At 42.5% G+C, this 72,089-nt stretch overlaps 1 pseudogene across 1 annotated transcript; it reads left to right on the plus strand.

The window, feature by feature from the left end:
* The first annotated feature begins 25,424 nt into the window (after positions 1 to 25,424).
* Positions 25,425 to 29,331, plus strand: LOC147878105 (linoleate 9S-lipoxygenase 6-like; annotated as a pseudogene). The gene is made up of 9 exons (XR_015540760.1): positions 25,425 to 25,761; positions 25,846 to 26,114; positions 26,278 to 26,518; positions 26,606 to 26,848; positions 27,322 to 27,407; positions 27,513 to 27,620; positions 27,714 to 28,060; positions 28,162 to 28,425; positions 28,576 to 29,331. The product of XR_015540760.1 is annotated as a linoleate 9S-lipoxygenase 6-like (transcript).
* Positions 29,332 to 72,089: the final 42,758 nt, after the last annotated feature.

Here is a 72,089-nt window from a genome sequence, read left to right on the forward strand (position 1 = left end):
ACAAGGAGATCCTAGAACTCCCACAAACTAATTTCATAGACACAAAAACAAGCCCATTTATCACAAGAGATCTAAGGAACTCACCAAAGAGATCCTAGAACTCCCACGTATAAAAATATATTCACATGAGATCTAAGAAACTCAACAAGGAGATCTTAGAACTCCCACAAACAAATTTCATAGACACAAAAACAAGCCCATTCATCACACGAGATCTAAGGAACTCACCAAAGAGATCCTACAACTCCCACGTACAAAAATCTATTCACATGAGATCTAAGAAACTCAACAAAGAGATCTTAGAACTCCCACAAACAAATTTCATAGACACAAAAACAAGCCCATTCATCACACGAGATCTAAGGAACTCACCAAAGAGATCCTACAACTCCCACGTACAAAAATCTATTCACATGAGATCTAAGAAACTCAACAAAGAGATCTTAGAACTCCCACAAACAAATTTCATAGACACAAAAACAAGCCCATTTATCATAAGAGATCTAAGGAACTCACCAAAGAGATCCTAGAACTCCCACGTACAAAAATCTATTCACATGAGATCAAAGAAACTCAACAACAAGATCTTAGAACTCCCACAAACACATTTCATAGACACAAAAACAAGCCCATTTATCACAAGAGATCTAAGGAACTCACCAAAGAGATCCTAGAACTCCCACATGCAAAAATCTATTCACATGAGATCTAAGAAACTCAACAAAGAGATCTTAGAACTCCCACAAACAAATTTCATAAACACAAAAACAAACATAATTCTCACAAGACACAAGAGATCTAAGGAACTCAACAAGAAGATCCTAGAACTCCCACAAACAAAAATCGATTCACATGAGATCTAAGAAACTCAACAAGGAGATCTTAGAACTCCTACAAACAAATTTCATAAACACAAAAACAAACATATTTCTCACAAGACACAAGAGATCTAAGGAACTCAACAAGGAGATCCTAGAACTCCCACAAACAAATTTCAAACACATAAATATCTAAATTATTTTTATCACAAGAGAACAAAGGAACTCGATAAAGAGAACCTAGAACTCCCACAAACAAATTTCATAGACACAAAAACAAACATATTTCTCACAAGGAGATCTAAGGAACTCAACAAGGATATTCTCAAACTCTCACAAAAAAATTTATCTCACAAGAGATCTAAGGAACTCAACAAGGAGATCCCAGAACTCCCACAAACAAATTTCAAACACATATATATCTAAATTATTTTTATCACAAGAGATCAAAGGAACTCAATAAAGAGAAGCTTGAACTCCCACAAACAAATTTCATAGCCACAAAAACAAACATATTTCTTACAAGAGATCTAAGGAACTCAACAAGTAGATCCTCAAACTCTCACCAAAAAATTATATCACAAGAGATCTAAGGAACTCAAGAAGGAGATCCCAGAACTCCCACAAACAAATTTCAAACACATAAATATCTAAATTATTTTTATCACAAGAGATCGAAGGAACTCAATAAAGAGAACCTAGAACTCCCACAAACAACTAAAGTATTTTTATCACAAGAGATCAAAGAAACTCAATAAAGAGAACCTAGAACTCCCACAAACAAAACCAAAATCCAAACACGAGATCTCAGGAACTCAGAATGAGATCGTAAAGCTCCTTAACAAAAAGCTATCTTATTTCGGACCTTCTAGATTGCTTTCACAACCTTGAGGACCGTTCTCCTTCTTTTTCTTTTTAGATCTCTTATGCTCGGCTGAGGAACCAAGCGTGAGATGAGATCTAGAAAAATAGACAAACAATGAGCTTATATGCAAAATTGTAGGAATGTATGTGTCCTAATACAATATTATTTGTACGAATAATTTATTCATACAAATAAAAGTTATTCGTACAAATATGTGGGGATGACATGGTGATTTATATAAAAAACGTGATGTGTCATCGTTTTTTAAACCGATTTTTTCTTCCATTCGAATCATTCGAGCGATTTTGTCAAATTTTTTGAATTACAAATTTGAATTTTTCTACTTAGACACCGATCCTCAAGACCCCTCAATGGGATGTGATCTTTCATGTTCACATAGATGCCTCGACATTTACTATAGGATGTGTGCTAGCACAACCGGGAGCACATAACCTCGACTATCCAATCAAAATTGCGAATCATCAACTGAACAAAGCAGAGGTAAATTATATGACCACAGAACGAGAAGGATTGGCCATGGTGTATACAGTGTGCAGGCTCTGTCACTACATTTTGGCCAACAAATTCATGTTCTTTGTGGATCATCAGGCCCTGCTTTATTTAGTTAACATGCCTCCTGCGACAGGATGCATTACGAGGTGGATGCTCATCCTGCTAGAGTTTGACTTCACTGCCGCCATGCAAAAAGGGTCACAACACATCCTTGCTCACCATTTATCACGGGTACCTAACGAAGAACCGCCCACGGGAGTTGATGATGATCTTCCCGATGGCCCCCTATCTCAACTGGATTCAGTGCCAGAATGGGCAGAAGAGATTTGTCATTACCTCGCCAATAGACTACCCGAGAACCGACCCCTTGATAAGGAGAGGGCTTGCAAACTTTTAAAGGATGCGCCCCCTTATCTGCTCATAGGCAGTCATCTCTACAAACAAGGAAAAGATGGCATATTATGGAGATGTATTCGAGAGAACGAATTCGTGGATGTGCTTGAACAATCCCATTCAGGGATTGCAGGAGGACACTTCGTGGCCGAAACCACAACGTGCAAGCTGGACTTTGGTAGCCATCACTTTTTATGGATGCCGCCAAGTTCGTAAAAGGATGCGACAAATGCCAGAGAACCCTCATTCCACAATAGAAGGACCGCATGCCTTTAACCATTGTTATGGCAAATCAACCCTTCGAGAAGGGAGGGATTGATTTTGTCTGACCAATTAGCCCCATCGCCAAGTATACATAGGCCCACTGTATTATTGTAGCGATAGACTATTGCACCAAATGGGTGGAGGTGAGGGCGACAAAGAAAGTAGATGCTCGTTCCACAGCTAAATTCTTGTACGAGAAAGTGATTTCAAGATTTGGGTGTCCCTTAGTCGTTAGTGACCGTGGCTCGCACTTCATCAATCTAGTGATAGCCGCCTTACTAACAAAATTTCTTATCATACACCGCAAATCGACACCTTACTACCCCCAAGCTAACAGCCAAGCTAAGAGAGCCAATAAAACCCTCTATATGATCCTAACAAGGATGGTAGAGGCAAGCAGGAATGATTGGGAACATAAGCTTATAGCAGCCTTGTGGGCATATCAAATGACCTACAAAGTAGCAACCAATAGCACCCCTTCTAGCCTCACTTATGGCCTAGAGGTAGTCATGCCTATGGAATTTCTAGTGCCAAGTCTCAAGATTGTAGTCAGGGAGCAACTACCAGGTAATGCTCTCGCTGAATGCCTAATAAACCTGGAGAAGTTAAATGAGGCATGACTAAAGTTAGTGCATGGTATGATGGCTGAAAAATTACAGCACAAGCAGTGGTTTGACAACAACCTAAAATCCAAAGACCTGAATGAAGGGGATTTAACCATTCTCTTTAGCATACGCAACACCAAGCAGAAGCTAAAATCTCGTGGCTTGGGACCTTACCGAGTGTCCAAAATTACCCCCCAAGGGATAGCTCGCATTGAGACACTTGATGGTGTTGAGATGGTGGGCTTCATAAATGATAGCAAGCTATTCAAAAAGGTACTATGGACCATTAACTGTGGAGAGCCTTACTCTCCTTCACCGTAAAAAAGGTGAAGAAAAAGAGCTGAAGCTCCAAAAGTAGCAAGCATGATGCGAGGTCGATGCCAGAAACAAGAAGGCACAAGAAAGGGCCTCCATTAGCATTAACATGGCCACTCTTGTGACCTTGGATGACGAGGAACCTATAGTCATCCCCCCTATGCGAATAACCGTAGGATTCCAAATATAAGGTTGGAAAACCGAAGTTATAGCCATGATCGATACGGGGGCAAGTCATAACTTGCTCTCGTTCGAGGCATTCATTAAAAATTTCCACCAAGTACCCCTCACTCCTACATCCTCTAGGATGATTGCTATGAACGACAAAGTACAAGTGTGGTAGGATCAATCGACATACCTACACTGGTTGCTAACCATCTCTTTCCATGAAAGTACTTTGTGACCCCTGCAAGAATGCTACAAGGACAGGTGAGACCGTGGATGGTGGCCACCTCTTGTCACATAAATTGGTTGGGTGACACTTCCACCCTGTACCTTCCCCATGGCACCACTACCATCCCTCTGTGCACTAAAGATACCAAGGTTCAACCTAGTACAACCACAATGGAGGCGGTTGCCGGCTTATCGCCAACACCAACCTCTCCTTCCAAGGTGGTGAACCTTCTCCCAGGTAAGACATTTTCTCCCCCGATACAAACCATGCAGTGGTGGGTCCATAAGGAGTTATTTCCCCCAAAGGAGGAAAGGATCCAGGAAGTAAAGGTTTGGCTCCCCAAGCAACCTCAACACCAACAGGCCAAGCCCCAACTTCCCAACCCCCACTGTAGCATACAAAGAACCCAACGAGCATGGAAACCACGAAGGTCACCCCACCGTGACAGGTGGATTCCATGCCACATACTTAGGGCCCAGGCTTATTATGAAGGCAATCCTTACATCTAGGTCCCTAAGGAGAAGATGGCAGGTCCAACCAACCGCAAGCCGCCAACACCACAATAGAAGACACCATGGGTGTGGCAGCCCAAAGCCCCATGGTCTAACACTACAATGGTGATAGCCACACAAGAACCTATCATGCAGTTAAAGCGTGAGTGGAGGCCCAAGACCATTCAAATGCAACACAATAAAGAGGCCCAAGGGATAGTCACACAAGAACCTATCCCCTTGGACAAAAAGACCATCCGAAGGCACACAACTCAAGAGGTCCATGGGATAGTACCACAAGAACCTATCTCCCTGGACGAAAAGACTGCACATGAAGGTCACACGGAATGAACCTATCCTCTTGGCCCAAGAGGCCCAAGGGATAGCTCCACAAGAACCTTCCCCCTCAAGTGAAAATACGACATGCACCAGTACCATTGAAGAGGTTCCAGGGATAGCCACACAAGGACCTATGCCTTGGAACAAAGAGAATGTCAGCCACACTCGTCATGAAGAGGCCCAAGGGATAGTGACACAAGAACCTATTTCCTTGGACAAAAAGATGAAGCGAGCAGCTCGGTCCATCTCCGAATACTCATTCCATGTGGAAGAACCACAAGAACCTTCCTTATTCTTTCTCAAGTTGCTTGCTACCAGGCAAAGATCCCTATAAGTGGTCACACAAGAACCCACTTGGGGACCAGTCCTGACAGGCCCACAAAGACAACATGGAGTGTCCAGGGAGTTACACAAGAACCCATCTCACAAGGGATGGCATCACAAGAACCTTCCTTGGACCAAAGCTAGACTTCCATCAATGTGAAGCTGCCATGGACAGTGGCACACTTGCTCGAAGAACCACAAGAACCCACCTCGCAAGGGGTGGAACCACAAAAACCTTCATAGCACGCTGCGTCCGGAAGACTACCTCTTGATGGTGTCTAGGCACTCATGACCAAACACAAGGACAAGGTCATGGCGAAGGTGCAATAGTGCTTCACATGGTTCACCAAGGCGTTACAAGGCCGCCACTCACACAAGTAAGTGACACATCATTGTAGCATAGTGGTGAGTATTCCTTGCACATAGAGCCTCATACCATGACACGATGACATGCACCAATGAAGAGACCAAGGGGGCAGCCACACAAGAACCTCATTCCCTTGGTAAAAAGACAACAAAATGGACCGACGGCCCTAGGCACTCAAACTGAAGATACCAAGGGGGCAGTCCACACAAGAACCTCATCCCCTTAGTAAAAAGATGTACCGTTGACACAAGTCGACCCTCGGGACACCCCCCAGTCCTTGTCCTTTTTCAAAAAATTCAAAAAAAGGGGAAAAAATAGACCAACTGCCAATCTATCAAAGTCAATAGGGAACAACCAAAGTCAACAGGGAACATCTGATATCCACACACCGATCCCAGAAAGATCCCCGTGCAAATCTCCTGTAGTCAACAAAGATCTCGCTTCAATCAACGAGAAACTTCATGCTCGGTCAATGGGGAAGGCACAGGTCAACGAGGATCTTCACGCCAAAAGTCCACATAGAAGATGTGGGTCAATAAGGAAGACCAGAGCACTTGAAATCAGGGAGGAACTCGACCAGTCAAAGGGAAACATGGAGTCTACCTGGTAGATCCATGCGCAGATCCATGCATGGAACTCACGAGATGCATGCGTAGATCTCAAGCAAACCCCAATAAATAACACTTGGGGCACCAACTCCCTTTACTAAGGATAACTGTCAAAATATTGAGTATGAGAAGAATTTTAAAATATGACATGAATAAAATTTAGTGAAACTAGCATGGTTGTGTTCTGCACTAGAAGAGCTTCAAATATGTCTTTATATCTTGAAATTCGGATAACACATGAGAAAGTTACATGGGTTTGAATGCAGTAGGGTTTTCATATTTGAAGTGCATTTTTTATTTTAACCCCCCTATCCAAAAGACCCTCCCCCTTGAGTCTCACATATTATGAAAAATATGTACAAATCCTAAAATCTTCCATATTTTTTCAACTACATACCTTATTATTTGTGGGAGGGGGGATCGGAGATTTATATATTTTCCCCTTGCATATTTCAAAATTTTGTAGGAGATCCAGGCATATTTTATATGGACCTTGTCCCCCCATACCCTAGATTTTGGATGAGGGTAGTAACATAATACATATTGAGTTGGCGCCCCAGGAAATAACATCGGCCTGTTTTTGAAAAAAGCATCAGTGCTAACAGAACTCTACCAAATTTTTTCAAAACCTAAAACAACTCCACAATCACCCACAAAACCACCTACTAGTGTCATGGACCCACTCACCAATGCTGACCAGGAATCGGAATTTACCATAGCCGACATAGAATAGATCTTCTTAGAAGAATAGGAGCAACTGGAAGTCCCACCCCCCATCACCCAAATAGCGAATTGCTACTCACCCCCCAACCTAGGACACGTCCCACCATCAGCATTCCGACCCAATTACAGAGGCTCCAAGTTCGCATGTGTCACATGCGACATGACTTTTCCGAGACATCCCCGAACTACATACGGAGCACTTTGCCAATAAAACTCTCATCTTTCCCTTGGGAATTGAATGGATGTAGGCCCTGCGGGGACATGTCATTCATAGCTCGTATCGCTTCCGCCTATCCTTGACTTCCGATTCACCTACCACATGGCGGAAGTTTATGAAGCTTTGATAGACCCAGATATCGTGCCTAAGCTCGTATCAGTCGAACTAGGAGACTTCACGATGCTCCTACCTAGATGTCATGACCTCCCTCGGGTCATCAAGTTTGTCGACAACTACTAGCCTGCAACAAAGCAAACAGCCGTTTCCAATGGCCTACAAACTGGCATGTAGGATATAACCTTCTCCATGTAGGCTGTACAACAAGCCTTGCACTTGCCCGCCTCCTCAAAAAAACATGTATAGATTTGCAATGTACACAAAATCCTCGAACCATGGGTCCCTAGCAACCCTGCCAAGCATAAAAATGGTATACCTTTCGAGGCCATCCAGGATCCACAACACTGCGGAAAGAAGCTCGTGTGATGACCGTCCTACTGCAGGTAAAGTACATCAACCATCACTTTATCATACTCCTAGGGCATTTGGCAAGGCTGTGCCAGCCCGATGTCTTCTCCACCAATTGGGGCAACTACCTATTCTAGAAGATTGACCACAAATGCCAACACCATAATAAGGGGAATGGAAACCCCATGACCTTGATTGTGGTCATTTACCATCTCTTGGGAATGTGAAGATAGTGGGAGAGAAGGCAGGAGTCTCACTTGCGGCTTTCTCACATACACAATGGGGGAATACACACAAAGGTGGAGGCTGAAAACAGTTTTCCTCTTCTTAGTTGTGAAAGCCAAAAGAACTCTAGTACAAAGAAATAGAAGAACCCTATATGTGGGTCTCAAACCAAACTCAACTAGCTAAGGTGGCATACTAACAAAGCCACAAACTAGAGTACATAAGGATAGTTGTCATCCAACTATTATTCATGGGCGGTGTACCAACCGCATCTGCAGCTAACAAGTCGGTGACATAAATGCACAACGGTCACCCTGGCATATCACGAGTGGAGCTTGATATCTCAACACTCCCCCTCGAGCTCAATCCCAATTCCTGCACACCAAGCAGTTCTTTGAACTTGCGCAGCTTCTCTGCGCCCAATGCCTTCGTGAATATATCAGCTACCTGATCCTCTGTGCTGACATAAACTAGATCAATAAGACCTAGTAAAACCTTCTCCCGCACATAGTGATAATGCACCTCAATGTGCTTTGTTCTAGCATGATAGACTGGGTTATTTGCCAAGTGTATTGCCAAGTGTATACTGCTCATGTTGTCACAATAAATGACAACTGGCCCATCTGTAGACTGATGCATATCATAAAGTAGCTTATGCAACCAAGCTACCTTACATGCAGCCATTGCTGCACCCCTGTACTCAGCCTCTCTGCTTGACAAGGCAAATGTAGGCTGTTTCTTGCTACTCCAAGTGACTGCAGCACTCCCAAAAGAGAACACATATCCACTGGTAGATCGTCTATCAGAAATACTACCCAATTAGCATTAGTGTATCCATGCAACTGTATCTGAACCCCAGTCTCATAAAATAGTCCATACTGCAATGTGGACTTCACATACCTGAGTATGCATCTAGCCACATCCAAATGCGGTTTCCTTGGAGCTTGCATAAACTGACTTACCAATCCAACATCATAGCTCAAATCTGGCCTGGTAATAGTCATATAAATCAAACTTCCTACTATGCATCTGTACATAGTAGGGTCTTCTAGAAGCTCACTTGCATTTGCGCTCAGCTTCACATTCTGCTCCAAAGGAACTGAAATAGGCTTACAGCCTGTCATCCCATTTTTGGACAGCATGTCCAATCCATACTGCCTCTGTAAGAGCCATATCCCACTTGGTGATCTAATCACCTCAATGCCCAAGAAATTGCAGCTCTCCCAAATCCTTCATCTCAAACTTCTACTTCAATAGCATTTTCACATGAAGGATATCTTCATCACTCACCTGTGATGATCAAATCATCAACATAAATGACAAGCAACATAATACCTTTCTCTGTTTTTCTCACATAAAGTGAGAAATCTGCCTTGGAAATCTGAAAGCCAATAGTGACAAGATACTGTCCTATCTTGTCAGACCATGCTCTAGGTGCTTGCTTCAAGCCATATAAGGCTTTCTTCAACCTGCAAACAAACTTAGGATGAACAACATGAACATAACCTGGTGGCTGCTCCATAAAGACCTCTTCTTGCAAATCACCATGCAAGAAGGCATTCTTTACATCCATCTGATGTAAAGACCATCCCTTTGATGTAGCCATAGCAATGACTGCTCTTACGGTTGCCATCCTTGCAACCGGACTGAATGTTTCTTCATAATCAATGCCATATGTCTGTGCATACCCCTTGACAACTAATCTTTCCTTGTATCTATTCACAGAACCATCTGCATTGTGCTTCACCTTATAAACCAACTTACAGCCAATTGCATTCTTGTCTTTAGGCAAAGTCACCAATTCGCATGTAGCATTTGATACCAAGGCATCCATTTCTTCATCCATGGCTTTCTCAAATTTTTCTTTTCCCATGGCTTGCTCAAAATAGTGGGTTCTGGTTCCTGTATCACTTTGACCATATAGGCATAGTGAATGGCTATAAATCCATCATATTTCAGCCTATCCACAGGATACCTAGCTCTGGTAGACCTATGCAAAATAGGCTCACTTCCAGGTGCTCTCAAAACATCCCTGGTCTTCCTTACTCCAGGTGTAACAATAGAAGGAATACCCAACTCATCATCAATGCTCTGTTCTAAGCCACTAGATTCACCATCCACATAAGAGTGACCTGCATTCACATCAAACATGGGCTGATCTACCTTCTCTTTTCCTTTTTGTGATACTTGCATACCACTATTTGCATTGCTTTGAGGAGATTCTCCTGATCTCAATCTGCCTATTCATGGCGAAGTATGTGAACCACTACTAGAGGACACTATAGGTCCACTAATATTTTGTGATTGCTACTGTGAATTCTGTGCAGCATTACCATTTTGTGCATCTACATCATCAATCACATTTACTGGTTTATACCAACTGCTCATCTCATAAAAAACATCTCTGCTCACTGTAAACTTATGAGTAGAAGGGTTATAGCATCTATACCCTTTCTGCTGCAGAGAATAACCAATAAAGATGCACTTCTCAACTTTTGGATCCAACTTTTACCTCAACTCATCTGGCACATGAACATAGGCAATGCAACAAAAAATTGTCAAATGAGAAATATCTGGTTTCCTACCAATATACATCTCCTCTGGCGTCATGCCATGTATTGCTGCAGTAGTGGGAGTCTTGTTCATTATGTAAACTGCTGTAGCAACTGCTTCAGCCCAATAATAATCTGGTAGGTCTTTTTCATTTAATATGGCCCGAGATACCTCTCCAATATGCCTGTTTTTCCTTTCTGCAAGTCCATTTTGTTGTGGGGTATGACTGCATGAATATTTCTGCTTTACGCCATGCTCTTGCAGGAACCTTGCAAACTCATTTGAGAGATACTCTCCCCCTCCATCTGACCTTAGGCATTTTATTTGCAGGCCTGTTTCTTTTTCAACCATAGCTTTAAAAGCTTTGAAATGCCCAAATGTTTCACTTTTCTTTTTCATAAAATACACCCAAACTTTTCTGCTATAGTCATCAATAAAAGTGACAAAATAATGACAGCCTCCAATAGATCCAGCGTTAGTAGTCCACACATCAGAAAGGATTAATTCCAATGGCTTCTTACTCTCTTGAACAAGTCTAGGAAATGGTTTCCTTGCCTGTTTTCCAAATTGACAGGCTTCACGTACCTTATGCATTTCTGCAACCTTGAATTTAGGCAATCCTGCAACAATATTTTGGGCCTGAATTGATTTAAGTCGCTGTACATTAACATGACCAATGCGTTTATGCCAGATATCAATATCTGCAACTACACCGGTCCCATGTGCAAACATTGCTGCACTCAATTCAGGCATGTCCGCATCCAACGTAAACATCCTGCCCTTCTTCTTTCCTTTGGCTATCAAGCGACCGTTATTTTTCATATCCTCAACAAAGCATCCATGAGGATTAAATCTGACCTGCAAGCCCTGCTCAACCATTTAACCAATAGAAACCAGGTTCTTGGTGATATTCGGGACATGAAATACATGAGACAGGTATTTCTTTGTCCCATCCTGCATAGACAAAGGAATTTTACCAATCTGCACAATAGGATGTGCAATATCATCACCAGTCTCCACAAATCCTGGTCTTTCCATTTTCCTTGCATCCTGCATCCATTCTGCATGACCTCTCATCATGTGGTTTGACGCACCTGAGTCAACATACCACACATCATTGCTTTCTTCTACACTTGTCACAGAATTGGTCATGTGCTGCATCATAAACAGATGCTCATTTCTGTCATCACCCTGTCTACTAGAAGATGCATAATTCCCTTGCTGCAATTTTCCATTCATGATGTCATTCTGCTTTTTATAGCAGTCTTTAGCCATATGACCCATTTTACCACAGTAGTAGCATTCAACATTGTTGTTTGCATTTTGGCCTCTCTGCCATCCACCACGACCTCTTTGGCTCCCCCTACCTCTAGAGTTACCACGTCCTCCTCCATAGGACTGGTTTTCTTGAGTTTGCTACATATTCTGATTTCTGCTAGATCAGCCTACTCTACCTCTGCCTCTACCTCTTCCAGCATTTGAGTAGAAGACAGTTTCTTTTGAAGTTCCTCCTGAAGTAGATGCACCACCATTTCTCTGCTCTTCAGAAATTAGAAGAGCAAACAACTCCTCAAAATCAGGAAATTTTTCACGGACGGCAATGGATCTCCGAAACGTGCATAATCCTTTCCTAGACCATTCAAGGTCACAGAAACTAAATCATCATCTTCCACTGGCGACCCAATGGAAGCAAGTGCATTTGCAATTTTCTTCACCTTCATGTGTTAGTCATTGATGCTCATATTTTCTCTCTGCACATTGTGCAACTCCTGCTTGAGCTGCATTTTCCTGGCTTGTGTATTTGTGCTGTACATTTTTGCCAAAGTATCCCATGCCTCCTTTGGCGTACTTGCATCCTGAATATGCACAATCATAGAATCTGAAATACTGATAGATAGACAGTACATAACTTTTCTAGCTCTCTCATGCCATCCTTTAAATGTCTGCATTTCCTGTTGATTGGGAACATTAGGAAGAATTGGTTCTTCTTCATTTCGTGTAATGAAGTCCCAATAGCCTTTTCCCATAAGGAAATTCGTCATTCTAAACTTCCATTCTTGGAAGTTGTTCTTGTCAAGCTTTTCATTGACAATCTCTGAAAGAGAATCAGACGCCATTACAAAACACTTCAAAATATTATGTCACTGCAAAAAACACAGCTTCTGCCTCACAAGGGCAAATTTGCAAAACTGACGAAAGTGCTATTTGACCACACAGTCACTTCCTAGTGACGATTTTGCATGAACAAGCAATAAAGATGATTCTATAACTCCCAATATCTCTGCGCACAGGCATACGATGCAATTTCTGCGGCAACTTTTTAACGACCTGTAGAGCAGTGGTCACACAGCAAAAACAGGGCCTTTTTCTCAATGCTTGCAGAGAACTTCCGCCTCCAAAATGGGCCTCGAAATGGCCTCTAATCAGAAAAATAAAGTCACCACACTGCGAAGGGCATCTCAATGTGAGACAATGCACTCTTGCACTTCCCGGCTGTGCTACCTGCAGAGATTTGCTCCCAAACTTGAAAAAGGAAAGCAACACTGGTCCTCTTACCAGGACACCGTGAACTTGGTTTGCTTTCTTAAGCTCCTTACCACAAACCAGGCTTTGATACCATGTGAAGATAGTGGGAGAGAAGGAAGGAGTCTCACTTGCGGCTTTCTCACATACACAATGGGGGAATACACACAAAGGTGGAGGTTGAAAACAGTTTTCCTCTTCTTAGTTGTGAAAGCCAAAAGAGCTCTAGTACAAAGAAATAGAAGAACCCTATATGTGGGTCTCAAACCCAACTCAGCTAACTAAGGTGGCATACTAACTGAGCCACGAACTAGAGTACATAAGGATAGCTGTCATCCAGCTATTATTCATGGGCAGTGTACCAACCGTATCTGTAGCTAACAAGTCGGTGACGTAAATGCACAACGGTCACCCTGGCATATCACAAGTGGGGCTCAATATCTCAACAGGGAATGGTCCCCAAACCAGTCCCCCTTAGGATGGTTACAACAGTATTACAAGCCTCTCCCTGAAGCAGTGTGATCCAAAGAGATGAAAATTGGAGCAAGAGGCCCAGTAGTCAGAGTAGCAACCTAATCCTACTGGGATGGGCCAAGCCTCAATCGAAAAGATTCTTGAACCGACACCTGGTGCAGCAGCCACAACCTAGGTACCCCCATCCTCGGACAGTCCTTCCGATGACCAACAAAGAGCTACTACATCCCTCCGATACCTAGACAAGGGCAAGGGCCCAACCCCCACCTCTCCCTTTTGCACCAACCCCCTTTTGGCACATCTCACTCAAATCTTAGCTACATTTGCCAAGGTCTAAGCCAACCCCTCCAAGTTAAATGGTGTATAGGTCCTCTTACTGCAAGTGAATGAACAAACAACCATCGTAGCATGAGCGGGATACACCAGCCAAACGTACATGGTGCAAGAATCCCAGCTTGTAGCCGATGCAGCTCGCAATGACCGTGACGAGGTCACAGCTTTGCTGATTTAGACCCAACAAGAAAAGGAAAGGGTCATTGCAGACAACAAAGCACTAAGAAAACATGTGGAAGAACTATAGGCTGCCAAAGACCACTCCAAGGAATGGCAAAAGAGGCAACTTAAGCAATACAACCAACATCTCCAGGCCCTTGAGGAAGATCTGCAGAGGCAACACTAGTGACACACAAAGGCAGTAGAGAAGGTTATATTGGACACGAAGTAGCAACAGGCCATGGAACTCGAGATATCTTGGCAACAGGCCACCATCGCCCTGACCTTACTAAAGCAACACAATACATAGAGGATACACAGCTTTCATAGTTAACCAAGGAGCTACAAGAATCCCACCAAACCCCCGCCCCACTCCAGTCCATTAACCCATCACTCGAGCAACAGCTGGATCACATTGTCACCACCTCCACCCAACTCTCCCACTTAACCTTTGCCACTCGTACACCCCACGACACCCTCCTCATGCACACATAGGCACTGCAGTTAGCCCTCCTCCCACATCACATTGACACTAATCTGCCCCTACCACCTCAAGTACTCCATAGGCATTATTACCTTTAAGCCATAGGCTAGTTTAAAGGGAGTGCTACTATCAAACCTTATACGTCGTGTGATAAGCCCAAAGGACAACCCATTACTAATATGTTCCCGATTTGATCAACTAGATTCTACATTTTGTGTAAGAATGTTGCACAATATGTTATTGGTTCTCTCAAGCTATCCATTGTTTGAGGGTAGTATCAGATTAACAAAATACTAGGTGTTATTGGTTATCTCAAGCTAGTACCATGGGATTGCACAATATGTCATTGGTTCTCTCAAGCTATCCATTGTTTGCCCACCTATAAGTCTGTGGGATGAATCACTGTTTAAGGGTACATTCCATGGGAATACGTTGGCCAAGTAGTGACTTATATCCTCTACCCATTATGGTACCAAGTACAATTGAAATAATGGCGCACCTAGGAGGTCATCGTCCACCCCAATAGGAGGTTTCCCATTTAGTACTCTAGAGAGGTGGTCGGCCAATACATGCTTGGCCATTTGGGCTCGCATGTAGGGGAGTTCCTGGGCTGCCACTTCTAGGAGGAAAATCTTTCTTAGGTAATGGAGGGGACCCCCCTTCTTCTCTGAGTCTACCACAGGGTTGACTTGGCACTTCTAGCCACAGTCTTGGTTATTTTCTCCTACCTTTTGAGGATCTTTTACACCATTCTGGGTCTATTCTTGTATCTCCAATTGGAGCCTTTTCCTCTCAGGTTTCCTTTCATACTTAATAGAAGACTTTTTCATGAAAAAAAAATACATGCTTGGACACTTTGAAAATTGCCACAGTAAAATCAAACTCCAAGAGGATAACACCCATCCCAATTTTGCATGCCTTGTTGACAAGGTAAAGCAGAGTTTGATGACCCAAAGAAAAGGTGAATTTGTTAGCAAGGAGGTACTAGCAGAACTTACAGCCCATGTAAACCATTGCTAACCCTTCTTGCTATGTGGTAATGTAGTTGTTCAACTAACGACTTGCAAATGTAATGGGATAGTCAAGTCTATGGTCCCTTGCCTACACCAGCATGTAGTCGTTCGCAAATTTTGAAGCATCAATATGTACATGGAATTTAATTTTCCAATTTGGTATTTTCAAAATTAGGACTATTTTAACTTGTCGTAAGATTCTTGACACTCATGGTCCATTTGAACTCTAGCAATAGTTTATAGAGTGGTGGTACCACCTCAACATAGTTCATTATGAACCTCCTATATTATCCTACATGTCCCATGAGGTGTTGCACTCCTTTGTAATTTGTGGGAGGAGGAAGCTCAAGGATGATCTTGAATTTATCCTCATCAGTGGAGATTTCATTCTTGGACACAATGTACCCTAGAATCATTCCATTTTTTACCCAAAACTGAAATTTTAGTGGGTTTAGGGAAATTTGATACAATTGACATTTCTAAAATACTAGCCTTACAAAGATGAGATGTTATTTCCAATCAAAATTCATGCACAATTCATCTAGGAAGGATTCCATGAAGTCCCTGAGATATTCCTTAAGCACAGTGCTCATCAACCTTTGAAAGGTGGCTAGGGCATTAGCTAAGCCAAGCATAACCTTGTATGCATATACTCTACACTCTCTTTGGCACAAGAAGTTTTATGTTGATCTTGAATGCCAATGAACACTTGACTCTAACCTTAGAATCCATAAAGAAATTCATAAGATTCCTTGTTGGCAACCCATTCCAATACATGGTTTGTATACGAAAGAGGGTAGTGATCACATCGAGTAGTTGCATTGCCTTTTTTAAGGTCAGCATGCATTTTGATTCTGTGCTCTTCTTCATCACGATCACTATGGGTGAAACCCACCTATATGCTATATATCATAGATCAATATTCCATTAATGAGCTTTTCAAGCTCTTCCTTGCAATCAAGGCATATTTGGGTTTCATCAAATAGTGCCATTGTTACATAAGGTTTGCACTTTGAACTAAAGGAGTTGTGTGTTTTACCACTTTAGGTGGTACAACCTTCATGTCTATGTATTTCCATGCAAAGAAATCCTTGTACCGTGTAGGAGAGAGATAAGCTCCCTTTCCTATTATAGTGTTATATCTTTGGCAATATAAATAGGTTTTGTGTTTTCTCCTGATTCAGCCACATTCACTTCTTTTACCTGAGCTAGTCTATCAAAAGATGATCCTTTTTTATTACCAGTAAATTTTTTGCCTTGTAATGAGGAGTTACTTGTCATAAATATTCTTTCTCCACTTCTTCATTTTTTCTCTCTAGTCCACCTTTATTGCTAATAGTTGGTTTTTCTTGCTTAGAGTCATGGGTTTTTCCTTTCTCCATATCTTCGTTTTTGCCCTCTAGTCCACCTTCATTGCTCATAGCTGGTTGCTCTTTCTTAGAGTCATGGGTTTTCCTTTTTATTGAGGTTCTTCCTTCACCAAACCCCTATTGACCCAATTGGAGTGACCAATTTTTCAAGATTCATGCCCCAATCAAGCGTGTACCCTAATGGGCAGTTGCTGCTTCCATATACTCCAACCACCATAAGCTAGAAATCTACCAAGATTTCTCCATGTTTGATCTCAAGTGGTAGTGTTGATCATGTTGATTGGGGCAATATTAATATCATTTTGAGCAACAATTTGGGTTCCTATTGACATTGGTACATCCATTGTTGCTAACATATGCATCCAATTCTCCAAGAACTTGGGCCAAGAGAGGTGCATAGGCAAGATCTCCAAAACCTCCTCCCTGTCTTGGGTTTGTTGGAATACATTCACTAATGTGGTCCTTTTGGTCACTTTTTGATTATTCCACAAAAGGGTCTTTATTGAGAGGATATGATTTCTAAGTTTTCAAATTGATCTTCCTTCCTCAAGTAATGGCCATAATACTAATCATGGACCAACTACAAGATTCTCATAAGAGGTTGTGCTAGGATGGTCTCATAAGAATTTGGATGCCCTTGAAAATCCATTACTACAAAAGAAAGGTGATATGATAGATTAAAAGTTCAAATCTTCATATTCTAGTTTCACTAACAAGAAAGTAGCTTCCACCACGTCGGCTTCTCCACAATTTTCCCAAGACCTTTCCTTGATTATACTTACTCTTGCTCTACCATCCAAGGTGTTTGTTACCCTTTGTCCTTGGTATGTGATGGGAAACATGGCAATGGTGTCATGACTTTTGAAAGAGTGCCCTAACTTATTGATGGATACTTTAGGAATGGGCTCCCTCAATTCAGATTCTTTTGATCATTTTGTGATTTTGAAGGGTCCTGCCATTTTTGCAACATTTCCTATGGTAGGGAGTCATCTATTCATCCAATTGGATAGATCACACCAAAGGGTTAAACATCCCTATAGTAAGGTTCAATGGGCATTTTGATTTCGGTGTATAGGATGGCTATCAAACTTTCAATGTGCCTCTGCATAAGCCATTGTTGGTAGGTATGGTACTTGAACCCTGTAGGGGGATGGAGTGTCTCCATCTCAAAGATATGAAATTGCAAAATCCTCTTCAAACATCCTGGTTATTAGATCGGGGAATTTGTATCATCCATTGACACTTCTTCCTTCACAATTTTTGAAAGGTTCATTGGGTCTTCATATGGTTTAATTGGAATAAAATTAGGATGAACAATATTAGGGCCCTTAATCTCCCTAAGCCTTTGATCAAATTTAGCCTAGCACTCTCTCACAAGAGCTTGAGCCTCTTCAATTTGTTGTTTTTTTATGAGCGGATTGGGGTAATATCCTTAGCCCTTTTGGAGTTGAAGGGCCATTTTCACCCTTGACCTTTATTGTACCAGATTGAGGCAATGGGAGAAGACCTGGTAGATCTCCAACCAGGGAATGAGTACTAGATTATCCTTGGGAAGAGACTGTAGTAGTGTCATCCTCAAAACCACTTTGTATTGTCACTTTACCCTCGCACTTGCCTATTTGAAGGATATTTTTGTTTTTTCCATCCTTAGTGATATCAATTTTGGAAGCCTAGAGGTCTTCTTCTTCCTTAATCCTACATGCATGTTTTCTTAATTTCTCACCCATAGCCTTTGCTTGCATCTGGGTGATAAGGCACTATCCAGCTTCTCCATCTCTCAATCCAAAGGCTGAAACTTTAATTAGATCTTCCAGATCCCCAAAAGTCTCACATACTTGCTCAACCCTTTCCATATGGTAAAATGCATCGCTATCTACTACGAGTTTCATCATGATTTTCAACATATAGAGAGATTTGTTTTGTGAGAATGAATCTTTGCTCGAGGTGACATTAGATCCTTCTCCCCTACCTTGAGTATTCACTTGCATTCTGAGAGCTTGCTTTGCCATGACCACTGGAGCTACTAGTTGTTGGTAGTACCCTAGATCAGAACCATAGGTATAACTGGGATTCTCATAACCTGTTAGTTGAAATTGGGTAAGGGCATACTAGCATTTTCATGCCAAGATTAGGCATAGGCACACTTGAAGTGGGACCCTTGGAGGCACAAATGGACTATTATTTCCTATTGAAAATGCCACATATGGTTGCAAAGTTGGACCCACATAAGGAAGGGTCAAGGAAAACAATTTTGACATCCAAATGATCCCTGACAAGTGTTACCTCAAAACCTAAACTAGCATGTACATCAAGTACCTTTAAAACTAGTGACGCCCACTATAGTTTAGTCACCCAAATCAATATGCCAAGAGAGACAATAGATCCCAAGTATTCCCTATTGCATCATCAAGGGGCTAGGACAATATTTTGATGTTCACACCCATAGGTTTAATGGAATATCACATGCCATGTAGTACCAAGATAGAAATCCAGACAAATTGAGAATTTTCAGAGCTATTTTAAATAGTCAAGATATACTCTTGTATGCCTGTTATATAGTAGGCCATTCCACCAAGTGGGAAGATTTAGAAAGAGAATTTCTTGATTAATTTCATCCTATTGTTTATGATGTCAAAGTGAGATAGGAACTAGCTAACGTAAAATTGGAAGACAATGAGACTCTCAAATAATACATTCATAGAGTTAGATTGCTTGTTCACACAGATGCCAAATTGAGTGGTGTATAAAAGAGTTTTTGTCTATAGGCAACAGGTTGTCATGTGCATATGAAAAGATTGAGAGATTAGAATTTGATATAATATTAGCCCAGAATTGGGAGATAGCTAGATTTGGTAGCCAAATGAGCTTTGAGGTTCCTCAAGTTCATAAAAACAAATTAACTTAGAACTACTATACCATTAGCCAAGAAGTGGGAGATAGCTAGATTTGGTAGCAAATGAGTTATGTAGTCATTGAAGTTCACACTATGTCTCATATGGTTACTTTCAAGTCCAAATGCAATATCACATGCCTTTAAGTACCCCTATGTCGACATGAGGGATTATAGAGCCTTCACATATGGGGGAGATGATGGTAGAATGAAGCATACAAGAGACACAAAAAATGATAGAAGATCCTCTCCCATGGGTACTTCATCGTGTCAACCGACTATTTCACCACCACCTAAAACCCATTACCCATTGCCTATGAGATTGGACATCTTAGGGGACTTTGTCCTAAAAGAAGAACTTCCATAATGTATGTGCCATTGTGTAGTGTTTGTAAATCTTGTGGATATATTGGTCAAGAGTGCTATTAAGAAGAGACAGATAAGACTCTCATTATGTAGTGTTTGTAAAGATTGTGGACATATTGGTCAAGAGTGCTATTAAGAAGAGAGAGATAAGAATCTCATAACTTAGGATAATTCCCCCCCAAAAGTAATATATGAGGTCAATGAATGTTTTTGAAAACTACCTCAAAGGGATTTGATCTCGTAGCAACAATAGGATCAAACATGAATCTACTTTCCAGGTTAGAGATATGAGAATAGAATTGGCCTTGAAGAAATAAAGAAAGTTGAACACCATATTAGAGAATTTGGGAAAATCTCAATTCCCACTAAATAAAATATAGCCAATCTTAAAGTAAAATATTTTGTCTTTGATTGAGACAAATGCTCCATTGAGGACCATGACGCTACATTTTTTGGATTTAGACCAATGGCTACAACCTTCATAGTGACCTTCCTTATGTTGGCCATTGGGAGCTTACATAATAGCATTCAACAAAGAATTAGTGACCACTCTTTGCTTATTAGTTTTGCTAATGATGGTTGAATATGAGTCAAAGATGTTTGTTGTTTCCATATTGAACTATGGGGAGATTATGTTATAGCAATTTAGCAAAGACTTATTGACCACTTAGACTAGTCTATGTGAATGATGCACGTTTTGGTCCAATGTTTCCTAAACATTTAACCTTTAAAATTGTATTTATATAACATTCAAAAAGATGTCAGTTAATCTCAATACTATGTGAGGTGCCTTTCCATAACTCACATGGCCACATGATATAATGAGGGATATATAACTGATTCAATATCATAGTGTCTACTTGTTAAAACCTTGGGGACACGTCGCTTGGGACACCTAGACTCTACACTAGGAAATGAGTTATATCCTAGTCTTCAACCAAACCATATATTTATGTGCACAAGAAGATGTATGATGTTGTATTAGAAGACCACATTGTGAAAATCCTTAGGGAACTAGGTGAGATTACCGATTTAGTGTGAAAAAATGTTCCCCTTAAAAAAGTTGTAGGGAATCAAAAGTTGCAACCATTCTCCAACTCGTCCCCACCTTTCTCTTTTCTTCTATCCCTTCCCTCTTCTTCAATGCTATTGTGATTGCTAAGACATCAAGGGATTGCTAGATTGCAACCATAAGTTTGTTTTCTTGAAAAGATACATAGTGGTTTAGGATCACGAAGGTGTCCTACAACTCCTCTATTGGTAGTGGCATGGAGAATCTGCGGAGGCACTTCTAGCACTTAAATCATCAACAATGAGAGGAGTTGTATGGGAACTACAAGGGGCTGGGCAAGATACCTCCATCTCCATCTCCCAAGGCAATCGAACATGGAAGAGGAGCAATGGTCGCTCTTAAGGATCTCCTAAACACCACAATGTTCAAGTAGATGCCGATAGTGTCAAATTGTTGTAGTGGGGGAGGGAGAAGGGCAATGGAGACTCAAAAAACTTCTAAATTCCAACAAAAATCTCACAAATCCACAACAATTTTTTAGAAAGTTTTAAAAAGAAGAAAGACATATCAAGTAAGGAGCAAGAAAGCAACAAAAGGTACTCACCTTCTTGTTAAAAATATGATAGCATCACTCGTAGATAGCCCCATTTTTGCCCTTTTGCATGTTCATTCTCATGCCTACAAATGGCAACCATAACAAAAATAAATAAATAAAAGTCTTTTCCCATGGCTTGCTCAAAAGAAGTGGGTTCTAGTTCCTGTATCACTTTGACCATATAGGCATAGTGAATGGCTCTCCTGTGCTTGTAAAAAAAGTTCAACATCTCCCTTAGATAGATCCATCCCTTGTTCATGTTTAAAATCACACCCATGAATGACAATCATGATGTATCTAGCCAAAAAATCTTTAGCAACAACAGAGGGGCGAAGTTTGCCAAACTGGGCCTGGAACATGAAAAAGGTGGTTGGATGCTTGCAAAAGCAAAAAAAAAGAATCCTCCTTGCATCACCACAACTTCAAACTCTCAATCTCAAAAGCATGCTTTCAAAGGCTGAAAATGAAAAGGGTAGTGTTGTGGAGACAAGGGTAGTGAAGGATGGAGGTAGTGGGAGGGCTAATTAGGGAGAAGGGGAAGATATGTTTCAAACACATGTTCAAATAATGAGACATGATGTTATATGATTCATGGTTTTAAATAGGCAATCAACTGCATGTTTGACGGTGTATTGACTAAAAGTGACAATTAAACATGATGGCATGTTCATCGAAAGCAATGCTAGTATGAGGGATGGCATGTCTACATTACCACCCTCAAAATACCGCCACATATACTAGTGGCACGCATACCCGTGAATCGCTAACCCTCTCCAATGTTTTGCCTTGTAGCCCCCAAAAGAAATATCTCCTTCAAAAGCGTTGTTGAAAAATGTCAGTTTTCAGGTCATCCTTTAGTAGTGTTGAACAAATGCAAGGAAGAAATGAGTCTCGGCCTAAAATCCAATCAAAAAAAGGACAATAGATCCTTTGATAAATAGGCTTATGGATTTACTACCTCCTGAGAATATTGTTCGTAAATGTAAAGGGGAATATGGACTTATTATAACAATATGGTAGAGCCCATTTTGTTCTTTCTACTTTTAGTATCAATGGTTAGGAAATGGTTTGAACATAATGTTATATCTAAATCTTGGTAAATTCTAAATGCATATTGAGTTCTCTCTCTGAGTTGCTAGTTTTGGCCTCTTTCTAGCTTGGAAATATGTTGAACCCACACCATTTAGATTTTTGGACTTCTAACTTCACCATATGGTTACACGTTGTTAGCTGCACACCTCGCGTATGTGCAAAAGTGTGTATTATACTGCAAAAATATAAATTTGTTTTCTTTTAACGTAATGAGAGAACACAATGGGCCTGTAATATGCCTTTATTCATTGAAACAATGTGTATCTCTCCTTATTATAGTAGGCCCTATTCATGATTTGGAATAGATAGCACAACTTGTTGCTAGGTGCACACCTTGAGTATGTGTAGAGGTGTGTATTATAGTGCAAAAACGTAATGTTTCTTTTAACATAATGAGAGAACACAATGGGCTTGTTGTATTCCTTTATTCATTGAAACAATGTCACAGTGTATCTCTCCTTATTGTAGTAGGCCCTATTCATGATTTGGAACAGATAGCAGAACATGTACAATGCAAGCATATCTAGATTTTTATTAAGTGTTTTATATAAAAATATGCTTTAAATTAGTTTAAATTACTTAAATCCTTACATTTTTCTACTTTTATGCCCAACATATGGTAATTAATTGACCAACAATATACATCTCAATATCTTATTTCATTGCATTGTATACATATGTAAGTAATATTTATTACATGGTAGTAGAAATACCACGTTATCATAGGCGTTGCCTAATCCACAAATCACCAAGGAAGAAAATTCTTCATTGTTTTAATGACTTATATTTCAAAATATTTAAATCACTTTTTTGAATCATGTGATTCAGATCCCTTGAAAGATCGGTCAAATGCATGAAATTCCAAAGCATTGTTACTTTCTTGAAAATTACTATTTTAAAGCACTTACAAGATATGCATAGGACCTTTGATTCCCACCCCAAACTAGGTTGTCACATCTTCTCCACCCTAATTGGTAAAAAGTACCCCATGACAATGCAACCATTGTCAATTTTTTGTGATTAGTCATGAGTGTCAGTACATCATGAAGTCCCACCATGTGTTGTTAATGCATACTATCCTTTCTACATTGGCAATAATTCACCTTCCATGTGTGATGAATGAATATTGTCCTTTCTACATGTGTCAATTATTCATCATGGAGTTAAATACCATGTGTTCTCAATGCATATTGTCCTTTTTGCAGGTGTCAAGTATTCATTGAGGAGGTAGAAAATGCAAGGAAGCACTACTTTAATGTAGGTGTTCTTGACTAGTACCTATTTACTAATACACGCATCTCAGTCACTACTTCAATGTACATATTCCTAAGTAGTCACTACTTCAATGTACATATTCCTAAGTAGTACCTATCTGCTAATAAATGTAGGTCTCACTACTAAGATAGTTAGATAGGTAATATTTGAATGTGGTCACGTCTCTCCCACCCTATCCCATCCCATCTCCTCTCCCCTCTCCCATCCCATCGCCTTCCATGAGTATAAGTGGAGATCCATCTAAAAGCTTAATAGAAGAGGAGCAACTTAATTTACACAAGCTGCTTATATCTAAGAGCTAGTACTTGTAGAGTTCTTAAAGTAGTATATTTCCCTACATAGGATATGGTAGCAACGTTTTCACTTGCAAGGTGCTAGCCAAATTTTCTTTTGCCTTAGAATGGAAGGTTTTAGGAATTTAAACTTGAAGGTATGTGATTGAAGGGGGAGGATGATAGGTTAGTCAAACATGTACTTGCTTAAATGCATATGTCAATTATGTTTGCTACATTTGCCATGTGAGCAGGCCTCAAGATTCTCTCATTTAAAGGTACTATTTAATAGATTTAGGCGAATTTATAGGAGATGCTATTTGGATCCACTATTGTCGTTGTTTCATGAATTAGGATGATCTATAAGAGATGCTATTTGAATCCACTATTGTAGGAAAGGTAGTGAATGGATGCTTGTAAAGGGGCAATTTTCTTTTTCATAAGATAAAGTCCAAAATTTTATATTGTTCCACTCTAGTTCTCTTTAAGGTTGTCGTGTTTTCTCAGTTGAGAAACCCACTTGTAAATATGTCTTGGCCCAATCTTTATGCTAGTAGATGGTCTTGTTCGCCCTTTGATCTGAATGTTGGTAAATAGTCGAGTGGAGACTTATCAACAAACTCAACTAGGAGCACAAGAGACCAAAAGCCTACATAGAACTCGGGGTAGTCACTTCTTAAAGATTCGCAAAAACCATCCTAGTTGTCAATTTTGCATGACTCACTACTAATCCATACATGGTGACATTATCCATGTGTTCGAATTGCACATTGTACTATCTCACATGGGAAAGCTATGTATACTTTTACTCGATTGGTGGTTAGGACAGAGTTCACGTGACTCACAATTTTGGAACCTAAATTTTATTATTATTATTATTATTAAAGTCGTCATGTCGAAAGGGGTCGGTGGTGATTGAAGTTTGGATGTGGTACGAAGCCGGGAAAAAAAAAAACAATGAGGTCTGTAGTACTTACTACGGCATGTCGATGGCGAGCGTAGGCTGCCTATAAAAGCTGATGCAAGGGTGGTGCACACTTGCAAAGTCTAATCCAGTGATCTTGATCTTGATCAGAGAGTAGAGACAATGCTGTCCGTGAGCGCAGGTGCTGTTGGTGTACTGTGTTCGAGCTTTGCTGGAACGCAGTTGCCTGGTCGTCTCGCAAGGCCTCATGCCGCCATATCTCCAACAAGCCGCTCTACCATCGCCTGCCCATTAACGCCTGCAACAGTAATCCCCCATGCCCGCCCTTCAGTCATCCGCTGCTCCTCCACGTCCAAGGCCGCTGATCATAAGATCGTTCCTGATCGTGTAGCCGATCAGCAGTTCAATCTTCACCTTTCCATTCTTAAGGCTCCCTCCTTCACTTGGCCTCCCCATCGACTCGACCTCACGCTTGTCAGCTCCACCAACATCCATCCAGGCATGATCGTCGTGCTTCATTCCTCCCTCCTGCAGCTGAAATTAAACTGTGCATAGTAGCATACTCATCAACGCATGCATGCAGGTGCTCGCCAAGGCGTCCACAGCTCCCCATCTACCGTTTACATTCCTCCTGGCGAAGAGGCCGTGACGCTCACCGTTGTCATGGTTGTCCCTCGCAACTTCGGCACGCCCGGAGCTGTTCTGCTTAACAGCCCCCACCGAGACGAGTTCTTCCTCGAATCCATTTCTTTGCGTACCCATGACAGTGCGCATGAGCTGCACAATTTCTGGTGCAATTCCTGGGTCACCGAAACGGAGGCTCACGAACCTCGCGTTTTCTTTGCCAACCAGGTTCTCCTTGCTTGCAGCTTGCTCGCTCCGATTTATAAAAGATACATAGATAAAACGAAGATGGCCGTTGTGCATGAGAGGATCAGTTACTATGGACGTTTTCCGTCCGCGTGCTTATATATTCCTGCTCCTAATTAAGCTCACTTCACACACTCCTCGACAGGTCTATCTCCCCAAAGGCACGCCTCCAGGACTCGCTCAGCTGCGGCAAATCGAGCTCCAACACTTAAGAGGCGATGGCAGTGGCCGCAGGATGGCTGGCGAACGCATATACGACTACGATGTCTACAACGATCTCGGAGATCCAGACCACGACGAAGCGAGCGCGAGACCAGTGTTGGGCGGTTCTGAAGCTCTTCCCTATCCACGGAGGTGTCGAACCGGTCGTGAACGCACGGCTACTGGTAATTACAAGAATCGATTGGCTACGCTTTCATATATATGTGAGCTAAGGAGCTGAGAGGATTCGTGCATGTATATTTGAATGTAAGATCCCGAGTCGGAGGCACCAGAACCGGGTTATACGCCATACTATGTGCCACGAGACGAGCAGTTCAGTGCTACCAAGCAACAAGCGTTCGATGAAAAACTCCACTAGAGCGAGCGTACCATCGCATCCCAAGCAAGAGCTTACTTGTATTCTTCCCCTGATCAAATCCCCACCTTCACGTCCTTTGAAGAGATTTACAGCTTGTACAAAGGCGACAGCTTCCCTCTACCTCCTATCATCCAAGGTCCACTCTACTATTAACACTTCTTAGTGTTGTTGCTCTCGCTCTTTCTGTCTGTGCTTTTACTACCATAGCTTCCAAATGGCTCTTTACACACAAGAAGTTTTTTGACATTTTCCATGTGGGAAGCCATTTCCCTTGTGAGTCTAGTGTCAATATCATGAGCTTCCTGTGTAGAAGTTTTTGAAAATTTCCCCATTTCCCTTGGTTTTTGGGTCATCATGAGCTTCCGGCACGGAAGCACCGTGCACCTAGTTAGTGCGGCTGGGGCATGGGACGCCCGGCCTAGACCCCAAGACCGTCCCATGCCCCCAATCGAACCTAGCTAAGTGCAGGGTGCTTTCCTGTAGAAACTCATGATGTGTGGTAATGTGAGAATATATCTTTGTGCTGGTGCTTTGTAAATTAAGCAATTTAAGGTAACTAAGCTTAAGGAACGAATGCCCATATTGCTTGCTATTTCACAATGTTGGCAGCGGATAAAGCTGCATGGATGAGCGACGAAGAATTTGGGCGTCAGAGGCTTGCAGGATTGAATCCCTTAGTGATCGAGAGAGTGAAGGTACCTCTATGGCTTAATTGGCAGCTTTTGGATGAATCCGTTCTTGCTTTCTTATAGGATGATTGACCGACAATACTGTGTGTTGTGATGATCAATATTATATAGGCATTTCCCATTGTGAGCACGCTAGATCCTCAAATCTATGGGCCTGCTACATCAGCTATCACAGCCCAGCATATTGAGCGCCAGCTTGAGAACCTAACCGTGAGCCAGGTCTCTAATTTCTTGTCCAGTATAATGCTACACCCTTCCGCGAGTGACACTTCCAGCTCCTCAGTCGTAACTCTGTTGTTGCGTTGCGCGCAGGCAGTCAGTCAGAAAAGAGTCTTCGTTCTCGACTACCATGATGCGCTTCTACCTTACCTTAACAAAGTAAACCAGTCCCAAGTCAAAGTGTACGCATCTCGATCGTTGCTTTTTCTGACAAACGAGGGTGTTATGAAACCCATCGCCATTGAGCTTAGTCTGCCTCCCAGCCAAGAAGGAAACCAAAAGGTGAACCGAGTCTTCACCCCGCCTCCAACTCCAGGCATCGACAACCTTCCAGGTGCAGGTAAACAAGAGGGAGATGAGACTTTCCAGTGGCTCTGGCAATTGGCGAAAGCACAAGTGGCCATCAACGACACGGGATATCACCAACTTATCAGCCACTGGTAAGGTCACTGTTTCTACAAATTTTCTCCTTTTAGAGCTCATGAAAGCGCCTCCGCTTGATCTGCCAGGATTGCTGACCAAGGTTCTTGTTCATTCCTAGGTTGAGGACTCATGCATGCGCCGAGCCCTTCGTCATAGCTGCGCATAGACACTTGAGCGCTTTACATCCGTTACACCGGCTTCTCTACCCCCACTTCAAGGACACCATGGGCACCAACAGCCTCGCCAGGAAGAATCTTATCAATAGCGGAGGGGTTATAGAGTCCACCTTCTTTCCAGGAGAATTTTGTATGGAGTTGTCATCCGTCGTGTATAAAACATGGCGCTTCAATGAGCAAGCACTACCCAAAGACTTGATCAAAAGGTGGAATGAGGAACAAAATTAAAGCAACTCTTCTTTGCCTTTCTGTAGTAAATTTGAACTTCCTTCCCTCGTAAGTACTACGGAATAATGTTGATCACATTTACTAAACTGAAGGCAATTGGCTAACTGCAAGCATGCTGGTATTGGCAGGGGAATGGCAGAGATAGACGCAGAGAACCGTATGGTCTTGACCGTCGAAGACTATCCCTATGCTGTGGATGGCTTAGACTTGTGGACAGCACTGCAATCATGGGTGCGGGACTATATAGCCATCTATTATGAGAATGACCAAGCTGTGCGAGACGACGCAGAGTTACAAAGTTGGTGGACGGAAATCAAAGAGAAAGGGCATGGAGACCATAGCCAAGAGGACTGGTGGGGTAGTATGGGGACAGTAAGGGAACTGGAAGAGACCCTAGTGACCCTCATATGGATAACTTCTGGGCATCACGCTGCCGTGAACTTTGGGCAATATGCATACGCAGGCTTCATGCCAAACAGCCCAACACTGGGGAAAACATCCATTCCCGAGGATACCAATTCTCAAGAATACGAAGACCTACGTGAGAACCCCCAAAGGTTTTTCCTGGGCTCGCTTTCTACGTATCTGGAAGCAGTCACAGTAATGGGAACTCTACTTCTTCTCTCACAGCACATCGAAGAGGAGTTCCTGGGACAAACAACTGATCCCAAGTGGACGAGCGATCCCAGGGTGCTTGCTGCCTTTGAGAAGTTTAACCAACATCTGCATCGAGTGGAGGCGAACATACGAGCTCGAAACGAAGATCCTAACACATATGGAAACAGATATGGACCTGCCCAAATCCCTTACATGTTGCTTTTTCCCTCGTCTGAACAAGGAATGACATACCAAGGCGTACCCAATAGCATCTCCATTTGACCAAAGGCTTCGTTTCCTCAATGGCCACCTCGTCATACATAAGTACTCGCCGTTCTCACGTTTACCCCAATGTAAGTCACAGTGCCTTCAAATACTTCTTGCAATCTTGTACGATCTCTAATTAGGTTTTGAACAAACTCTTTGAATCGTACACCCTTCTCATAAACTATGATATCTTTCACAAGATGTTCCATTAGTTGACTTATGCTACAGTATCCGTTTTACATATGTTTCCTTTCATACATTCATATGTACATATATGTATGCCAATACTAGTTTGGAGGCACACCCAAGGGTTTCCATAGTAATCATGAGAAGAAACATTTAATGCAATGCAAGCTTGGACTATGAAATTATTAATGATGTTTTAGGATCGTCCTTGTAGGTTACATGGCTTCTTTTCACTTGATTGAATCCTTACTTTGTATTGATCCTCTCTTTCAAAATTGATTGCGTGACGAAGCAACTAGCTTAGACAAGTAAATTTAGGAAGCTACTTGTCTAGCATCTTATTAGAATTTGGATTTCATAATGAAAGAGTGACTTGACTAGCCTTTTAAAACAAATTCCCCCCATGCAAACCAAATGCATGAATTGGTCATGAGAGTCTATTTCATCCCAATCCTAGACATCTTGTTTAGCTAAGAAACAATAAATTTGATTCTTTATGCAACAAGTTTCACTTGTGAAAAGCAATTGAACATGAATTTTATTGTTCCTTGTTCCAAATGCTTTGTTTAGCTAAGAAATAATACATTTGATTCTTTAGGCAACTCTACACACAACAAGAGGCCTCTAGACAAATAACTACATAGAAATCTTGATATGTCCATGCTTTCCACAAAGATGCATACTTTGTCTTCTTATTGTAAACAATTTTCTATAAAGTTGTTTACTTTTTTTGTTCATGTCCATGTTTGGTAAAGTTGATGGAGCTTACAATGAGCATGCACAAAATCCATGCCAATGTGGCATAAGATTTTCCAAGATCTAATGCAATTTGTAAAACCCACATACATGGGCAATACTCTAACAACTACCACCTTACTCGGAACTCATGTCGACCATACCCTCGTCATCATGTCGACCATACCCTCATCATCATTCGGGAGACTATAGTCTTGCTGAAAGTGAGAAGGTATATGCGTACCCTCGTCACCCTCCTCATCCTGTTTTCAGATTTCGTGTAAATATCAGATCTTGTATTTCCTGGTATACAATAAGACTGCGAACTTAAATAGCTTTGACTTACCGATGGTCCATCAACACGTGCAACACCAACGGTGGATACTGGTTCTGGCTCCTCCACATACATCCTCAAGTGGCGCATGATAATACGACGTTGATGTCGTACTTCTCGCTTGCAATGAGTGCAATGATAATATAACCTCTCCGTAAGCCACTTCGTGCTCATGGGCGTTGGCACATCATCAGACGAGCTTCCACTCGTCCCTTCCATCTACACTTATAAAATCACAACATAAGCATGAAGAAGAGATATTAACAGTTATAAAATAGCATCTATGAGCTTTTTTTCATGCTACAAGTACAACAAAAAAGTGACTGCAAGCGTTGCTATATAGCGACCTTTTTCCTCTGTTCCGTCGCTATATAGCGATGTTTTTAATTAAAAACGTCGCTATATAGCGATGGATAAGCGTCGCTATATAGCGATGCTGTGGGTTAAAACCTGAGACTCCCGTCGCACGACGCTTTCTTTATCCTCTTCTCTAATCTCTCAAGTAAGCAAGCCAATCTCTCCTCCCACCTATTTTCGATGACCTCCCACCTATTTCCGACAACCTCCCACTCTATTCTCCACTCCTCACCCTTCTCCTAGCTCTTGTACTCCCTCTCTACCCTTTTCCCTCTTTGGTTTCTTGAAAGGAAGTTCTTCAAGAGGTGAGTTTGTTTCAACAATGTAGGTCGTTTGTTTGTTAGCTTTAGTTTTGTGAGTGCTTCTCCTTGTATTGCTAAACCTGTAAACTAGTTTTCATGCTTGTTTTCAAAGGATTGAAAAAAAAAATGAGATTTCAAGAAAGAAAGAAGACTCACCTCTTTTTTCTGTATTTCTCTTCCTTCTCTTTCTCCTTGTCTCCTCAATCTCCTCCTTTCCTTGTCTCCTCAATCTCCTCCTTTCAAGAAGTTACTTTTGTAATCTCCTCCTTCCTCCAACATCTTATTTGAGAAATTGGTTGTTTCTTCTCTTTTGTAGGGCCAGTCCACAACACCGAGCGAGATGTACTATTTCAGGTAAGTGCTCCCTCTTTTTTCCATTTATTATTTTTGTTATTTACATTGGCCTGCAGCTAGCGCGCTGCAGTGATGGGCGTAGGAACTCTCTCTTCCCCTCAATCTCTTTCCTTCTTCCCTCCTTCAATCTATTTCCTCCTCTTTTTCCCTCTTTCCTTTTCCTCTTCTTCTGTCTTTCTTTCCCTCTTTTTCCCTCTTTCTTTTCCCTCTTCTTCTCTCTTTCCCCCTTCTCTTGCTTATGCTTATGCATGAGACATATGCTCATGCTTATGCTTATGCATGAGCATAAGAGAAGTAGACATATGCTCATGCATAAGCATGAGCATATGTCTCTTTTTCCCCCCTTCTCTTATTCTCTCTTTCCTTTCCCTCTCATTCTCTATTTCCCCCTTCTCTTATGCTCATGCATAAGCATAAGCATGAGCATAAGAAAATGAGACATATGCTCATGCTTATGCTTATGCATGAGCATATGTCTCTTTTTTCCCCCTTCTCTTATTCTCTCTTTCCCCCTTCTCTCATGCATAAGCGTAAGCATGAGCTTATGCTTATGCTTATGCTTAAGCATAAGCATGAGCACAAGAAAATGAGACATATGCTCATGCTTATGCTTATGCATGATCATAAGCGAAGTAGACATATGCTCATGCATAAGCATGAGCATATGTCTCTTTTTTCCCCCTTCTCTTATTCTCTCTTTCCCCCTTCTCTCTTTCCTTTCCCTCTTATTCTCTATTTCCCTCTTCTCTTATGCTCATGCATAAGCATAAGCATGAGCTTATGCTTATGCTTATGCTTAAGCATAAGCATGAGCATAAGAAAATGAGACATATGCTCATGCTTATGCTTATGCATGAGCATTAGCGAAGTAGACATATGCTCATGCATAAGCATGAGCATATGTCTCTTTTTTCCCCCTTCTCTTATTCTCTCCTTCCCCCTTCTCTCTTTCCTTCTTCTCTCTTTCCTTTCCCTCTTTCCTTTCCCTCTTATTCTCTATTTCCTCCTTTCCCTCTTATTCTCTATCTCCTCTTCATGCTTATGTTTTGGTTTTATAAGTGTAGATGGAGGGGACGAGTGGAAGCTCATCCGATGATGCGCCAACGCCCGGGAGCACGAAGTGGCTTACGGAGAGGTTATATTGTCATTGCACTCATTGCAAGCGAGAAGTACGACATCAACGTCGTATTATCATGCGCCACTTGCGGATGTATGGGGAGGAGCCGGAACCAGTACCCCCCGTTGGTGTTGCACATGTTGATGGATCATCGGTAAGTCAAAGCTATTTAAGTTCGCAATCTTATTGTATACCCGGAATTAGAAGATCTTCTATTTACACGAATGAGCTTATGACAGGATGACGAGGGTGACGAGGGTACACATATACCTTCTCACTTTCAACAAGACTATAGTCTCCCGGATGACGACGAGGGTATGGTCGACATGATGGATTCCATTTTTAGGGGCACTACATCCCACGTACACGTGATGTCAGAGTCTGAGGTGAAAATGCGAGAGTTGCAATCAACACAATTGTACGAGGGTGCCAGGATGTCTAAACTACGTGCTTGTCTCTCAATCTTGAATCTACAAGTACAGTATGGGTGGTCGGATACAAGTGTCTCGGCCTTAATGAGTTAGCCCTTGCATTAATTTGATTGACTCATTATTTGGATATTGTTTGTTTTGAGAATCATCATTTGGATAGTGTCTTTGTCATAGGTTGCTCCAAAAGATGTTGCCTGCCAGACTTTGCGAGAGAGCCACGCAACTTACATCTTGGGCTAGCCATGGACGGCGTGAATCCTTTCGGGTTACGCTCGACATCTTGGTCGACATGGCCCATAGTCGTGGTGAATTACAATATCCCACCGGATCGTGGTGAATTACTTCGTGCTGATGAAGTTTGAAGCAAATGCTCTAGTAACTAAGACGTGGTGATGAAAAGCCCACTCAGCATTTGAGCTAGTAGGGTTTAGTCGTGCTAGTAGGGATTGCTTCTACGTGGCGCAAACCAAATCAGTTGGAGACCAAATCTTGCGTGGATGTACGTCTAGGGTAGCCTAAGAGGCGTGGACGAAACTTCACACGCCTCTTAGGCTACCCTAGACGTACATCCACGCAAGATTTGGTCTCCAACTGATTTAGTTTGCGCCACGTAGAAGCAATCCCTACTAGCACGACTAAACCCTAAACCCTAAACCCTGGACCCTAAATCCTAAACCCTGTTGGGGACAAAACTTCACACGCCTCTTAGGCTACCCTAGACGTACATCCACGCAAGATTTGGTCTCCAACTTATTTGGTTTGCGCCACGTAGAAGCAATCCCTACTAGCACGACTAAACCCTAAACCCTAAACCCTGGATCCTAAATCCTAAACCCTGTTGGGGACGAAACTTCACACGCCTCTTAGGCTACCCTAGACGTACATCCACGCAAGATTTGGTCTCCAACTGATTTGGTTTGCGCCACGTAGAAGGAATCCCTACTAGCACGACTAAACCCTAAACCCTAAACCCTAAACCCTGGACCCTAAATCCTAAACCCTGTTGGGGATGAAACTTCACACGCCTCTTAGGCTACCCTAGACGTACATCCACGCAAGATTTGGTCTCCAACTAATTTGGTTTGCGCCACGTAGAAGCAATCCCTACTAGCACGACTAAACCCTAAACCCTAAACCCTAAACCCTAAACCCTGGACCCTAAATCCTAAACCCTGTTGGGGACGAAACTTCACACGCCTCTTAGGCTACCCTAGACGTACATCCACGCAAGATTTGGTCTCCAACTGATTTGGTTTGCGCCACGTAGAAGCAATCCCTACTAGCACGACTAAACCCTAAACCCTAAACCCTAAACCCTGGACCCTAAATCCTAAACCCTGTTGGGGACGAAACTTCACACGCCTCTTAGGCTACCCTAGACGTACATCCACGCAAGATTTGGTCTCCAACTGATTTGGTTTGCGCCACGTAGAAGGAATCCCTACTAGCACGACTAAACCCTAAACCCTAAACCCTAAACCCTGGACCCTAAATCCTAAACCCTGTTGGGGATGAAACTTCACACGCCTCTTAGGCTACCCTAGACGTACATCAACGCAAGATTTGGTCTCGAACTGATTTGGTTTGCGCCACGTAGAAGCAATCCCTACTAGCACGACTAAACCCTAAACCCTAAACCCTAAACCCTGGACCCTAAATCCTAAACCCTGTTGGGGACGAAACTTCACACGCCTCTTAGGCTACCCTAGACGTACATCCACGCAAGATTTGGTCTCCAACTGATTTGGTTTGCGCCACGTAGAAGCAATCCCTACTAGCACGACTAAACCCTAAACCCTAAACCCTAAACCCTGGACCCTAAATCCTAAACCCTGTTGGGGACGAAACTTCACACGCCTTTTAAACTACCCTAGACGTACATCCACGCAAGATTTGGTCTCCAACTGATTTGGTTTGCGCCACGTAGAAGGAATCCCTACTAGCACGACTAAACCCTAAACCCTAAACCCTAAACCCTGGACCCTAAATCCTAAACCCTGTTGGGGACGAAACTTCACACGCCTCTTAGGCTACCCTAGACGTACTTCCACGCAAGATTTGGTCTCGAACTGATTTGGTTTGCGCCACGTAGAAGCAATCCCTACTAGCACGACTAAACCCTAAACCCTAAACCCTAAACCCTGGACCCTAAATCCTAAACCCTGTTGGGGACGAAACTTCACACGCCTCTTAGGCTACCCTAGACGTACATCCACGCAAGATTTGGTCTCCAACTGATTTGGTTTGCGCCACGTAGAAGCAATCCCTACTAGCACGACTAAACCCTACTAGCTCAAATGCTGAGTGGGCTTTTCATCACCACGTCTTAGTTACTAGAGCATTTGCTTCAAACTTCATCAGCACGAAGTAATTCACCACGAATTACTTCATCACAGCACGAAGTAATTCATCAGCACGTCTTAGTTACTAGAGCATTTGCTTCAAACTTCATCCGGATCGTTCTGATCCAAGATGGTAGTACGTGATCCAAGTTGCACCACAAAGTAAGCAGATTTTTGAAGATCGAGATGTGGATATGGAGATACCACTACCAATGCTGGATCCAATTAATGAATCTAGCGAAGAAGATGTAGATCACCATATGAGGCAAGAGGAAGATGCGCATAATGACATCGCACGGGAGGAGGATGGAGATCACGATATTGACGAGGAAGACAACAATCATCAAGATCAATCACCACACTTAAGCTTAATTGAAGAAGATGATCAAATACTTTTAGGTGAACGTACGATACTAGAGTACGATGATGATGTAGGAGATCAACTCGGTATAGAGTTGGAGATAGACTTGCTTGGCGCCTTAGACTTGGCTCAAGATGAAACAGTTGATGTAAATGCTCTTATTTAATTTGATTTTTCTCATCTCAAACTTGGACATGAATATATGAGCTTCAAAGGCTTGATGTACATGCTCTCATTTTTTAATTCTCTATGAGCTCAAACATGTATGAAAATTTAAAAAATTTTGTCATTGGAAGAAAATAAATTTTAAGGCAAAAAAAAAAAAAAAAACCTCTCTGTAAAACGTCGCTATAATATATTGTCTCAGTGTCGCTATATAGCGACCTTTAAAAGTCGCTATATAGCGACTTTTACTAACGTCGCTATATAGCGACGTTTAGCAAAAGTCGCTATATAGCGACGATTTACGACACCCGATTTTTATACCGACGATTAACGCTAAGCGGGCGCTAATCGTCGGTACGTAAACATCGCAATAGGATGCGTGTGTAGTAGTGATGTTTACGTTGGATGCAGACATGCCTGAATTGAGTGCAGCAATGTTTGCACATGGGACCGGTGTAGTTGCAGATATTGATATCTGGCATAAACGCATTGGTCATGTTAATGTACAACGACTTAAATCAATGCACGCCCAAAATATTGTTGTAGAATTGCCTAAATTCAAGGTTGCAGAAATGCATAAGGTATGTGAAGCCTGTCAATTTGGAAAATAGGCAAGGAAACCATTTCCTAGGCATGTTCAAGAGAGTAAGAAGCCATTGGAATTAATCCACTTTGATGTGTGGACTACTAAAGCTGCATCTATTGGAGGCTGTCATTATTTTGTCACTTTTATTGATGACTACAGCAAAAAAGTTTGGGTGTATTTTATGAAAAAGAAAAGTGAAGTGTTTGGGCATTTCAAAGCTTTTAAAGCTATGGTTGAAAAAGAAAGAGGCCTGCAAATAAAATGCCTAAGGTCAGATGGAGGGGGAGAGTACCTCTCAAATGAGTTTGCAAGGTTCCTGCAGGAGCATGGCATAAAGCAGCAATATTCATGCAGTCATACCCCACAGCAAAATGGACTTGCAGAAAGGAAAAACAGGCATATTGGAGAGGTATCTCGGGCCATGCTAAATGAAAAAGACCTTTCAGATTATTATTGGGCTGAAGCACTTGCTACAACAATTTACATAATGAACAGGACTCCCACTGTAGCAATACATGGCATGATGCCAGAGGAGATGTATACTGGTAGGAAACCAGATATTTCTCATTTGAAAATTTTTTGTTGCATTGCCTATGTTCATGTGCCAGATGCATTGAGGTCCAAGTTAGATCCAAAAGCTGAGAAGTGCATCTTTATTGGTTATTCTCTACAGCAGAAAGTGTATAGATGCTATAACCCTTCTACTCGTAAGTTTATAGTGAGCAGAGATGTTGTTTTTGATGAGATGAGCAGCTGGTATAAACCAGTAAATGTGATGATTGATGTAGATGCACAAAATGGTAATGCTACACAGATTTCACAGCAGCAATCACAAAATATTAGTGGACCTGCAGTGTCCTCTAGCAGTGGTTCACATACTTCGCCATGGACAGGCAGATTGAGGTCAGGAGAATCTCCTCAAAGCAATCTCAGGGGGGTCACTATGTATAAACCCTCTATATCACGTGCGTTCAAGGCCTATATTTAAAATCCCTTATCCGTAAATTTTTTCATTAATAAAATGTACCCCTTTTCTATACAGATCTGTAAATTTTTTCCAAAACTATTTTAAATAGTCCCTTATGTATATTTATTTCTGTAAATTTTAGAAATAAAAAATATCCTTCTGTTGAACTCACGTGATAGGGTTACATATAATGAGTGACCCCCCCGAGAAAGCAATGCAGATAGTGGTATGCAGGTATCATGAAAAGGAAAAGAGAAGGTAGATCAGCCCATGTTTAATGTGAATGCAAGTCACTCTTATGTGGATGGTGAATCCGGTGGCTCAGAACAGAGCATTGATGATGAGTTGGGTATTCCTTCTATTGTCACACCTGAAGACCAGGGATGTTTTGAGAGCACCTGGAAGTGAGCCTATTTTGTGCAGGTCTACCAGAGCTAGATGTCCTATGGATAGGCTGAAATATGATGGATTTACAGCCATTCACTATGCCTATATGGTCAAAGTGATACAGGAACCAGAACCCACTTCCTTTGAGCAAGCCATGGGAAAAGAAAAATGGGAGAAAGCCATGGATGCCTTGGAAGCAAATGCTACATGGGAATTGGTGCCTTTGCCTAAAGACAATAATGCAATTGGCTGTAAGTGGGTTTATAAGGTGAAGCACAATGCAAATGGTTCTGTGAACAGATACAAGGCAAGATTAGTTGTCAAGGGGTATGCACAGACGTCTATATGGCATTGATTACGAAGAAACATTCAGTCCGGTTGCAAGGATGGCGACCGTAAGAGCAGTCATTGCTATGGCTGCATCAAAGGGATGGTCTTTACATCAGATGGATGTAAAGAATGCCTTCTTGCATGGTGATTTGCAAGAAGAGGTCTTTATGGAGCAGCCACCAGGTTATGTTCATGTTGTTCATCCTAAGTTTGTTTGCAGGTTGAAGAAAGCCTTATATGGCTTGAAGCAAGCACCTAGAGCATGGTTTGACAAGATAGGACAGTATCTTGTCACTATTGGCTTTCAGATTTCCAAGGCAGATTTCTCACTTTATGTGAGAAAAACAGAGAAAGGTATTATGCTGCTTGTCATTTATGTTGATGATTTGATCATCACAAGTGATAGTGATGAAGATATCCTTCATGTGAAAATGCTATTGAAGCAGAAGTTTGAGATGAAGGATTTGGGAGAGCTGCGTTATTTCTTGGGCATTGAGGTGATTAGATCACCAAGTGGGATATAGCTCTTGCAGAGGAAAGATGGATTGGACATGCTATCTAGATATGGTATGACAGGCTGTAAGCCTATTTCAGTTCCTTTGGAGCAGAATTTGAAGCTGAGCGCAAATGCAGGTGAGCTTCTGGAAGACCCTACTATGTACAGACGCATAGTAGGAAGTTTGATTTATATGAATATTACCAGGCCAGATTTGAGCTATGCTGTTGGATTGGTAAGGCAGTTTATGCAGGCTCCAAGGAAACCACATTTGGATGCGGCTAGACGCATACTCAGGTATGTGAAGTCCATATTGCAACATGGACTATCTTATGAGGCTGGGGTTCAGATACAGTTGGATGGATACACTGATGCTAATTGGGCTGGTAGTATTTCTGATAGACGATCTACCAGTGGATATGTGTTCTCTTTTGGGAGTGCTGCCACTACTACACACGCATCCTATTGCGACGTTTACGTACCGACGATTAGCACCCGCTTAGCGTTAATCGTCGGTATAAAAATCGGGTGTCGTAAATCGTCGCTATATAGCGACTTTTGCTAAGTGTCGCTATATAGCGACGTTAGTAAAAGTCGCTATATAGCGACTTTTAAAGGTCGCTATATAGCGACGTTAGTAAAAGTCCTTATATAGCGACTTTTAAAGGTCGCTATATAGCGACTTTTAAAGGTCGCTATATAGCGACACTGAGACAATATATTATAGCGACGTTTTATAGAGAGGTTTTTTTTTTTTTTAAAGCCTTAATATTTATTTTCTTCCAATGACAAAATTTTTTAAATTTTCATACATGTTTGAGCTCATAGAGAATTAAAAAATGAGAGCATGTACATCAAGCCTTTGAAGCTCATATATTCATGTCCAAGTTTGAGATGAGAAAAATCAAATTAAATAAGAGCATTTACATCAACTGTTTCATCTTGAGCCAAGTCTAAGGTGCCAAGCAAGTCTATCTCCAACTCTATACCGAGTTGATCTCCTATATCATCATCGTACTCTAGCATCGTACGTTCACCTAAAAGTATTTGATCATCTTCTTCAATTAAGCTTAAGTGTGGTGATTGATCTTGACGATTGTTGTCTTCCTCGTCAATATCGTGATCTCCATCCTCCTCCCGTGCGATGTCATTATGCGCATCTTCCTCTTGCCTCATATGGTGATCTACATCTTCTTCGCTAGATTCATCAATTGGATCTGGCATTGGTAGTGGCATCTCCATATCCACATCTCGATCTTCAAAAATCTGCTTACTTCGTGGTGCAACTTGGATCACGTACCACCATCTTGGATCAGAACGATCCGGATGAAAAACCACCTATATTGAAGATGAAAAATCACGTGCCAAATGTCGTCAATTATATATATATCAATGGACTTAAAAGACGAAAGCTTCGACTAATTAAATCATTAGTATGCACCTGCTCACAGTGCTCGGGAAGAACAAAAGTATCACTTTCATCGGTCCAATGTTTGGTGGAGTCTATTGCAAAGAGACCGCTACTATCTTTTCTCACAGTCGCATGGGGACCGTTGTAAGTAGTTCTAAACCATTTTACATCAAGAATGAAAATAGTAAATTGTCTGAAATCAATTTCATAGATGTCGCGTATGGTTCCACAATAAGCCAACTGTGAGGAGAGAAGATTGGTATCCGAAGCACTTGCTCGGCTATCTTGTGTGAAGTTAGCCATGACTCCACAATCATACGTGACTCTCTTTGAATCGATGCGTTCCACGCGAAAATGTCGTCCATATGACCATAATGCACTGTACTTTTTGTACTGTAAAAGAGCATCATTAAAACAATGAAGATGCACCTATTTTATAGCATATATTGCCACAAATAATTACTTAATTACGTCAAGAGATAAGAAACTTACATGCACCATACATCCAGATGATAACTCCCGCTCGCACTCGTTTATTGTCTCTCCATCATCACGTTCGGCTTTACGTATAGCTAGTTGTAGCCAATCAAGTGACATGTGAGTAGGGAGAAGAGCCAGATCTCGTGGATATGGTTGTGATCGCCTGTACATTACTCTGAATCTCGTCCTTGCATTTATTCTTTCTGCTTTGGCCACTTCATATCTCTCAATCCACTTCTGCATCTCAGGGCTATTGAGGATACAAAACTTATTGAATTTCTCCATTTGCTCTTCGCTCATCTTTCTTTCAATCCCTTTTCCTTGGGGGACCTCGCCAATGATGCGATCATCATCCTTGTTGTGCCAAGCTTGCGGCATATCAGGATCCGTGGATGCAAGAAACTCTGTGATATATACTAATTACTCTTGCACAAGCAATCCCTCTGCCATGCTTGCTTCTGGTCTTGCTCTTTGTCTTACAAACCCCTTTAAAGTTTTCATAAACCGCTCGAGAAAAAACATCCATCGATTATGAACGGTACCTGCTATAGCCACCTCATCAACTATGTGCACAAGCAAGTGGACTTGAGTTGTCATAATGCTTGAGGGAAAGTGCTTCTCAAGCAAGCATACGGCTTTGATGGGTTCCACCCTAGCCTTTTCGATGCTCGATATAGAGATCTCTTTTTGAGATATCCACCTATTTCACATGTCCATGCATATGTAAGATATTTGAGATATCCACCTATTTCACATGTCCATGAAGAAAATACATAATGCGAATTGATAGTAAGCATACCTCACAATACCACAGATCTTGAATATAGCATTTCTAACATCTTCTTGTAAGCACCCTTTTATTGTAATTGGAAGGATGAACTATCAAAGCAACAATGAAATCATGTCAACAATATAACATAATAATAATTACGCTAATGCATCACTATTATCGGTACACTAATTCTACCTAGAATACTTGTAAGACCTTGTGCCAATCATGGGACTTGAGGCCACTAAGCTTATTGTCCTTTGAAAATGCTCCTTTCAAGCAACGCATGTACCCTGTCGGTGTTTGAAAAGAGGCAATGTCTGCCTTGATCGCTGCCTCCTCCCTCGTAGAGAGGATCCACGTTGCTTTCGGGAGGACAACTTTTCCTGAAGCATGCACTTGGGGCCACAAACGAGACATCCTATTCATGGCACGCAAGTCTTCTCGCACTCCTCTCGAGTCCTTGGAACCAACCAAGTGTGCCCAAATGGTAGCCCCCACATTCTTAAAGATATGCATGGGATCCAAGAGATGATTGATTTGTAACTGACCCCAATAAGGAAGCTCGTGAAAGATCGATAGCCTCTTCATACCAGGAGGAGGTTCCTCTCCATTCTCCCTCTAAGCTTGAATCCAATCACTTGCTTTCAAATATGATGGTGGTGGATCAAGCTGACCTCCACGTGCGAGATGGTCGAGCAGAAGGTATCGAGCATGACCTTCATAAACATTTTTCCTCATGTGTTTGGAGTAGCGTGCAAGCGATTTCAGAGCGGGTCCACAAACAGGACAAGCATGGTACCCACTTGTAACAAGTCCTGCACGCGTGCATGAATATGTTAGTACAAGACATGCGTGCAAAAGAGAGTAAAAAAAGCATAATCCCTCATTGTACATGTAAAGACATAACCACGTACCTGCGCACTCTCCATATCCTGGGTAGTCATGCATGGTCCACATCAAGATACCCCTGACCAAAATATCATTGGTATGCCTAGGAGCTCTGGAAATATCAAAGAATTGCACTCCTCTCCATAATATCTATAACTCCTCTATCAAAGGTGCCATGTACACGTCCATGTTTTTTGCCTTGTACTTCCCTGGCACAAGTAGTGCAAGCATGAGGTGTCCCTTTTTTATTGTTAGCCATGGTGGGATATTGTAATTCACCACGACTATGGGCCATGTCGACCAAGATGTCGAGCGTAACCCGAAAGGATTCACGCCGTCCATGGCTAGCCCAAGATGTAAGTTGCGTGGCTCTCTCGCAAAGTCCGGCCACTGATTATCTATGTGCTTCCAAGCTGCACAATCTGCGGGAATCCTCAATCTGTGATCAGTGGACCGATGAGATGCATGCCATGTCATCAACTCCGCTATGGATTTGCATCAAAACATGTGTTGTATTCTTGCAATGATGGGAAAGTGTCTTAAGACCTTTACCGGTATCCTCTCACCCTGCAAGTCATCTCTATATCGTTGTTCCCCACACTTTGGACAACTAGCCAAATCTCCATGCTCACGACGAAAGAGAATACAATCATTACGGCAAGCATGGATGGTATCATAATCCATACCCACCATTGTTAGCATCTTTTTTGCTTCATCTCTTGATGCGGGCATGGTATTTGGTGCAGGCAACATCTTTTGGAGCAACCTATGACAAAGACACTATCCAAATGATGATTCTCAAAACAAACAATATCCAAATAATGAGTCAATCAAATTAATGCAAGGGCTAACCTCATTAAGGCCGAGACACTTGTATCCGACCACCCATACTGTACTTGTAGATTCAAGATTGAGAGACAAGCACGTAGTTTAGACATCCTGGCACCCTCGTACAATTGTGTTGATTGCAACTCTCGCATTTTCACCTCAGACTCTGACATCACGTGTACGTGGGATGTAGTGCCCCTAAAAATGGAATCCATCATGTCGACCATACCCTCGTCGTCATCCGGGAGACTATAGTCTTGTTGAAAGTGAGAAGGTATATGTGTACCCTCGTCACCCTCGTCATCCTGTCATAAGGTCATTCGTGTAAATAGAAGATCTTCTAATTCCGGGTATACAATAAGATTGCAAACTTAAATAGCTTTGACTTACCGATGATCCATCAACATGTGCAACACCAACGGGGGGTACTGGTTCCGGCTCCTCCCCATACATCCGCAAGTGGCGCATGATAATATGATGTTGATGTCGTACTTCTCGCTTGCAATGAGTGCAATGACAATATAACCTCTCCGTAAGCCACTTCGTGCTCCCGGGCGTTGGCGCATCATCGGATGAGCTTCCACTCGTCCCTTCCATCTACACTTATAAAACCAAAACATAAGCATGAAGAGGAGATGTACGCAATTATGAGCATAGCATGTTTAATTTGAGCTTCTCTTGAGGCTATATAAAAAGAATGACGTCGCTATATAGTAAGGATTGAAACAAAAAATCCTATATAGTAAGGCTATGTAGTAAGAGGAGATATTGACAATTATAGGCATAGCATGTTTGAGCTTCACAAGAGGCCACACAAAATAATAAACAGTAAGAGTCGCTATATAGCGACGCTCTGTTTCGTTGCTATATAGCGACGTTTTTAATTTAAAGCGTCGCTATATAGCGACGTTTTTAATTTAAAACGTCGCTATATAGCGACGAAAAAGCGTCGCTATATAGCGACGCTGTGGGTTAAAACCCGAAACGCCGAAACACGCGGCGTTTTGCTCAAACCATTCCTAATCTCTCAAGTAAGCTCCCCAAAATCTCCTCCCACCTATTTTCACTGACCTCCCATCTATTCCAAGCAACCTCCTACTCTATTTCCCACTCCTCACCCTTCTCCTGCCTCTTGTACACCCTCTCTCTCCTTTTCCCTCTTTGGTTTCCAGAAAGAAAGTTCTTCAAGAGGTGAGTTTCTTTCAACAATGTAGGTTGTTTGTTTGTTAGCTTTGGTTTTGTGAGTGTTTGTACTTGTATTGCTAAAGTTTTAAACTAGTTTTCATGCTTGATTAGAAAGGATTGAAACAAAAAACGAAATTTCAAGAAAGAAAGAAAGAAACTCACCTCTTCTTCTTGTATTTCTCTTCCTTCTCTTCCTTCTCTTCTCCTCAATCTCCTCCTTTCCTTGTCTCCTCAATCTTCTCTTTCCTTGTCTCCTTTCAAGAAGTTGCTTTTGTGATCTCCTCTTTCCACTAACATCTTATTTGAAAAAATGGGTTGTTTTCTCTCTTTTGTAGGGCCAGTCCACTACACCGAGCGGGACATACTCTCTCTTTTGTGGGGCCAGTCCACTACACCGAGCGGGAAATACTTTTACAGGTAAGTGCTTCCTCTTCTTTCCATTTAAGCTTTTTGTTATTTGCATTGGCCTGCAGCTAGCGCCTTAAGCGCTAGCTGCAGTGATGGGCGTAGGAACCCTCTCTTCCCCCTTCTCTTTATCTCATTTTTCCCCCTTCTCTTTTTTCCCTCTTCTCTTATTCTCTCATTCCCCCTTCTCTCTTTCCCCCTCTCTCTTTTTCCTTCTCTCTTTCCTTTCCCCCTTATTCTCTATTTTGATTTTTCCGCATAAGCTTCTCTCATTCTCTTTTTCCGCATAAGCTCCTTCTCTCTTTCCGCATAAGCTCCTTCTCTATTTCCGCATGAGCATAAGCATGAGCTTATGCTTATGCTTATGCTTAAGCATAAGCATAAGCATAAGCTCATGCTTATGCTCATGCATGAGCATGAGCTTATGTGCAAGTTTCCGCATAAGCTTATGCGGAAATAGAGAATGAGAGAAGCTTATGCTTCTCTCATTCTCTTTTTCCGCATAAGCTCCTTCTCTCTTTCCGCATAAGCTCCTTCTCTTTTTCCGCATGAGCATAAGCTCATTCTCTATTTCCGCATGACCATAAGCATGAGCTTATGCTTATGCTTATGCATAAGCATAAGCATAAGCATAAGCTCATGCTTATGCTCATGCATGAGCATGAGCTTATGCGTAAGTTTCCGCATAAGCTCCTTCTCTCTTTCCGCATAAGCTCCTTCTCTATTTCCGCATGAGCATAAGCATGAGCTTATGCGTAAGTTTCCGCATGAGCTTATGCGGAAAAAGAGAATGAGAGAAGCTTAAGCTTCTCTCATTCTCTTTTTCCGCATAAGCTCCTTCTCTCTTTCCGCATAAGCTCCTTCTCTCTTTCCGCATAAGCTCCTTCTCTATTTCCGCATGAGCATAAGCATGAGCTTATGCTTATGCTTATGCATAAGCATAAGCATAAGCATGAGCTCATGCTTATGCTCATGCATGAGCATGAGCTTATGCGCAAGTTTCCGCATGAGCTTATGCGGAAATAGAGAATGAGAGAAGCTTATGCTTCTCTCATTCTCTTTTTCCGCATAAGCTCCTTCTCTCTTTCCGCATAAGCTCATTCTCTCTTTCCGCATGAGCATAAGCATGAGCTTATGCTTATGCTTATGCTTATGCTTAAGCATAAGCATAAGCATAAGCATAAGCTCATGCTTATGCTCATGCATGAGCATGAGCTTATGCGTAAGTTTCCGCATGAGCTTATGCGGAAAAAGAGAATGAGAGAAGCTTAAGCTTCTCTCATTCTCTTTTTCCGCATAAGCTCATTCTCTCTTTCCGCATAAGCTCCTTCTCTCTTTCCGCATAAGTTCCTTCTCTATTTCCGCATGAGCATAAGCATGAGCTTATGCTTATGCTTATGCATAAGCATAAGCTCATGCTTATGCTCATGCATGAGCATGAGCTTATGCGCAAGTTTCCGCATGAGCTTATGCGGAAATAGAGAATGAGAGAAGCTTATGCTTCTCTCATTCTCTTTTTCCGCATAAGCTCCTTCTCTCTTTCCGCATAAGCTCCTTCTCTTTTTCCGCATGAGCTTATGCTTATGCTCATGCATGAGCATGAGCTTATGCGCAAGTTTCCGCATGAGCTTATGCGGAAATAGAGAATGAGAGAAGCTTATGCTTCTCTCATTCTCTTTTTCCGCATAAGCTCCTTCTCTCTTTCCGCATAAGCTCCTTCTCTATTTCCGCATGAGCATGAGCTTATGCGTAAGTTTCCGCATGAGCTTATGCGGAAAAAGAGAATGAGAGAAGCTTAAGCTTCTCTCATTCTCTTTTTCTGCATAAGCTCATTCTCTCTTTCCGCATAAGCTCCTTCTCTCTTTCCGCATAAGCTCCTTCTCTATTTCCGCATGAGCATAAGCATGCGGAAAAAGAGAAGGAGCTTATGCGGAAAGAGAGGAGCTTATGCGGAAAAAGAGAATGACAGAAGCATAAGCTTCTCTCATTCTCTATTTCCGCATAAGCTCATGCGGAAACTTGCGCATAAGCTCATGCTCATGCATGAGTATAAGCATGAGCTTATGCTTATGCTTATGCTTATGCATAAGCATAAGCATAAGCTCATGCTTATACTCATGCATGAGCATGAGCTTATGCGCAAGTTTCCGCATGAGCTTATGCGGAAATAGAGAATGAGAGAAGCTTATGCTTCTGTCATTCTCTTTTTCCGCATAAGCTCCTCTCTTTCCGCATAAGCTCCTTCTCTTTTTCCGCATGAGCATAAGCATGAGCTTATGCTTATGCTTATGCTTATGCTCATGCATGAGCATGAGCTTATGCGCAAGTTTCCGCATGAGCTTATGCGGAAATAGAGAATGAGAGAAGCTTATGCTTCTCTCATTCTCTTTTTCTGCATAAGCTCCTTCTCTCTTTCCGCATAAGTTCATTCTCTATTTCCGCATGAGCTTATGCTCATGCATGAGCATGAGCTTATGCGTAAGTTTCCGCATAAGCTCCTTCTCTCTTTCCGCATAAGCTCCTTCTCTATTTCCGCATGACCATAAGCATGAGCTTATGCTTATGCTTATGCATAAGCATCCGCATAAGCATAAGCTCATGCTTTTGCTCATGCACTAGCATGAGCTTATGCGCAAGTTTCCGCATGAGCTTATGCGGAAATAGAGAATGAGAGAAGCTTATGCTTCTCTCATTCTCTTTTTCCGCATAAGCTCTCTCTCTCTTTCCGCATAAGCTCCTTCTCTTTTTCCGCATGAGCATAAGCATGAGCTTATGCTTATGCTTATGCTTATGCTTAAGCATAAGCATAAGCATAAGCTCATGCTTATGCTCATGCATGAGCATGAGCTTATGCGTAAGTTTCCGCATAAGCTCCTTCTCTCTTTCCGCATAAGCTCCTTCTCTATTTTCGCATGAGCATAAGCATGAGCTTATGCTTATGCTTATGCTTATGCATAAGCATAAGCATAAGCATAAGCATAAGCTCATGCTTATGCTCATGCATGAGCATGAGCTTATGCGTAAGTTTCCGCATAAGCTTATGCGGAAATAGAGAATGAGAGAAGCTTATGCTTCTCTCATTCTTTATTTCCGCATAAGCTCCTTCTCTATTTCCGCATAAGCTCCTTCTCTTTTTCCGCATGAGCTCCTTCTCTCTTTCCGCATAAGCTCCTTCTCTATTTCCGCATGAGCATGAGCTTATGCGTAAGTTTCCTTCTCTCTTTTCGCATAAGCTCCTTCTCTTTTTCCACATGACCATAAGCATGAGCTTATGCTTATGCTTATGCATAAGCATAAGCATAAGCATAAGCTCATGCTTATGCTCATGCATGAGCATGAGCTTATGCGTAAGTGTCCGCATGAGCTTATGCGGAAATAGAGAATGAGAGAAGCTTATGCTTCTCTCATTCTCTTTTTCCGCATAAGCTCCTTCTCTCTTTCCGCATAAGCTCCTTCTCTTTTTCCGCATGAGCATAAGCATGAGCTTCTTCTCTATTTCCGCATAAGCTCCTTCTCTCTTTCCGCATAAGCTCCTTCTCTTTTTCCGCATAAGCTCCTGCTCTTTCTCTTTTGCGTGAGCATATGCGAAAACATGGGCATAAGCTCATGCTCACCCATGAGCATAAGCATAAGCTCATGCGGAAAAAGAGAAGGAGCTTATGCGGAAATAGAGAATGAGTTTCCGCATAAGCTGTTTCTCTTTTTCCGCATAAGCTCTTTCTCTTTCTCTTTTGCGTGAGCATATGCAGAAATAGAGAATGAGAGAAGCTTATGCTTCTCTCATTCTCTATTTCCGCATATGCGGAAACATGAGCATAAGCTCATGCTCACCCATGAGCATAAGCATAAGCTCATGCGGAAAAAGAGAAGGAGCTTATGCGGAAATAGAGAATGAGAGAAGCTTATGCTTCTCTCCTTCTCTTTTTCTGCATAAGCTCCTTCTCTTTTTCCGCATGAGCATAAGCATGCGGAAACTCATTTTCTATTTTATGCATAAGCTCCTTCTCTATTTCCGATGCCTATGCTTAAGCATAAGCTCCTTCTCTATTTTCCCTCATCTCTTTCCCCTTCTCTATTTCCCCCTTCTCTCATTCTCTATTTCCTCATTCTTATTCTTTTCTTTCCTTTACATCTTCTTTCCCTCTTATCTTTCTCTCTTCTTTCCCTCTTTCCTTTCCCTCTTCTTTCCTTTCCCTCTTCTTTCCTCTTGCCTATGCCTATGCCTATGAGAATGCTCATGTTTGTTTTTTGTTTTCTGTTTTCGTGTTTGTGTCTATGTTAGACATGGGATCACGTTGCTTCAAGAGCGGCATAAATATCGATTGGCGGTATCAAGATGCCCAAAAGAAGAAGGCGGTGATCGATGAGTTAAAACAAAGATATCCTAATCCGCCAAATGTGGAGTTTAATAACAATTATATGCTCGAGCGCATGGGTTTGGTCCTAAAGCATCGCAGATCAACCATGCGTACTTCCATTACAAAGGGGTTGGCTAAACCCAGCTGGGCAGACAAAGGTGATTGGAAGTACTTCAAGAAGCAACATAGGGACCATCCCGAAATGTTCGAGGGTCAGAGGAGGGCTGCGAAGAGACGGCTGGACGTCGTAGGTACTTTGCACTTTGGTGCAGGCGGCCGGTATGCGTTCGAGGCAATCGTGGTAAGTCTACTTCTTCCCATTTAATGTATTGTTCTATTTGTTTTACTTACATATTACATGCACTTTAGCTAACTCTAACTCTCGTAAATTGGATCCACAGCAAGCTGCGATGGGTCGTCTTCCTACGGATGCAGAGATGCGGCGCGCATTTCGGATAGGAACAAAGCCGTGGTTCATTGAGCATTGAGCAAGAGGCAATGGGAGCGACAGTCGATTGGGCTGAGGTGGCTGCTCGCACGGTATAAGTTTACTCCTACTTGTAATCTCACTTTTTAATTTAAGTTCCAATCTAATTTTCGATTTATATGGTTCACTCTTAGGGTCAAAGCTCAAGCGTCCCATCATCAGAGACGAGCGATCAACAGGGGCAAGGATCGGACGCAGGTGCCGGGGACGAGGGAGAAGACGCAGGTGTCGGGGATGAGGGAGAAGACGCAGGTGTCGGGGACGAGGGAGAAGACGCAGGTGCCGAGGACGAGGGAACAGGCCAACAAGACGATTCAGATTCGGATTCGGATTAGTAGTGGTAGTAGCATTTTGTATATCCGCTCGTTAGAGCAATTTTGTATCGCCCTTTCACAGGGTAATTTTGTTACAAACACAGTTGTATATGTATATGCATTTCTTCCTCATCGTTCACAAGAACAATTTTGTATCACCCTGCAAGCAAGGAAAATTTTGTTATAAAAAACTTTCTTTTGTAATTACAAAAAAAAAAAAGGATTAGTGGGGCTAAACAGGGCCAAAAGGAAGCTTTGTTTAGCCCCACTAACCCTTTTTTTTTACTTCTGTTAATCGTCGCTATATAGCGACGTTTACCAGTGTCGCTATATAGCGACGATTAACAGAGTCGCTATATAGCGACGTTTTTATCGTCGCTATATAGCGACGTTTTAATCGTCGCTATATAGCGACGTTTTAATCGTCGCTATATAGTGACGTTTTATAGCGACGCTCCTTTTCCGACGATTTTAACGACTTTTATAGCGACCTTTGCGCCCGTGAAAAAAAAAAGTTTTAATGTAAAAAGCGTCGGTATTTCCGTCGGAAAATGGCCTATGCCTTGTAGTGTGCAGTCACTTGGAGCAGCAAGAAACAACCTACAGTTGCCTCGTCGAGCACAGAGGCTGAGTACAGGGGTGCAGCAATGGTTGCATGTGAGGTAGCTTGGTTGCATAAGCTACTTTATGATATGCATCAGTCTACAGATGGGCCAGTTGTCATTTATTGTGACAACATGAGCAGTATACACTTGGCAAATAACCTAGTCGATCATGCTAGAACAAAGCACATTGAGGTGCATTATCACTATGTGCAGGAGAAGGTTTTACTAGGTCTTATTGATCTAGTTTATGTCAGCATAGAGGATCAGGTAGCTGACATATTCACAAAGGCATTGGGCGTAGAGAAGCTGCACAAGTTCAGAGACCTGCTTGGTGTGCAGGAATTGGGATTGAGCTCGAGGGGGAGTGTTGAGATATCGAGCTCCACTCGTGATATGCCAAGGTAACCGTTGTGCATTTATGTCACTGACTTGTTAGCTGCAGATGCGGTTGGTACACCGCCCATGAATAATAGCTGGATGATAGCTATTTTTATCTACTTTAGTTCGTGGCTTAGTTAGTATGCCACCTTAGTTAGCTGAGTTTGGTTTGAGACCCACATATAGGGTTCTTCTATTTCTTTGTACTAGAGTTCTTTTGGCTTTCACAACTAAGAAGAGGAAAACTGTTTTCAGCCTCCACCTTTGTGTGTATTCCCCCATTGTGTATGTGAGAAAGCCGTAAGTGAGACTCCTTCCCTCTCTCCCACTATCTTCACAACACACACACACACACACACAAATGTCCTAGGAGATATTACATGCACATAAGCACACTCAAACATAAACAATATACATGCATTCCTAGAAATTAATCTCACACACACACACGCATGTGTGCGTGATTTGTAAGCTAGTTGAGTTATTTGACAACAATTCCTAACATATACTTAGTATGGTATATGTGGTACATGTATACACATGGGTAATAAGGCACACACATATATATATGCACACATGGAAATGGTTACATACACACACATGTACCAAGTTTTGGACCAAAATAGTAGTATATTAATGATGAAATGGATACAAAACATGTGGCAATACATGAAAAGGTGCAAGGTTAGGAAGCCCTCATTAGAGGAAAAATTTAAATGATCCTATTATTTACATCAAAGTCTGCATCTTCAGCCAAGTCCATGATGCCAAATAAGTCTATCTCTAATTCTATTCCCAAGTCACCTATATCATCTGGGTCTACACTAGTTAAGACTTCGTCCTCTCCACCCTGAGCTTCAATATTAGCAGGTGATTGATCTTCGTCTTCATCCACAATGTTGTGTTGCCCATCCTCTTCTTCTCCTCTTCTTACATATTGCCCTCTTCCTCTTCTCTCATACTAGCATCGGCATCAACAAGTGGATCAGTGGGCATCTTTGTATCCACATTCCCATCTTCATCAACAAGTGGATCAGTGGGAATCTTTGTATCCACATTCCCATCTTTGAAAATTTGATTGCCTTGAGGAGCGACTTGTATCACATACCACCATCTTGGATCACAACGCTTGGGATGAAAGACCACCTCACTACTACACACGGATCCTATTGCGACGTTTACGTACCGACGTTTAGCGTTAATCGTCGGTATGAAAAGCGGGTTCCGTAAAGCGTCGCTATATAGCGACGCTTGCCAAAAGTATCTATGTAGCGACACTAATATACTATTTTATAGCGACGTTTTCCAGAGAGGTTTTTTTTTAAATATAGGCCTTAAAAGTTAGTTTTTTCTAATGATAATTTTTTTTAAATTTTCATACATGTTTGATCTCATAGAGAATTAAAAAATGAGAGCATGTACATCAAGCCTTTGAAGCTCATATATTCATGTCGAAGTTTGAGATGAGAAAAATCAATTAAGAGCATTTACATCAACTGTTTCATCTTGAGCCAAGTCTAAGGCGCCAAACAAGTCTATCTCCAACTCTATACCGAGTTGATCTCCTATATCATCATCGTACTCTAGCATCGTACGTTCATCTAAAAGTATTTGATCATCTTCTTCAGTAAAGTGTGGTGATTCTTGATGATCGTTGTCTTCTTCCTCAATATCGTGATCTCCATCTTCCTCCCGTGTGATGTCATTATGCGCATCTTCCTCTTGGCTCATATGGTGATCTACATCTTCTTCACTAGATTCATCAATTGGATCCGGCATTGGTAGTGGCATCTCCATATCCACATCTCGATCTTCAAAAATTTGCTTACTTCATGGTGCAACTTGGATCACGTACCACCATCTTGGATCAGAACGATCCAGATGAAAAACCACCTATATTGAAGATGGGTGCCAAATGTCGTCAATTATATATATGAAATTATGCTCAAGTACATGTATCAATGGACTTTAAAAATGAAAGCTTCGATTAATTAAATCATTAGTATGCACCTGCTCACAGTGCTCGGGAAGAACAAAAGTATCACTTTCATCGGTCCAATGTTTGGTGGAGTCTATTGCAAAGAGACCGCTACTATCTTTGCTCACTGTTGCATGGGGACCGTTGTAAATAGTTCTAAACCATTTTACATCAAGAATGAAAATACTAAATCGTATGAAATCAACTTCATAGATGTCGCGTATGGTTCCACAATAATCCAACTGTGAGGAGAGAAGATTGGTATCCGAAGCACTTGCTCGGCTATCTTGTGTGAAGTTAGCCATGACTCCACAATCATACGTGACTTTCTTTGAATCGATGCGTTTCACGCGAAAATGTTATCCATATGACCATAATGCACTGTACTTTTTGTACTGTAAAAGAGCATCATTAAAACAATGAAGATGCATCTATTTTATAGCATATATTGCCACAAATAATTACTTAATTATGTCAAGAGGTAAGAAACTTACATGCACCATATATCCAGATGATAACTCTCGCTCGTGCTCGTTTATTGTCTCTCCATCACGTTTGGCTTTACGTAGAGCCAGTTGTAGCCAATCAAGTGACATGTGAGTAGGGAGAAGAGCCAGATCCCGTGGATATGGTTGTGATCGCCTATACACTACTCTGAATCTCGTCCTTGCATTTATTGTTTCTGCTTTGGCCACTTCATATCTCACAATCCACTTCTGCATCTCAGGGCTATTGAGGATACAAAACTTATTGAATTTCTCCATTTGCTCTTCGCTCATCTTTCTTTCAATCCCTTTTCCTTGGGGAACCTCGCCAACGATGTGATCATGATCCTTGTTATGCCAAGCTTGCGGCAAATCAGGATCCATGGATGTAAGAAACTCTGTGATATATACTAATGACTCTTGCACTGCAAGCCATCCCTCTGCCATGCTTGCTTCTGGTCTTGCTCTTTTTCTTACAAATCCCTTTAAAGTTTTCATAAACCGCTCGAGAAAAAACATCCATCGACTATGAACGGTACCTGCTATAGCCACCTCATCAACTATGTACACAAGCAAGTGGACTTGAGTTGTCATAATGCTCGAGGGAAACTGCTTCTCAAGCAAGCATACGGCTTCGATGGATTCCACCTTAGCCTTCTCTATGCTCGATACGGAGATCTCTTTTTGAGATATCCACCTATTTCACATGTCCATGTAAGATATTCTCATAATCAGTCTACAGATTAATCAGCTTAAATTGAAGAAGATACATTCAATGCGATTTGATAGTAAGCATACCTCACAATACCACAGATCTTGAATATAGCATTTCTAACATCTTCTTGTAAGCACCCTTTTATTGTAATTGGGAGGATGAACTATCAAATCAACAATGAAGTCATGTCAACAATATAACATAATAATAATTACGCTAATGCATCACGATTATTGGTACACTAATTCTACTTAGAATACCTATAAGACCTTGTGCCAATCATGGGACTTGAGCCCACTAACCTTATTGTCCTTTGAAAATGCTCCTTTCAAGCAACGCATGTACCCTGTCGGTGTTTGAAAAGAGGCAATGTCTGCCTTGACCGCTGCCTCCTCCCTCGTAGAGAGGATCCACGTTGCTTTCGGGAGGACAACTTTTCCCGAAGCATGCACTTGGGGCCACAAAGGAGACATCCTATTCATAGCACGCAAGTCTTCTCGCACTCCTCTCGAGTCCTTGGAACCAACCAAGTGTGCCCAAATAGTAGACCCCACATTCTTGAAGATATGAATGGGATCCAAGAGATGATTGATTTGTAACTGACCCCAATAAGGAAGCTCGTGAAAGATCTATAGCCTCTTCATACCACGAGGAGGTTCCTCTCCATTCGCCCTCCAAGCTTGAATCCAGTCACTTGCCTTCAAATATGATGGTGGTGGATCAAGCTGACCTCCACGTGCGAGATGGTCGAGCGGAAGGTATCGAGCATGACCTTCATAAACATTTTTCCTCATATGTTTGGAGTAGCGTGCAAGCGATTTCAAAGCCGGTCCACAAACAGGACAAGCATGGTACCCACTTGTAACAAGTCCTGCACGCGTGCATGACTGTGTTAGTACAAGACATGCGTACGAAAGAGATTCAAAAAAGCATAATCCCTCATTGTACATGTAAAGACACAACCACGTACCTGCGCACTCTCCATATCCTGGGTAGTCATGCATGGTCCACATCAAGATACCCCTGACCAAAATATCATTGGTATGTCTAGGAGCTATGGAAATATCAAAGACCTGCACTCCTCTCCATAATATCTGTAACTCCTCTATCAAAGGTGCCATGTACACATCCATATTTTTTGCCTTGTACTTTCCTGGCACAAGTAGTGCAAGCATGAGGTGTCCCTTTTTTATTGTTAGCCATGGTGGGATATTGTAATTCACCACGACTATGGGCCATGTCGACCAAGATGTCGAGCGTAACTCGAAAGGATTCACGCCGTCCATGGCTAGCCCAAGATGTAAGTTGCGTGGCTCCCTCGCAAAGTGCGACCATTGATTATCTATGTGCTTCCAAGCTGCACAATCTGCGGGAATCCTCAATGTGTCATCAGTGGACCGATGAGATGCATGCCATGTCATCAACTCCGCTATGGATTTGCATCGGAACATGTGTTGTATTCTTGCAATGATGGGAAAGTGTCTCAAGACCATTACCGGTATCCGCTCACCCTGCAAGTCATCTCTATACCATTGTTCCCCACACTTTGGACAACTAGCCAAATCTCCATGCTCACGACGAAAGAGAATACAATCATTACAGCAAGCATGGATGGTATCATAATCCATACCCACCATTGTTAGCATCTTTTTCGCTTCATCTCTTGATGCGGGCATGGTATTTGGTGCAGGCAACATCTTCTGGAGCAACCTATGACAATTCAAAACATACATAGGCTTCGAACAATGATGATTTGGTATACACTATCCAAATGATGATTCTCAAATTAACAAACAATATCCAAATAATGATCATTTGGATTCTCAAATTAACAAACAATATCCAAATAATGAGTCAAATTAATGCAAGAGCTAACCTCATTAAGGCCGAGACACTTGTATCCGACCACCCATACTTTACTTGTAGATTCAAGATTGAGAGACAAGCACGTAGTTTAGACATCCTAGCACCCTTGTACAATTGTGTTGATTGCAACTCTCGCATTTTGACCTCAGACTCTGACATCATGTGTACATGGGATGTAGTGCCCCGAGAAATGGAATCCATCATGTTGACCATACCCTCGTCATCATCCGGGAGACTATAGTCTTGCTGAATGTGCGAAGGTATATGCATACCCTCATCACCCTCCTCATCCTGTTTTAAGATTTCATGTAAATATAAGATCTTGTATTTTTTGGTATACAATAAGACTGCGAACTTAAATAGCTTTGACTTACCGATGGTCCATCAACACGTACAACAGCAACGGTGGGTACTGGTTCGGGCTCCTCCCCATACATTCGCAAGTGGTGCATGATAATACGACGTTGATGTCGTACTTCTTGCTTGTAATGAGTGCAATGATAGTATAACCTCTCCGTAAGCCACTTCGTGCTCCTGGGTGTTTTCTCTCTTTCTCTCCCTCTTTTTTCCCCCTTCTCTTATGCTCTTCTCTCATTTTTCTCTTCTCTTATGCTCTTTTTTCCCCCTTCTCTTATGCTCTTCTCTCATTTCCCTCTTCACTTATGCTCTTCTCTCATTTCCCCCTTCTCTTCCCTCTTCTTCAGATTCCTCTTCTCTTCCTCTTCTTCTCTCTTTCCCCCTTCTCTTATGCTCATGCATAAACATAAGCATGAGCATAAGAATGCTTATGCTTATGCATGAGCATAAGAGATTCCTCTTCTCTTATGCTCTTCTCTATTTCTCCCTTCTCTCTTCCTCTTCTTCTCTTCCTCTTCTTCTCTCTTTCCCCCTTCTCTTATGCTCATGCATAAACAGAAGCATGAGCATAAGAATTCTTATGCTTATGCATGAGCATAAGAGATTCCTCTTCTCTTATGCTCTTCTCTCTTCTCCTCTCTTCCCCTCTCCTTTCCCTCTTCTTTCTCTCTTCTTTCTCTCTTCTTCCTCTTCTCTCCCTCTTCTTCCTCTTCTTCCTCTTCCTTTCCCTCTTCTCCTCTTCTTTCCCTCTTTCCTTTCCCTCTTCTTCCTCTTCTCCTCCCCCTTCTCTTTTCCCTCTTCTCTCCCTCTTCTACAAATTCCTCTTCCTCTTCTTCCTCTTCCTCTTCCTCTTCTTCCTCTTCTCTCCCTCTTTGCCTATGCATATGCCTATGCCTATGCTTATGTTTGTTTTTTTGTTTTTTGTTTTCATGTTTGTGTCTATGTTAGACATGGGTCACGTCGCTCATCCGACAAGTACGGATAGCCTCGCAGGAGAAGAGCTCATGATCTTTATGCTCCAGAGGACTTTGATTCCTCTGAGGCGACTACCCCAAGGACTACCCCTAGTGCGACTCCTCTCGGACCTAGCACTATGACTACCCCTGGTCCGACTCCTCTTCCACCTAGCACTTCGACTACCCCTCGAGAAACTCCTTTGCTAGCCGTGCATGGCTTTGTCGGGAGTCCCGACGAGTTTGTTGCACAAATGAGCGATGAGGAGGGAGCGAGATTCTTCTCTCTGCTATCTCAGAGGACCTCAGCAATTCCCTCCCCTACACCGATGGCTAAACGTACTGCCCAGCCGTCCCCTCGTGCCCCTTTGACCCAGGGGTCATCATCTGGGCATGCCTCTCATAAGGGAAGGAAGAGTAGGAAGGGCAGCTTATGTTGTGCTGACTCGGGAGATGTAGACGAGTCAGCACACTCACGTTCCTACAGGTCTCCACTTGGTCCGGAGACACAGTATCAGTCAGGTCCCTTTGCCTCTCCTACTCCCACTGCTACTCCTCGCTCCGGAAGTGCTCGCGCAGCTTCCACTCCTTCTAACTCTGCTACCGTCAGTCCTCCTTACTCATCAGGGGATCTCTCCTATCAAATCACAGCTACCGCAGAGATAATAGAAGATAGAAAGGGCAAAGTAGTGATGGCCACCATGAGGAGGTTGATGAGCCATCACTTCAAGAGTGGCATTGCTACCGATTGGTGGTATCAAGATGGCCAAAAGAAGCAGGCGGTCATTGATGAGTTAAAACAAAAATACGCTAACCCGCCAAATTGGGAGTTTAATGAGGATTATATGCGAGAGCACATGGGTTTGGTCTTGAAGCATCGTAGATCAACCTTGCGTACTTCCATCACAAAGGGTTTGGCTAAACCTAGCTGGGCAGACAAAGCTGATTGGAAGTTCTTCAAGAAGCAAAATAGGGACAATCCTGAATTGTTCGAGGGTTAGAGGAGGGCTGCAAAGAGACGGCTGGACGTCGTAGGTACTTCGCACTTTGGTGCAGGCGGACGGTTGGCGTTCGAGGCAACCGTGGTAAGTCTACTTCTTCTCATTTAATGTATTGTTCTATTTGTTTTACTACATATTACATGCACTTTAGCTAACTCTAACTCTCGTAAATTGGATCCACAACAAGCTGCGATGGGTCGTCTTCCTACAAATGTAGAGACACGATGCGCATTTCAGATAGGAACAAAGCCTTGGTTTATTGAGCAAGAGGCAATGGGAGCGAGGATCAATTGGGCTGAGGTGGCTGCTCACACGGTATAAGTTTACTCCTACTTGTAATCTCACTTTTTAAATTGTTTTATTCTTTAAGTTCCAATCTAATTTTCAATTTATATGGTTCACTCTTGGGGTCAAAGCTCAAGTGTCCCATCATCATAGGCGAGCGATCAACAGGGCCAGGGATCAGATGCACGTGACGAGGATGAGGGAGAAGACGCAACTGACGAGGACCAAGGAACAGGCCAACAAGACGAGGACGATTCGGATTCGGATGAGTAGTAGTAGTAGTAGTGGTAGTAGCATTTTCTTCGCCTTGTATGTCATTTTGTATATCCGCTCGTTTGAGCAATTTTGTATCGCCCTTTCGAAAGGGTAATTTTGTTACAAACAATGTTGTATATATCCGACATGTATATGCTTTTGTTGCTCGATCATTTCATTTGAGCGATTTTGTATCATCCTTTTCGCAAGGTAAATTTTGTTATAAAAAAACTCGCCTCTACGGGAGTTCAAGGGTTTAGAAGGGGATTTCAGGGTTAGAAATGGGGATAGGGTTGAGAGAGTTAACTAGGAGTTCCAAGGTTTAGAGGGGGTTGCAGGGTTAGAAATGGGGGCAGGGTTGAGAGAGTTAGCTAGGAGTTCTAGGGTTTAGAAGGGGATTTCAGGGTTAGAAATGGGGGAAGGGTTGAGAGAGTTAACTAGGAGTTCCAGGTTTTAGAGGGGATTGTAGGGTTTAGGAGGAGTCCAAGGTTAAGGAGTGGAGAGCTAGTCTCCTTCACAAATTCAAGGGGTATGGGTTTAGGAGAAGGGAGGAAGGAAGAGGAAGGAAGAAGGAGGAGGAGGGAGGAAGAAGGAGAAGGAAGGAGGAGGAGGAGGGAGTTCAAGGGAGGGAGGAAGGAGGGGATGGGAGGAGGAGGAGGAGGAGTTAGGAAGAGGGAAGAAGGAGGAGGAAGAGGGAGTTCAAGGGTAGAGAGGAAGGAGTAGAAGGAAGGAGGAGGAGGTGGAGGAGAAGGGAGGAGGAGGAGGGAGGAGGAGGAGGGAGGAGGAGGAGATGGAGGAGGAGGAGGAGGGAGTTCAAGGGAGGGAGGAAGGAGGAGGAGGAGGAGGGAGTTGAAGGGAGGGAGGAAAGAGGAGGAGGAGGGAGTTCAAGGGTAGAGAGTGCAAGGGTAAGGGCATTCTAGAACACAATATGTTCAACAGTTGGTCTATCGAGCTGGTATATTTGCTGATACTTTGGCCAAGCGGTACTATCTATACAGTTTTCCTCATAAGCTAGGTGAAGCCATAATGGCACTTATAGAAGCTCAAACAAAGATTGTAAGTATTGATAACCAGCCTACAGAGATTCATAAAACTGTGGCTGATTTTACTTTTGCCAATCTATTTCAAATGGTGCAAGTATATATACACAGGCAATGTACAGAATTCACCCTGCGGAAAAAGCTAAAGAAGCTTGCACTAATCTCTTTTGATGTTTGCCAATAGTTTGTTGGCCATCATGATTTCTGCCCTCCTGCTTCTACTTCTTCTCGCAGGACTCGCTTCACTCGGCAAAAAGACAAGCAATCCTCCAAATGCTCCTGTGGAAGCTCTCAGTTTCCCCGAATCAGGAAACTCCGCTGGCGCTGCCGATACCAACGACGTCCCCAACGCTTTCTTCGCAAGCGCGGTTTCAGCCAAACTAAAAGGTCTTCATCTTTTGGATGCTTCATCTATGGCAAGAAAGGCCACTTTGCAAGGGATTTCCCACAATAGCCATGAAATCCTCAATAGAAGTAGCTCAAAGGATTCTTTGCTATGATTAACCAACTAGAGAATTGGGAAGTGGTCTCTTAAGGTGTTACTGATGAATCCTTATTTGAATGTTCTGAGTCAGACACCCCTCAATGCTTTCATTGCCAGCTGCGGGATAAGCTGAGTTCTTCCACTTCTTCTGATGACTCTCCCGCTTATACTTATATGAACTTCCCACAGCATCAACAATCCCGAGTTGATATTGAGATCACTTCAGCTTCTGATGATGATGACAGACCTAAAGACATTGGTGATTATCTTCGTCCCCCATCATCCCGATCTAGTCCTGGTAGAGGTTGAGGTCGAGGTAAAAGTTTCCAACGCAACTTTTGCACTAGTGACCTCGAGACTTCAAAAGAGCTCTCCAACTTCTCCAAGTTCTCTCGAGCATCCAAATCATCTGTATAGTGTCCTACTCCTATAAGTCCCTATTCTGGTCCCTCTATCTTTAAACCACCTCATAGTGTTCATGAGTCTACAAGTTTTCTGCCTTCATCTTTCAGGAGGACACCTGTAAATACCTTGTCTGCTCCTCCTCCTCCTTCTTTTGATAAGCCAACCCCTGCTGATCCTTCATGTTTCGACCAATTCAACAGTCTTAGCATTAGTATATATGGTCTCAAAACCCATCTAAAACTAATCACAGATAATTGCCAGAAGCTGCAAACTTCCATTGAGTCACTTGATAGGAAAGTTAGTGAGCACATGTCCCAGTGTTCTCTCTATGCTTCTCCTTCGGAGAACCACCCATCTGTCTTTTCTTTCCATGACTTCTTCTAGTAGCCTACTCCCCTTGTTCGAAATCCAATGAAAACCTGGCTCATTCAGATCCTTCTCCGACCTCCTGGTGTTGTCCCTTATTCTTTGATTGCTCTTGTAGATACACGGTCTGGCTTTAATATTTGTAAATATCATGCTCTTCCTACTTATTGTTGGGAATCCTTAGAAGCACATGACCAAATGAAAGGTTCCACAATGGGTGGTGGCATAGTAGCCTATAAGCGGTTTGCATCCCGCATTCCAATCTCCATTCAAAATCATCCCACCGAGATTGATTTTTACCAACTTGAGTCTCAAGGTGTAGGTATTGTGATTGGAATATATTTCCTTAACAAGCACCTGCCCTTTGGTTTTTCGACTGACCAGATGGCTGTCACAATCGGCGGACTCCTTGTCCATGTTCCAACACGTGAAAAGATCAAGAAGGTACTCAAACCGTTTCCAGAAGATTTAGAAATTGTAAATAATTATACACCTGCCTCTTCTCCTTTCTGTGATCCTCCGCCGGCAGAGTTTATGGAAACTCCAGTAGCCTCTCCTTTGCCTACTACAGCTAAATTCAGTACCAAGGCTGATGCCCAAGCACCACTTTCTGGCACTGAGCTTGATGAGTATATCCAAGGACTAATTCATGCAGATGAACAGAAGAGCCTGCGGAGAAATGCTTATACTTTGCATATGTGTACCTCACTTCAGCAAATGCATGATAAATTCATTTTTGACTACAGTAGTGAGTCCCCGCTGGCTTTTAAACAAATCTTTCAGCACCAGGTTGCTCTCCCACTCAAAGAAGGGTCTAAGCCCTATAAAGAGAGCCCCTACGGATTCACCCAGCAAGATCGCCTTTTATGCAATCAAGAAATAGTTGAGCTCCTAAAAATGGGCCTCATTTCCGAATCTAGGTCCAAATGGGCAGCCGTGGCTTTTTATGTCAACAAATATTTTGAACAAAAGCGTGGAAAAAAGAGATTGGTGATAAACTACAAACCTCTCAACAAATGCTTGGTATCTCTTTCTCACCCCATTCCAAACAAAGAATATTTGATGCAGAAGATCACCGGAGCTAAGATATTTTCTAAGTTTGATCTAAAAGTTGGGTTCTGGCAAGTCGGTCTAATTCCTTCTGACAGGCACAAGATAGGATTCGTGGTTCCACATGGTTTCAATGAATGGAATGTCTTAGCTTTTGGTTTGAAGACAGCCCCCATGGAATTCCAAAAGTTTATGGACTCTATTTTTAGTTCATATCATTCTTTCTGCTTAGTGTATATAGATGATATACTAGTGTACAGCAAGGATGAAGTTTCTCATTTAAAGCACTTAAAAATTGTGTATGATCTTCTTAAGTCCAAAGGCTTGGCCCTCTCTGCCAAGAAAATTATGTTTGGCCAACCAACCATAGACTTCCTCGGTGTTCAAATACATAAGGGCGTGCTCCAGATGCAAGATCATGTATTAAAGGCCCTCCTCGCCTTTCCTGATGAAATCAAGGACAAAACCCAATTGCAAAGGTTCCTTGGTTGTTTAAATCATATTTCTCCTTTTTATGAGCAGCTCACGCGAGACCGCCATCAGCTCCAACTCTGTCTATGAAAATGTGGTCCTACTTGGGGACCCAGTCAAACTGCTACGGTCCAACACATTAGGGAGAAAATACAGCAATTGCCCAGTCTCACCATTCCCTCTGCAGATGGCAACCTCATTATCAAACTGATGCTTTCAACCAGTTTTGGGATACCATTCTCCTTGAAAAGACTCTAGCTCAAGAGGTCATCTGTGCTTTTAGATCAGGCATGTTCCAAGGTGTAGCACTTAATTATCATTCTATTGAAAAAGAGATCCTTGCCATTAAACGTGCCATCTAGATACTTGAGCTTTTCATTCTCAACATGGAGTTCACGATCCGCACTGATAATCAAAACTTCAAGACCTTCTACACCCGGTGGATCGACAAGCAAATCGGTTGAGGACGACTTGCTCATTGGCAAGAATTCTTTACCATGTATGACTTTTTGGTTGAATTGAAGAAAGGACGCACAATGCCATTCGTGATATGTTATCACGAGAAGGTGCTCTATACTAGGCCAAACACAACCATGGAATGCTACAACCCACAGGCAATGGTCCCGGAAGGTTCAAACTCCATTCTTAATCATGATGACTAGACACTGTCCTTCTATGGATAAGACCTTCATCATGACGTGTATAAAATATTAGTGGATAGACACTGTCTGATGTCCCAGATAAGACCTCCACTTTCTATGTCCCCTCCTAAACCCTAAACCCTAAACCAGTTTGGGTTTATGGTTTAGGGTTTAGGGTTTATGGTTTGCACCCTCTCCTCCTTTCACAGATCCACCCGCAGAATTCCTGGAGTCTCCCACAGCATCGCCAACTCCTGCCACAATAGAATTCAGTCCCCAGCGATAGCCAGTATGCAGGAAAGACTCAATCTCAGACGGAGTAAATAAGGACCCTAAACCCTAAACCCTAAACACAAACCTAAACCCTAAACCCTAAACCCTAACGCCTCCGAGCTCTCTTCTCCTCTCCTGTGCACTTCTCCTCCCACTCCATTTCCCATTTACGTTTGTTTCATCCATGCTTCTTCGCCCAGCTTTACGTTCTCCCTTCCTCTTGGCATCATCCTCAGCTCCCGCACGTTTTTTGTCTAGTGTTTCTCTACACTCCACGTTCTCTTCTCCCTTCCTATCACCTATCACCGATCGGTTGTTTCCTGTGTCCATTCTTGGTATCAGAGCCTTGTTAGTTTGTTGTGTGAGAGTTCCAAGAGGCGCTACCTGTGCTGCTTGTCAAAGGCCAGTGAGAGCCTCATGAGAGCCGTGTGAGGTTGAGCCTACCTGCGTGAGGAATTACGGAATACATTCCCAAGGTCCTAGCTACTACCATGGACAGTATCATTCGTTCCTTGTCTGCCCGTATCTCTTCTCCTCACTCTATTTCCACATCCACTGAGATCACCGACAGTAAGGTTACTTGGAATCTTCCCCTGATTGACCCTGAAGAGGTGTACAAGTTCTCTGCCTTTCAGTTTAAGGCTCTCAAGCATGTCAAGATTTCTGAGGTCTATATTAACATTGCTGCTGTTTACCTTCCTCTTTTTACCCCTCAAGAAATCGATTCATTTGTACATTCCGGCTACCACTATATCCATTACGGTTGTCTTGTTTTAGCCATAGAACCTCTTTTCCATCTTGGTGTGAATGCTACTTGTATGGCTAGTCTTGTTGATACCTGCCATCTCAACTTAAAAGATGCCCGTATAGGTCTTGTTCATGGAAGTTTCAACAAAGAGCCTGTATACACTGTCGTCTATCCTAATTTTAAGATGTCTCTACATGACCCTCATCTTGCTACCGCCCTCCTCAGGGGGGTCACTATGTATAAACCCTCTATATCACGTGCGTGCAAGGCCTATATTTAAAATCCCTTATCTGTAAAGTTTTTCATTAATAAAATGTACCCCTTTTCTATACAAATCTGTAAAAATTTTCCAAAACTATTTTAAATAATCCCTTATGTATATTTATTTCTGTAAATTTTAGAAATAGAAAATATCCTTCTGTTGAACTCACGTGATAGGGTTACATATGATGAGTAACCCCCCCGAGCCGCCCTCCATCTGTATGTACAAGTCAAAGGTCTGTCTATGAAACCCCGATCGGAATATTGTGCAATTCATGTCCGTTCCGTCAATTACCTTGTATCTACCATCAATCCCATCCCTTGTCATGTTCATCTTGACTATGAATGTATATTATATGGAAAAACCAATGCTTGAATCACCCGTTTCCCATTTGATGTTGTTCCCATGCCTGTTGAGTGGGAAATGGATTACCAACATGTTTTGAATGAAGTGTCTTGCCAGTTGAGGCAGCCAATTGTTGATCGGTTGTTTCCTGTGTCCATTCGGTGATAGGCGATAGGAAGGGAGAGGAGAACGTGGAGTGTAGAGAAACACTAGACGGAAAACGTGCGGGAGTCGAGGATGATGCCAAGAGGAAGGGAGAACGTAAAGCTGGGCAAAGAAGCATGGATGAAACAAACGTAAACGGGAAATGGAGTGGGAGGAGAAGTGCACAGGAGAGGAGAAGAGCGCTCGGAGGCATAGAAAAGTTCGTAACACGGAAAGAAAGTTCAGCAGATGGAAGAAGGAAATATGGAGAAGGAATGCGAAGAATGTAAAAGATGGAAACAAGGAAACTTGGGAGCAAGGAAATTTGGAAGCTTGAGTATATTGCAAAAGGCTTGAAGATACAAGAACTCACGAAGGCAGACTCTGCCTTATAAATGAGCCAAAGAAGCCTTTATATAGGAGGGGGTGAGTGGCTTCTGAGTGGGGAATGAGCTGTATCGCACTATCTGAGTGGATATTTTACACAATAGATAAGACATAAAGGTGAAGGTCTTACTCGGGACTACGGGCAGTGTCTAATCACTGAATAGCTATACAAGGTCAATATGAAGGTCTTATCCAATAAGGACAGTGTCTACTCATCATGACCAGAGGATAAGGATTCAGCAATGCGCGGCCCATTACCTGTGGGTAGGAGTAAACCATTATTGTGGGCTACCCAAAAAGGAGCACCTTTGCGGGATAGCATATTTGGGAGGACATTAGTGCTACCTTTCTTCCATTCTACAGTGAAATCATACATCATGAAGAATTCTTGCTATCGGGCAAGGTAGCCTCGTCCGATCTGTTTGTCGATGTGCCTGGTGCAGAAAGTTTTGAAGTTCTGATTATCTGTACGCACAATGAACTCTCGGTTGAGGATGAAGAGTTCGAGCTTTTGTATAGCACGTTTTACTGCAAGGATTTCTTTTTCAATAGAGTGGTAATTCAATTCAGCTCCTTGAAACATGCCAGATTGGAAAGGACATATTATTTCCTGTGTTGGGGTTTTGCTCAAGTAACACTGCACCCCAAAATTGGTCGGAGGCATCAGTTTCAATTACCAGGATGCCAGTGGCAGAAGGAATGTTCAGCGAGGGCAGATTCTGAATTTTCTCTTTGATGTGTCGGACAGCTTCTGTTTGAACTTCACCCCATGGATGTCCATCTTTGTGTAGACAAAGTTGTAGATGGAAACAATCTTTAGCCAATTGTTCATAGAAAGGAGAAATGTGGTTGAGGCAATTGAGGAATCGCTGGATCTACGTCTGATCACGTATTTCATCTGGGAAGGCAAGGAGTGCCTTGAGGACATGGTCTTGCATCTGGATAGAACCCTTATGAATATGTACACCAACAAACTCTATCGTTTCTTGCCCAATCATGATCTTTTTGGCAGAGAGGGAAAGGAATTTGTTTTTCAAGAGATCATATACAATCTGCAAATGTTTGAGATGGGAAGGGAGATCCTTACTATACACAAGACAAAAGGAATGATAGGGGCTGAAAACCGAATCCATAAATTTTTGGAATTCGACTGGTGCTGTCTTCAACCCGAATGGAAGGACGTTCCATTGATAGAACCCTTGAGGGACCACAAAACCAGTTTTATGATGATCTTTTGGTAAGAGGCCCACTTGCCAGAATCCAGCTTTGAGATCAAACTTTGAGAAGATTGTGGAGCCTGTAATCTTCTGCATCAGGTACTCCTTGTTGGGAACGGGATAGGAGAGTGATAGCAAACATTTGTTGAGGGGCTTGTAGTTGATTACAAGCCTCTTTCTCGCCCTCTTTTGCTCAGAATGTTTGTTCACATAAAAGGTAGTTGTAGCCCATTCGGAGCGAGACTCTCAGAAATAAGTCCCATTTTAAGAAGCTCAGAAATTTCTTAATTACAGAGCACTCGATCTTGTTGGGTAAACCCATACAGGCTTTCCTTAAAGGGCTTTGAACCATCTCGGAGAGGCAAGGAAACCTGATGCTAAAATATATGTTTGAATGCAAGAGGGGATTCGCTGCTACAATCTTGGACAAACCTTTCTTGCATTTGTTGGAGAGAAGAGAGCATATGTAGAGTATGCGTGCGCATGCACAAGCTCTTCTGTTCTTCATCATGGAGAAGTTTTCGGACAAAGGCATCTAGTTCAGTACGGGCCATTGGTTGTTGTGCATCTTCGAAAGGCTGAGGACTGACTCAATTGTCTCAAAAAGCGGAGAGGCCTCAGGTGTTGAAGCGAATTCTGATGGGGGCTCTGTAAAGGGCGAGGCAGGAACACACTTGCTGACAATCTGAAGGTCCTCATTGAGGGGTTTGAGAACCTTTTTTAGCCTTTCGTGAGCGGGGATATGCACAAGCGAGCTACCGATTGTTAGAACCATTTCGTTAGTGGAAAACCCAAAAGGAAGGTGGCGGTGCAGAAAATCAGTGCCGATGACTAAATCAACTCCTTGAGATTCGAGTTGATAGAAGTCGATATTAGTGGGATGGTTTGCCAAAGATATATTAATCTGGGAAGCAAACCGTTTGCAGGCGACTAAGCCTCCACCCATTGTTGAACCTTTCATTTGTTCCTGTTCTTCTAGACTCTGCCAGCAATGAGATGGAAGAGCATGATATTTACAAATATTAAATCCAAACCCTGTATCAACCAGGGCAATAAGAAAATATGGAACACGGATAAGCCATGTCTTCATGGGGTTACGGACTGGAGGGGTTGGCTGTTGGGAGAAGTCATGGAGAGAGAAGACTGAGGGACCAGCTTTAGTAGGAGGAGGAGAGTATAATGTACACTGGGTAAGATGCTCACTGACCTTTCGATCTAGAGAGTCTATAGAGGTCTAGAGCTTTTGATAGTTATCAGTGATCAGCTTAAGGTGTACCTGAAGGCCGTCTATACTAATACCTAGACTTTCAAATTGATCAAAACAGGTGGGACGAGATGGGGTATTATGCGGAATTAGTTGGAGAGGTGGAGCTGGGATAGAGAGAGTATGGACAGGAGTGCGCCAAAATGGAGAAGGAAGAAAACTAGAGGAATCATGGACGCTGTGTGGGGTCGAAAAACAGACGGTCCTGAATATTGGTTAGCAGGAGGAAGTCTATACATAGGAGATGCAGAGGGGGCTAAGAAGGAGTTGGAAATTTCTTCAGATGTTTTGAAATCACGAGTATGGAAACTGCAATGAAAACCTCTACCTCTTGCATGGCCGCAATTGGAACTACACCCAGTTGGTGTTTGGGCATAGACATCTGGAAGAGGGGGCTCTTCAGGGGCATCATCATCATCTGGTCTAGAAGATATGTCGATGTCGATTTGAAGAGGGCCTCGATGATGAGGATAATTCATGAAGCTATAAATATTCGGGTCGTCCTCATCAGAGCAGACTGAATACAGATAGTCATTTGAGGCATCATAGGAATCGTCGTGCTTGATCTGGCAGTGAAGGCACTATGGAGTATCAGATTCCAAACATTCAAAGAGAGACTCATTTGTCACTCCTTGAGAGACCATTTCCCAGTTGTCAGGATGATTGACCATTGCGAAAAAACCTTTCAACTGTCATTGTTGGGAGTTGCGAGGCTGCTCTGGGCAATCGCGGGCAAAATGACCTTTCTTGCCACATATGAAACATCCAGATGAAGAGGACTTACGGTTACCATTAAAGCGGTGTCGTCGGAGAAACCGTTGAGGGCGGCGAGGATAGCGGCGGGGCCAGCGGAGTTTGTGAATTTTGGAAAAGGTGGAAGAGCCACAAGAACATTTAGAAGAGTGGTGCTTGGAGTGGCGAGAAGAACGAGTAGCTACAATGGAGGAAGGAAAGAAATTTTGATGACCAACAAACTGCTCAGAGATGGCCGGTGATGCAATACCAATCTTTTTGAGTTTTTTACAGAGAGAATACTCTGTACACTGGCGGCGGATATATACTTGAACCAACTCGCAAAAGTGAAATCTGCAATGATTTTCTGTACCTCAGTAGCCTTGTTGTCAAGATTTATAATCTTGGTTTGGGCTTCGATCAGCGCCATGATTGCCTCGCCTAACCGATGAGGGAGACTGTACAAGTAATGTCTCTTGGCAGACATGTCTGCAAAGATGCTTGCACGATAGACCAATTGCTGGACATGGGCATTGTAGGCTTCAAGCGGGAAGAGATCACAAAGCTTGAGTGCTAAAAACTCATTGGAAGCTTGAGCACGGTCATCAGTGAATGTCGACAGGAATTGGTTCAAGATAGCCGCAATAAGGGCGTCTAGAGAATTTCGCTGGTGATTGCCATCAACACTTGCAAATATCTGTTCTTTTGATTCGTCAGAGAGGAATTCCCACCAATTAGCAATTACACCAGTAAAACCCTTGGTTGTCTCGACCGCAGCATCTCTGGGATCCCATCTATAGATGGTAACAAGAGACATCATATGGCCATAGAAAATTTTAAGAATACCCTCGGGGGGGTCACTCATCATATGTAACCCTATCACGTGAGTTCAACAAAAGGATATTTTTTATTCCTAAAATTTACAGAAATAAATATACATAAGGGACTATTTAAAATAGTTTTGGAAAAAATTTACAGATTTGTATAGAAAAGCGGTACATTTTATTAATGAAAAAATTTACAGATAAGGGATTTTAAATATAGGCCTTGAACGCACGTGATATAGAGGGTTTATACATAGTGACCCCCCCGAGAGAATACCTTTCATGGCCTGAGGAGAAGCAGCATCAATATTCAAGATATATCCAGGGAAAGACTTATGCTGAAGGCATCGTTGAAGATCAGCTTGCTTATTTAGATCAGCATCAGTAAAGTGGGTTTGCTCATTTAGCTCTTCTCCTCTCCTGCGCACTTCTCCTCCCACTCCATTTCCCATTTACGTTTGTTTCATCCATGCTTCTTCACCTAGCTTTACGTTCTCCCTTCCTCTTGGCATCATCCTCGGCTCCCGCACATTTTCCGTCTACTGTTTCTCTACAATCCACGTTCTCCTCTCCCTTCCTATTGCCTATCACTGTTCGGTTGTTTCCTGTGTCCATTCTTGGTATCAGAGTCTTGTTAGTTTTTGTTGTGAGAGTTCCAAGAGGCGCTACCTATGCTCCCTATCAAAGGCCAGTGAGAGTCATGTGAGGTTGAGCCTACCTGCATGAGGAATTATGAAATACATTCCCAAGGTCCTAGCTACTACCATGGCTAGTATCATTCGTTCCCTATCTGCCCGTATCTTTGCTCCTCGCTCTATTTCCACATCCACTGAGATCACTGATAGCAAGGCTACTTGGAATCTTCCCCTGATCGACCCTGAAGAGGTGTACAAGTTCTCTGCCTTTCAGTTTAAGGCTCTCAAGCATGTCAAGATTTCTGAGGTCTGTATTAACATTGCAGATGAAGGTGCTTCTGGTGTTTACCTTCCTCTTTTTACCCCTCAAGAAATCGATTTGTTTGTACATTCCAGCTACCACTATATCCATTACAGTTGTCTTGTTTTAGCCATAGAACCTCTTTTTCGTCTTGGTGTGAATGCTACTTGTATGGCCAGTCTTGTTGATACGTGCCATCTCAACTTAAAAGATGCCCGTATAGGTCTTGTTCATGGAAGTCTCAACAAAGAGGCTGTATACACTGTCGTCTATCCTAATTTTATGATGTCTCTGCATGAGCCTCATCTTGCTACCACCCTCCGTCTGTATGTACAAGTCAAAGGTTTGTCTATGAAACCCCGGTCCGAATATTGTGCAATTCATGTCCATTCGGTCAATTACCTTGTATCTACCATCAATCCTATCCCTCGTCATGTTCATCCTGACTCTGAATGTATATTGTATGGAAAAACCAATGCTTGAATCACCCGTTTCCCATTTGATGCTATTCCCATGCGTGCTAAGTGGGAAATGGATTACCAACATGTTTCGAATGAAGTGTCTTCCCCGTTTCCAATATTTAAGATTGAAGACACCCCCTCTAAAGCTGTGATCCGTCGGCGTTCTCCTCAAGAGCATGGCAAACGAGTTATGCGTTTGTCCTTTCCTGCTTCATCTCGAGTATCTATTGCACGAATCCCTGTTGATGAGAACAAAGGAACTTCTGAAGCTACCCTGCCTCCTGAAAAAGTAGAGGCTATTCAAGATTAGGTAACATCCACTGCTGCATCTCCATTACCTGCAGATGCCAGCCTACAATATAGGCGATCCACAGCAATAAATCATAAGCCTTAGATGCATTCCAACTTCAACAACGTGACTGCATCTGATCAAATACATCCGATGCTCATGCTCCGATCACCTGTCCAATGGCCTAAGGCATCTAGTTTTCAAGCTACCTCCGAGCATGGATCCCTTAAATCAGTGCATGCCCCATATGCCCTTACTGACAAAGATGATGATGGCATACCCGTAGAGTACCAACAATTAAATTGGTGCAACTCGCACAACATTGCGACGCAAGTCTACATCGATGCTTGCTACACGGCGCTCTACGATCTCCAATTGGCAGTTGGTAAGCTTGACCGAAACATTCATATTGTTATAAGTGAATTGCAAAATCTTCAGTCTAGTCCTGCTTCCTCAACACGCCACTCTGTGTATACCTCGTTTCCTCCAGCCCTACCACCATCCTTAGCTAGTCCGATTGATGACTCTCTCCATCCTACAGATGCTCCCATGTTGATGCTTTGGCCAGTCTCTACTCCTTCTGATTCTGAACCTTCTCAATGGCTGGATCCCAAACATCCCATTATTTGTGCCTTCCGATGGACCAACCAAAATAATGATAATGTTGAAGAAGTTCCTCCTATTCCCTTTATTCCACTTGATCCTACACTTTTTATTACTTATGTTACTCCTGGAGCCCCGCCTGTGCATACTCCAACTGTCCCTGAACAAGCTCCTCCGCCACTTTTTGATTCACCTCCTCCTTCTCCCAGATCTCCCCCAGCATCTCCTCCTCCTTCACTGAGTACTTACTCCATTGGTTCTTCTTCCACCTCCCATTTTCTCTATATGAACCAGGGTGTAAAGCCCGAACCTATGGATGGGGATCCTCAACCCTCTACTTTGGCACCCCCTCCACAATAGTCCCAACAGCAGCAACCCTG

The sequence above is a fragment of the Dipteris shenzhenensis genome, unplaced genomic scaffold (assembly GCF_047967505.1).
Source record: "Dipteris shenzhenensis isolate YYH24624 ecotype China unplaced genomic scaffold, Dip_SZ_1.0 scaf0560, whole genome shotgun sequence".
Lineage (NCBI taxonomy): Eukaryota > Viridiplantae > Streptophyta > Polypodiopsida > Gleicheniales > Dipteridaceae > Dipteris > Dipteris shenzhenensis.